Below are 53,087 nucleotides of genomic sequence, written 5' to 3'. Positions count from 1 at the left end.
AGCATGTCAGTAGCACAGCTGCTTTCTCTGTGGCTTCCTGTGTTGTTGGCTTCACTCTCATGGTAACCGTTTCCTTCTGTCAGTGATGTGTCATTTAGTGTTACAAACAGAACACAAGCCGGACTTTTAAGACCTTGAACTAAATATCAACAATAGTACTTATCACCGTCAATGTCAACATTTACAACCTCCTATATCACCTGTGTGTGTCTGAGAGAGAAAAAGAGATCACAGAAGATACTGGGATATAATATCTTTTAACTTCTGTCATGAAGACGTACATATTATGATTTTAGAAATATTAGCAATCTTACTTTTCTGGTATTTAAGAACAAAATCTGTTAGAAGTTTTCCAATACATTGCCTGTAGTCCGTTTGAATATTTTTCCCACTAAACCAACATTGAACCAGTTTGTTTGTCCTGTATGCTGCTCAAATGTACAGTTTACATACACCTCAGCCAAGAGCATTTTAAACTCCGTTTTTCACAATAACTGACATTTAATGGTAGTACAAATTATATAAACTATATAGGACACTGTTTTTGACCAGAGACTATATATATATTTGTATTAATTGTTTTCTTTCACCTTTATTTAACCAGGTAGGCCAGATCACCTTTATTTAACCAGGTAGACCAGATCACCTTTATTTAACCAGGTAGACCAGATCACCTTTATTTAACCAGGTAGACCAGATCACCTTTATTTAACCAGGTAGACCAGATCACCTTTATTTAACCAGGTAGGCCAGATCACCTTATTTAACCAGGTAGGCCAGATCACCTTTATTTAACCAGGTAGACCAGATCACCTTAATTTAACCAGGTAGGCCAGATCACCTTTATTTAACCAGGTAGACCAGATCACTTTTATTTAACCAGGTAGGCCAGATCACCTTTATTTAACCAGGTAGAACAGATCACCTTTATTTAACCAGGTAGGCCAGATCACCTTTATTTAACCAGGTAGACCAGATCACCTTTATTTAACCAGGTAGACCAGATCACCTTTATTTAACCAGGTAGGCCAGATCACCTATATTTAACCAGGTAGACCAGATCACTTTTATTTAACCAGGTAGGCCAGATCACCTTTATTTAACCAGGTAGAACAGATCACCTTTATTTAACCAGGTAGGCCAGATCACCTTTATTTAACCAGGTAGACCAGATCACCTTTATTTAACCTGGTAGACCAGATGACCTTTATTTAAGCAGGTAGACCAGATGACCTTTATTTAACCAGGTAGACCAGATCACCTTTATTTAACCAGGTAGGCCAGACCAGATCACCTTTATTTAACCATTTAAACCAGATCACCTTTATTTAACCAGGTAGACCAGATCACCTTTATTTAACCAGGTAGACCAGATCACCTTTATTTAACCAGGTAGGCCAGATCACCTTTATTTAACCAGGTAGACCAGATCACCTTTATTTAACCAGGTAGACCAGTTCACCTTTATTTAACCAGGTAGACCAGATCACCTTTATTTAACCAGGTAGGCCAGATCACCTTTATTTAACCAGGTAGACCATATCACCTTTATTTAACCAGGTAGGCCAGATCACCTTTATTTAACCAGGTAGACAAGATCACCTTTATTTAACCAGGTAGACCAGATCACCTTTATTTAACCAGGTAGACCAGATCACCTTTATTTAACCAGGTAGGCCAGATCACCTTTATTTAACCAGGTAGACCAGATCACCTTTATTTAACCAGGTAGACCAGATGACCTTTATTTAAGCAGGTAGACCAGATGACCTTTATTTAACCAGGTAGTCCAGATCACCTTTATTTATCCAGGTAGGCCAGATCACCTTTATTTAACCAGGTAGACCAGATCACCTTTATTTAACCAGGTAGGCCAGATCACCTTTATTTAACCAGGTAGACCAGATCACCTTTATTTAACCAGGTAGGTCAGATCACCTTTATTTAACCAGGTAGACCAGATCACCTTTATTTAACCAGGTAGACCAGATCACCTTTATTTAACCAGGTAGACCAGTTGAGAACAAGTTCTCATTTGCAACTGCGACCTGATCAAGATAAAGCAAAGCAGTGTGACAGAGTTACACATGGAGTAAACAATAAACAAGACAATAACACAAACAAGTCAATGACACAGTAGAAAAAAGAAAGTCTATATACAGTGTATGCAAAAGGCATGAGATAGGAGCAAATCATTACAATTTAGTAGATTAACACTGGAGTGATAAATGAGCAGATGATGATGTGCAAGTAGAGATACTGGCGTGCAAAAGAGCAGAAAAGTAAATAAAATAAAAACAGTATGGGGGTGAGGTAGGTAGATTGGGTGGCCTATTTACAGATGGACTATGTACAGCTGCAGCGATCGGTTAGCTGCTCAGATAGTTGATGTTTAAAGTTGGTGAGGGAAATAAAAGTCTCCAACTTCAGCGATTTTTGCAATTCCTTCCAGTCTCTGGCAGCAGAGAACTGGAAGGAAAGCCGGCCAAATGAGGTGTTGGCTTTGGGGATGATCAGTGAGATAAACCTGCTGGAGCGTGTGCTACGGGTGGGTGTTGTTATCATGACCAGTGAACTGAGATAAGGCTGGGCTTTACCTAGCATAGACTTATAGATGACCTGGAGCCAGTGGGTCTGGCGACGAATATGTAGCGAGGGCCAGCCGACTAGAGCATACAGGTCGCAGTGGTGGGTGGTATAAGGTGATTTGGTGACAAAACGGATGGCACTGTGATAGACTGCATCCAATTTGCTGAGTAGAGTGTTGGAAGCTATTTTGTAGATGACATCGCCGAAGTCGAGGATCGGTAGGAAAGTCAGTTTTACTAGGGTAAGTTTGGCGGCGTGAGTGAAGGAGTCTTTTTTGCGAATTAGATAGCCAATTCTCAATTTGATTTTGGATTGGAGATGTTTAATATGAGTCTGGAAGGAGAGTTTACAGTCTAGCCAGACACCTAGGTATTTATAGTGGTTCACATATTCTAGGTCGGAACCATCCAGGATGGTGATGCTAGTCGGGCGGGTGTGGGCAGCGAACGGTTGAAAAAGCATGCATTTGGTTTTACTAGCGTTTTAGAGCAGTTGGATGCCACAGAAGGAGTGTTGTATGGCATTGAAGCTTGTTTGGAGGTTAGTTAGCACAGTGTCCAAGGAAGGGCCAGAAGTATACAGAATGGTGTCGTCTGTGTAGAGGTGGAACAGGGAATCACCCGCAGCAAGAGCGACATCATTGATATATACAGAGAAAAGAGTCGGCCCGAGAATTGAACCCTTTGGTACCCCCATAGAGACTGCCAGAGGTCCGGACAACATGCCCTCCGATTTGACACACTGACCTCTGTCTGCAAAGTAGTTGGTGAACCAGGCGAGGCAGTAATTAGAAAACCAAGGCTATTGAGTCTGCCTATAAGAATACGGTGATTGACAGAGTTGCTGCACAGTACTGTCTTTACTCGATGGCGGTTATGATATCGTTTAGTACCTTGAGCGTGGTTGAGGTGCACCTGTAACCGTCTCGGAAGCCAGATTGCACAGCGGAGAAGGTACGGTGGGATTCGAAATGGTCAGTGATCTGTTTATTAACTTGGCTTTCGAAGACTTTAGATAGGCAAGGCAGGATGGATATAGGTCTGTAGCAGTTTGGGTCTAGGGTGTCACCCCTTTGAAGAGGGGGATGACCACGGCAGCTTTCTAATCTTTAGGGATCTCAGACGAAATGAAGGTGATTGAACAGGCTGGTAATAGGGTTGCAACAATGGCAGTGGATTGTTTTAGAAAAAGAGGGTCCAGATTGTCTAGCCCAGCTGATTTGTACGGGTCCAGGTTTTGCAGCGCTTTCAGAACATCTGCTGTCTCGCTTGGGCGAGTAGCTGCGGGGGCGGAGCTGTTGGCCGGGGTTGGAGGAGCCAGGAGGAAGGCATGGCCAGCTGTTGAGAAATGCTTATTGACATTTTTGATTATCATGGATTTATCAGTGGTGACCGTGTTACCTAGCCTCAGTGCAGTCGGCAGCTGGGAGGAGGTGCTCTTGTTCTCCATGGACTTTACAGTGTCCCAAAACCTTTTGGAGTTAGAACTACAGGGTGCAAATTTCTGCTTGAAAAAGCTGGCCTTTGCTCTCCTGACTGACTGCGTGTATTGGTTCCTGACTTCCCTGAAGAGTTGCATATCGTGGGGACTATTCGATGCTAAGGCAGTCCGCCACAGGATGTTTTTGTGCTGGTCAAGGGCAGTCAGGTCTGGAGGGAACCAAGTGCTATCTCGGTTCTTAGTTCTGCATTTTTTGAACAGGGCATGTTTATCTAAGATGGTAAGGAAATTACTTTTAAAGAACGACCAGGCATCCTCGACTGACGGGATGAGGTCAATATCCTTCCAGGATACCCGGGCCAGGTCGATTAGAAAGGCCTGCTCGCAGAAGTGTTTTAGGAGCGTTTGACAGTGATGAGGGGTGGTCGTTTGACCGCGTACCCATAGCGGGTACAGGCAATGAGGCAGGGATTGCTGAGATCCTGATTGAAAACAGCGGAGGTGTATTTGGAGGGCAAATTGGTCAGGATAATGTCTATGAGGGAGCCCATGTTTATGGATTTAGGGTTGTACCTGGTGGGTTCCTTGATGATTTGTGTGAGATTGGAGGGCATCTAACTTAGATTGGAGGACTGACGGCGTGTTAAGCATATCCCAGTTTAGGTCACCTAACAGAATGAACTCTGAAGCTGGATGGGGCGCGATCAATTCACAAATGGTGTCCAGGGCACAGCTGGGAGCGGATGGGGGTCGATAGCAGGCGGCAACAGTGAGAGACTTATTTCTGGAGAGGTTAATTTTTAAAATTAGAAGTTCAAACTGTTTGGGTATAGACCTGGAAAGTATGAGAACTTTCCAGACTCTCTCTGCAGTAGATTGAAACTCCTCCCCCTTTGGCAGTTCTATCTTGACGGAAAATGTTGTAGCTGGGTATGGAAATCTCAGAATTGTTGGTGGCCTTCCTAAGCCAGGATTCAGACACGGCAAGGACATCAGGGTTGGCAGAGTGTGCTAAAGTAGTGAGTAAAAAAATAACTTAGGGAGGAGGCTTCTGATGTTGACATGAAACCAAGGTTTTTTCGATCACAGACGTCAACAAATGAGGGTGCCTGGGGACACGCGGGGCCTGGGTTTTACCTCCATCACCAAAAATTGGATTTGTTTTCAAATTCTTTGTGGGTCTGTGTAATCTGAGGGAAATATGTGTCTCTAATATGGTCATTTTTGACAACTTGTACTTTTACTTCACCACATTCCTAAAGAAAATAATGTTATTTTGACTCCATACATTTTCCCCGACACCCAAAATGAAAATGGTCCAATTCACACAACTATCAAGAGAACATCCCTGGTCATTCCTACTGCCTCTGATCTGGAGGACTCACTTGACACAAATGCTTTGTTTGTAAATGATGTCTCAGTGTTGGAGTGTGTCCCTGGCTATCTGTAAATGATGTCTCAGTGTTGGAGTGTGACCCTGGCTATCTGTAAATGATGTCTCAGTGTTGGAGTGTGCCCCTGGCTATCTGTAAATTAAAACAAACTAGAAAACAGTGCCGTCTGGTTTGCTTAATATAAGGAATTTGAATTGATTTATACTTATGCTTTGCTATCAAAAGTAAAAAGTACATTTATATCCAAATACATTTAGACATTTACTCAAGTCATATTTTACTGGGGGACTTTCACATTTACTTGAGTAAAAGTAAAGATACCTTAATAGAAAATGACTCAAGTATGATGATTGCGTACCTTTTCCACCACTGCAGAAACACAGAGATAAGGTGACCCTTCTCTACCACACACACAGAAACACAGAGATAAGGCAATCCCTCTCTACCACACCCAGAGAAAAGCATCCAATAGAAAGTCACAGCTCAAACAAGACACCCACAGGGAGCGAGGTCCCGGTGAGGGACACCATTGTCCAGCTCCCATGGAGCACTGGGGTTAAGTGCTTGCTCAAAGGCACAGTGACAGATTTGCCATTTTGTCAGCTCTGGGATTGGAACCATCACCCTTTTGGGTTATTGGCCCAACGCTCTAACCTCAAGGCTATTTGTCTTTCCCAGAGTGTTGTTTTCAATAACAGACAGGCCCAGGTTGGTGCAAGTTACTCCATATGTCCAGAAGCTCCTGAGGAGTGTCGAGGATGGTCGTGATAACAGCCATGTAGTGACAGCGGTCCTGGGCTCCTGCATACCCCTGAAAAAGGTTTCCACTGGGGGGTCAGTAGGCCGGATGCCCAGGTGTCTCATACACAGTCCCAGATACACATCCTCTATGTAGACGGCTTTAACATGCCTGGACGCCTCCACCAGCTTCCTGGGGAGGTCTAAGGTGAAGACATAGCCCAGGCCCAGAGCATAAGGTGGGTATACTGGTTCAGGAAACACCTCCTTTGGAAGGTACCATTTGGAGTTACGGTCTCTTAGAACAGCTCCCCATCGGGCCACTAGTCCAGTCATGTAGTTTTGCGTTGGAGCGTGAAGAAGCATGTTGACCAAGGTGTTCACGTTGAGGAACATGTCTGAGTCGATCTTCATGGCGTAGGAGGCGTTGGGGCAGCGAGAGCTCAGCCACTCCATCATCACCATGGTCTTGATGGTCAGGTTTTTGTAGCTGTCTATGAAGTCGCTCTGCAGCAGATCCTGGTGCTCTTTGCTCTCCTGCAGCACCTTCTCCTGGAGCTGCTCTGTCTCCTCTCCACTGGGCAGTCCCAGCAGGAAGAACAGACGGACCTCTCTGCCCAGTACCTGCCTCTCACTGCCCCAAGTCCTGCGGACGGCCTCACGGGCCTCCCTGTTATAGGGCGCCACTGGCACCATCAGAACCAGGAAGGGGTTCTGCTCCCGGCATTTCTCTGGCTCATCCAGGATGAAGGAGTACTCATGTGGGTATGGTACATGGTACGGTCCTCGGGACATGTTTGCTGCTGGCTTGGTTGTTGAAGGTGAGATCCGTTCTTTGAGGTCAACTTCCAGGATGACCACAATCATCATCACGACCAGGAACAGAAACAGGCCAAGGCAGCTGTTGCGACACCAGCGTCTCTTTTTGAGCTGTGTTCTGTCTGCCCCCTTCTGGCTATCATCAGTACTGCTGAAACAAAGGTTGAGAGAAATACATCTACTGTCAGTGTCTGACCACTGTTTCTCCATTTGATTCATTACTCCTTACGTTGGTTTAAATTCACAATGGAAGCTAATATATTTTATAGTTAGTAAGATATAAGATGGTTTTTCTTTTTACATATGAACTATGTTCACTTCATCATACTATATACAATCAATCAACATCATGCACTAGATTTTATTTGAATGTTCGATGTTTAGAAGAGAAGTCCCCCTCCCCCCACCCCTCTCCCTCTGTGGCTCACCATTGTTTAGTGATGAGGGGCTGGGCATCATGGGCGTCAGGTGGGGGCGCTGGGTCCAGAAGTTGTGGCAGACCCCCATCATGCATTTGGGTAAGATTGTTTTAATTTAACCAGGTAGGCCAGTTGAGAACAAGTTCTCATTTGCAACTGCGACCTGACCAAGATAAAGCAAAGCAGTGTGAGAGTTACACATGGAGTAAACAATTAACAAGACAATAACACAAACAAGTCAATGACACAGTAGAAAAAAGAAAGTCTATATACAGTGTGTGCAAAAGGCATGAGATAGGAGCGAATAATTACAAATTAGCAGATTAACACTGGAGTGATAAATGAGCAGATGACGTGCAAGTAGAGATACTGGCGTGCAAAAGAGCAGAAAAGTAAATAAAATAAAAACAGTATGGGGATGAGGTAGGTAGATTGGGTGGCCTATTTACAGATGGACTATGTACAGCTGCAGCGATCGGTAAGCTGCTCAGATACGGGGAGGCAGGGTAGCCTAGTGGTTAGAGCGTTGTAGCCTAGTGGTTAGAGCGATGGACTAGTAACCGGAAGGTTTCAAGTTCAAATCCCTGAGCTGACAAGGTACAAATCTGTCGTTCTGCCCCTGAACAAGGCAGTTAACCCACTGTTCCTAGGCCGTCATTAAAAATAAGAATTTGTTCTTAACCTCTTGATGCTCTGGGGGCACTATTTCATTTTTGGATGAAAACGCTCCCGTTTTAAACAAGATATTTTGTCACAAAAAGATGCTCGACTATGCATATAATTGATAGCTTTCGAAAGAAAACACTCTGACGTGTCCAGAACTACCAAGATATTTTTCTGTGCGTGCCCTAGAACGTGAGGTTCAGGCAAAACCAAGATGAGACGGCATCCAGGAAATGAGCAGGATTTTTGAGGCTCTGTTTTCCATTGTCTCCTTATATGGCTGTGAATGCGAGAGGAGTAAGTCTGCCCTATCTGTCGTTCCCAAGGTGTCTGCAGCATTGTGAGGTATTTGTAGGCAGATCATTGGAAGATTGACCATAAGAGACCACATTTACCACGTGTCCGCCCGGTGTCCTGCGCCGAAATTGGTGCGCAAAAGTCAGCTGCAAGTATTTTTCCATGGGATTCAGAGAGGAAAGCAAGCTTCCACGAACGATATATCAATGGAGAGATATGTGAAAAAACACCTTGAGGATTGATTCCAAACAACATTTGCCATGTTTCGGTCGATATTATGGAGTTAATTCGGAAAAGTTTGACGTTGTAGGTGACTGAATTTTCGGTTCGTTTCGGTAGCCAGATGCGATGTACAAACGGAACGATTTCTCCTACACACAGACGCTTTCAGGAAAAACTGCGCATTTGGTATGTAACTGAGAGTCTCCTCATTGAAAACATCCGAAGCTCTTCAAAGGTAAATGATTTTATTTATTTGGTTATCTGGTTTTTGTGAAAATGTTGCGTGCTAAATGCTACTCAAAATGCTAAGCTAGCTTTGCATACTCTTACACAAATTAGTCAATTTCTATGGTTCAAAAGCATTTTTTGAAAATCTGAGATGACAGTGTTGTTAAGAAAAGGCTAAGCTTGAGAGCAGACGCATTATTTTCATTTTATTTGCGATTTTCAGAAATCGTTAACGTTGCGTTATGCTAATGAGCCTGAGGCTTTAGTCACGATCCGGGATGGGGAGTTTCAAGAGTTAACTGACTTGCCTAGTTAAATAAAGGTAAAATAAATTTAAAAAAGATAGTTGATGTTTAAAGTTGGTGAGGGAAATAAAAGTCTCCAACTTCAGTGATTTTTGCAATTCGCTCCAGTCTCTGGCAGCAGAGAACTGGAAGGAAAGCCGTCCAAATGAGGTGTTGGCTTTGGGGATGGTCAGTGAGATACACCTGCTGGAACGTGTGCTACGGGTGGGTGTTGTTATCGTGACCAGTGAACTGAGAAAAGGCTCGGCTTTGCTTAGCATAGACTTACAGATGACCTGGAGCCAGTGGGTCTGGCGACGAATATGTAGCGAGGGCCAGCCGACTAGAGCATACAGGTCGCAGTGGTGGGTGGTATAAGGTGATTTGGTGACAAAACGGATGGCACTGTGATAGACTGCATCCAATTTGCTGAGTAGAGTGTTGGAAGCTATTTTGTAGATGACATCGCCGAAGTCGAGGATCGGTGGGATAGTCAGTTTTACTGGGGTAAGTTTGGCGGCGTGAGTGAAGGAGGTTTTCTTGCGAAATAGATTGCCGATTCTAGATTTGATTCTGGATTGGAGATGTTTAATATGAGTCTGGAAGGAGAGTTTACAGCCTAGCCAGACACCTAGGTATTTATAGATGTCCACGTATTCTAGGTCGGAACCATCCAGGATGGTGATGCTAGTCGGGCGGGCGGGTGTGGGCAGCGAACGGTTGAAAAGCATGCATTGGTTTTACTAGCGTTTTAGAGCAGTTGGAGGCCACGGAAGGAGTGTTGTATGGCATTGAAGCTCGTTTGGAGGTAAGTTAGCACAGTGCCCAAGGAAGGGCCAGAAGTATACAGAATGGTGTTGTCTGCGTATGGTGAGAATGGTGAGTCTGCCGATAAGAATAAGGTGATTGACAGAGTCGAAAGCCTTGGCCAGGTCGATGAAGACGGCTGCACAGTACTGTCTTTTATCGATGGCGGTTATAAAATCGTATAGTACCTTGAGCGTGGCTGAGGTGCACCCGTGATCGGCTCGGAAACCAGATTGCACAGCGGAGAAGGTATGGTGGGATTCGAGATGATCAGTGACCTGTTTGTTGATTTGGCTTTCAAAGACCTTAGATAGGCAGGGCAGGATGGATATCGGTCTGTAGCAGTTTGGGTCCAGGGTGTCTCCCCTTTGAAGAGGGGGATGACTGCGGCAGCTTTCAATCCTTGGGGATCTCAGGACGATATGAAAGAGAGGTTGAACAGGCTGGTAATAGGGGTTGCGACAATGGCGGCGGATAGTTTCAGAAATAGAGGGTCCAGATTGTCAAGCCCAGCTGATTTGTATGGGTCCAGGTTTTGCAGCTCTTTCAGAACATCTGCTATCTGGATTTGGGTAAAGGAGAACCTGGAGAGGCTTGGGCGAGGAGCTGCGGGGGGGGCGGAGCTGTTGGCCGAGGTTGGAGTAGCCAGGCGGAAGGCATGGCCAGACTCTCTCTGCAGTAGACTGCAACTCCTCCCCCTTTGGCAGTTCTATCTTGACGGAAAATGTTGTAGCTGGGTATGGAAATCTCAGAATTGTTGGTGGCCTTATCCCTTTATTTCTGTGGGTGTGGTAGAGAAGGATCGCCTTATCCCTGTTTTTCTGCAGTGGTGGCACCACACCACATAATACCACACCACATTGTGGGGTGGCAGCTAGCCTAGTGGTTAGAGCATTGGACTAGTAACCGAAAGTTTGCAAGATTGAATCCCTGAGCTGACAAGGTAAAAAATCTGCCGTTCTGCTCCTGAACAAGGCAGTTAACCAAAGGTTTTTAGGCCAGCATTGAAAATAAGAAGTTGTTCTTTAACTAACTTGCCTATTTTAAATAAAGGTAAAATAAATAAAAGATAGCACCACACCTTCGAGGCCCCTGTGGACGTAACCTGGACACGATAACTACTGAAATTTCTAACTGAAATTTGACAGGTTATAAATACCTCTCTAACGTCTATCGGTGGCGTAACAAGAGGACAACTACTCGGTGGCGTAACAAGAGGACAACTACTCGGTGGCGTAACAAGAGGAAAACTACTTGGTGGCGTAACAAGAGGAAAACTACTCGGTGGCGTAACAAGAGGACAACTACTCGGTGGCGTAACAACAGGACAACTACTCGGTGGCGTAACAAGAGGACAACTACTCGGTGGCGTAACAAGAGGACAACTACTCGGTGGCGTAACAAGAGGACAACTACTCGGTGGCGTAACAAGAGGACAACTACTCGGTGGCGTAACAAGAGGACAACTACTCGGTGGCGTAACAAGAGGACAACTACTCGGTGGCGTAACAAGAGGACAACTACTCGGTGGCGTAACAAGAGGACAACTACTCGGTGGCGTAACAAGAGGACAACTACTCGGTGGCGTAACAAGAGGACAACTACTCGGTGGCGTAACAAGAGGACAACTACTCGGTGGCGTAACAAGAGGACAACTACTCGGTGGCGTAACAAGAGGACAACTACTCGGTGGCGTAACAAGAGGACAACAACTTGTGCAATTCTACACTGTGTCACTGGACCTTGTGCATTGTGTTGCTATAACTCTCTACAACAGAAAGTTGAAAGCTCGACTAACTTCGTTAAAAATAATAATAATAATAACAATCATTAAAATAATTACAGTGGGGACCGTATTGACCCCATTCTGGGTCCGTTCCGCGATACCCCTATTGAGTGTGGCTGCTGTAGCGTCTACCTGGATCAGGCTCAATTCACTTCCTGTTACTACATTAACAATGACACATGGATCCATGTGTGAATGTATCTCACCTCTACCCTCCCCTTCTTGCCCATACAAGTCTGTTTTACATATAATTCTGTAAACAAACAAAGAAGAGCTGCAGAATAGGAGCTCAGATGCAATAAAAAAATGTCCACCGTTTTCGACAGACAAGCTGTCTTCATCCGGGTATAATGACAAACACTGCGGGGTGACTCGTTTATAAAGTGTTAAAAAACACACTCAGGTGTCTGTAATCATGGCCGGGTGTGGCCTGATCTCATTGGTTAATATTCAGATATAAATATAACATGAAAAACATGAATGAATATAGCGCCCAAACAGTGAAACACATCCCAATCAAAGGTGTTATCACTTGCTCCACTAAAGCAAATATTTATCTTTTAACTTGTCCTTGTGGTAAAAAAATAATGTGGATAGAATGCCAATTACGCAAAGGTAATGGCGGACTGAACGAAGTTATGTAGAGCACCTGAAGATAAAACGTAATATTCAATATTGGCAAGTTAGACTAAAATATTAGCACTACAAAATCTGGTGGGTGATAACCTTCAATCTGGATAATAACACAAAACAAAGATATTATCGAAAAAGATTACGAAAACAAGCAACACCCAAACATGACGAAGAGTAAGACAGGGGAACCGATTTCAATACGGAAACGTGACTTCTACAGACACAGACGACTTAATATTTTCACCACCGGGAATGGTAAAGGTCAAAATCGATCTGTTAAAATCAATAAACCTGGGTATACTTGAATTAGTTCGTAAGGATATAAAAGAGTTGAAGGCCTCGAGATGAGTGATGAAAAAGCTGCGACATTGGAGAAGGAAACACACAAGCTGAAAGGGACAGTCAATAAGATTGAAACCGAAATGAATTAAATTAAAAAGGAGAACACCGTTCTGAGGGAAGCCTTACTGGACATACAAACTAGATCCACGAGAGAGAATCGGGTACTTACAGGTATCGAGGAGAAAGAAGGGAAGTTCCTCAATCTGTAGTTAGAGAGTTCCTCCTTACAGCGCTTCAGATCCCACGCGAAGTTATCGACAAAATCCAATTTGAACGTGTACACCGCTTCGGACAGAGAGACCAAAGGTAAAACCGCTCAATCGTTGCCAAAGTTGCTTAATTGAAATATAAAACAATGGTTAAAAGCCTTGATAAAAGACTTGCTGGGACCAAAATTGGCTGAATGATCAGTTTCCGAAGGAAATTGCAGAACGGCGCAAAGTTATGTATCCAATTTTCAAAGAAAATCGATTAAAAGCGAAACGAGTAGCTCTCGTCGTCGATAAACTATATATTGATAACCAGTTGTTCAGAGACACAAAGACCACTCCATTGTTATTTTAAAAATTACAAAGTTCTCATAGATGAGGAAAATAAACACAATTCTAGCCCAGTTATGGATTGTAACAATACAATAAAAAATATAGATTTTCTATATATCTTCACATATAACTAACTGAACACACAAGCACTAATTCAACATAGTGAAGATAAAAACGAAGTAAACAGAAAGCACATAATGTGTGGTGTGTGTTTATTTTTATTTATGTTTGTAAGTTGAGTGATTGAGTAATGAAATGGTTGCATATCCCAGAGCCAATGTATTGCTGTGGGCCAGGGTGTGAGAGAGCTTTCAATGCTGTTCAGATGACGGATATACTTTTATAATGAATTATACGTCTTGTTTATTTATTGTCCTATCATGGTGGAACAGTTTTAAAATAGATGATACGTTTGATTTGTTATTGTCCTATCATGGGGAACTACATTTTTAAAATAATTTATATCTAATAATTTATTTATGATCCTATTTTAATGGTACGGTCCATGACCCTATACCCTAGACACCCACCTGAATGACCCAGATACTAAGGAGAAGTCCCTAACTGTTTTATGTGCCTGCTGTAACTGGTCTGTATGCAGCCAAAATGATGGTCAGAGACCAAGAGCAGGAATGCCCCTCAATAATCTGAGCCTTTTCCATCATAATTTGCAAATAAATTCATTAAAAATCCTACAATGTGATTTTCTGGATTTTTTTCCCCCATTTTGTCTGTCATAGTTGAAGTGTACCTATGATGAAAATTACAGGCCTCTCTCATCTTTTTAAGTGGGAGAACTTGCACAATTGGTGGCTGACTAAATACTTTTTTGCCCCACTGTAGGTATGTGTATGTATATATTTGTATATGTATATAGGTATGTGTATGTATATCTATATAGGTATGTATATTACATTTACATTTAAGTCATTTAGCAGACGCTCTTATCCAGAGCGACTTACAAATTGTAATGTGTATGTATATTGTATATGTCTATATGTATGTCTATATAGGTATGTATATAGGTATGTGTATGTATATATGTGTATATGTATGTCTATATAGGTATGTGTATGTATATATGTGTATATTTATCTATATAGGTATGTGTATGCATATATGTGTATATGTATATCTATATAGGTATGTGTATGTATATCTATATAGGTATGTATATGTCTATATGTATGTCTATATAGGTATATATGTGTATATTTATCTATATAGGTATGTGTATGCATATATGTGTATATGTATATCTATATAGGTATGTGTATGTATATATGTGTATATATATGTCTATATAGGTACAGTGCCTTGCAAAGGTATTCGGCCCCCTTGAACTTTGCGACCTTTTGACACATTTCAGGCTTCAAACATAAAGATATAAAACTGTATTTTTTTGTGAAGAATCAACAACAATTGTGGGACACAATCATGAAGTGGAACGACATTTATTGGACATTTCAAACTTTTTTAACAAATCAAAAACTGAAAAATTGGGCGTGCAAAATTATTCAGCCCCCTTAAGTTAATACTTTGTAGCGCCACCTTTTGCTGCGATTACAGCTGTAAGTCGCTTGGGGTATGTCTCTATCAGTTTTGCACATCGAGAGACTGAATTTTTTTCCCATTCCTCCTTGCAAAACAGCTCAAGCTCAGTGAGGTTGGATGGAGAGCATTTGTGAACAGCAGTTTTCAGTTCTTTCCACAGATTCTCGATTTGATTCAGGTCTGGACTTTGACTTGGCCATTCTAACACCTGGATATGTTCAGGGGTTCAAGTTCAAGGGGGCCGAATACTTCCGCAAGGCACTGTAGGTATGTGTAGGTATATATGTGTATATGTATGTCTATATAGGTATGTGTAGGTATATATAGGTATATATGTGTATATGTATGTCTATACAGGTATGTGTATGTATATATAGGTATGTGTAGGTATATATAGGTATGTGTAGGTATATATGTGTATATTTATCTATATATTTATGTGTATGTATATATGTGTTTATGTATGTCTATATAGGTATGTGTATGTATATATGTGTATGTATATATGTGTGTATATATATGTCTATATAGGTATGTGTATGTATATATGTGTTTATGTATGTCTATATAGGTATGTGTAGGTATATATAGGTATGTGTAGGTATATATGTGTATATTTATCTATATAGGTATGTGTAGGTATATATGTGTATATTTATCTATATAGGTATGTGTATGTATATGTATATATGTGTATATATAGGTGTAGGTATGTATGTGTATATATAGGTATAGGTATGTATATATGTGTATATGTATCCATGCGTGTATGAAGATATGGGTGATTGGAAATGATGCAGACAATTACATTGGAGGCAACATTCTTTCCTCTATATTAAGCAGACCTCAAAGCTCAAGTTAAAAGTATGTATCTCAGAGCATCGTAGCACCATGAGGTGCAAAAACTCGACTTACCCAGGTGCTGCCCACTTTTGGAAGCAAAACCACTCGATTTCGTCTCTAAGTTATATTGGCATCGAACATGTCACCCTCCCCAGGAGAGGTGTGACCTCGACGATTTATTATTAAAACGAGAGGCTGCCTGGATCTTTAATATATAGACCTTTGCTCCCTCCGGTCTCAACGTAGACTTTGATCTGAAGCCATTCATGTGATTAGTGTGTTTTTGCGTTTCATCGTAAATTCTTGAAGGCGAATTGTATCTATGATCGTACGCTATCCGTTTTTTTGTATGCTATTTTAATATATGAGAATGAACCAATGATATCAGGCCACACCTGGCCATGATTACAGACACCTGTGTGTTTTCTTTTGACACTTTATAAACGAGTCACCCCGCAGTGTTTGCCATTATACGCTGATGAAGACAGCTTGTCTGTCGAAAACGATGGACATTTTTTGCATCTGAGCTCCTGGAGTGTGCGGCTGTCCTTAATTTTTGTAGGTGTTCTACTCCGCTAGCCGGCACCTCGCTTAAATTAGTGAGCGTTTCTTCCACCTTTACATATCATGATGTACCTCCGCTCCCCTTCCTGCCCAGACAAGTCTGTTTTACATATCATTATGTACCTCCCCTTCCAGCCCAGACAAGTCTGTTTTACATATCATTATGTACCTCCTTCCTGCCCAGACAAGTCTGTTTTACATATCATTATGTACCTCCCCTTCCTGCCCAGACAAGTCTGTTTTACATATCATTATGTACCTCCCCTTCCTGCCCAGACAAGTCTGTTTTACATACCATTATGCACCTCCTTCCTGCCCAGACAAGTCTGTTTTACATATCATTATGTACCTCCCCTTCCTGCCCAGACAAGTCTGTTTTACATATCATTATGTACCTCCCCTTCCAGCCCAGACAAGTCTGTTTTACATATCATTATGTACCTCCCCTTCCTGCCCAGACAAGTCTGTTTTACATATCATTACGTACCTCCCCTTCCTGCCCAGACAAGTCTGTTTTACATATCATTATGTACCTCCCCTTCCTGCCCAGACAAGTCTGTTTTACATATCATTATGTACCTCCCTTCCTGCCCAGACAAGTCTGTTTTACATATCATTATGTACCTCCCCTTCCTGCCCAGACAAGTCTGTTTTACATATCATTATGTAACTCCCCTTCCTGCCCAGACAAGTCTGTTTTACATATCATTACGTACCTCCCCTTCCTGCCCAGACAAGTCTGTTTTACATATCATTACGTACCTCCTTCCTGCCCAGACAAGTCTGTTTTTTACATATCATTATGTACCTGTGTTTGTGGATTCCTTTCTTTCTTCCAGATTGTCCCGTATGAAGTGAGTTATACCGTCTGTGTGTAAAACCACGAGTGAAAGCAAAGCACCTGTCTGCACAACACCTGGGCCTGTCTAGTTAATGTTTGAGCTATGCTTCCACCTGGGCCTGTCTAGTTAATGTTTGAGCTATGCTTCCACCTGGGCCTGTCTAGTTAATGTTTGAGCTATGCTTCCACCTGGGCCTGTCTAGTTAATGTTTGAGCTATGCTTCCACCTGGGCCTGTCTAGTTAATGTTTGAGCTATGCTTCCACCTGGGCCTGTCTAGTTAATGTTTGAGCTATGCTTCCACCTGGGCCTGTCTAGTTAATGTTTGAGCTATGCTTCCACCTGGGCCTGGCTTGTTAATGTTTGAGCTATGCTTCCACCTGGGCCTGTCTAGTTAATGTTTGAGCTATGCTTCCACCTGGGCCTGTCTAGTTAATGTTTGAGCTATGCTTCCACCTGGGCCTGTCTAGTTAATGTTTGAGCTATGCTTCCACCTGGGCCTGTCTAGTTAATGTTTGAGCTATGCTTCCACCTGGGCCTGTCTAGTTAATGTTTGAGCTATGCTTCCACCTGGGCCTGTCTAGTTAATGTTTGAGCTATGCTTCCACCTGGGCCTGTCTAGTTAATGTTTGAGCTATGCTTCCACTTGGGCCTGTCTAGTTAATGTTTGAGCTATGCTTCCACCTGGGCCTGTCTAGTTAATGTTCGAGCTATGCTTCCACCTGGGCCTGTCTAGTTAATGTTTGAGCTATGCTTCCACCTGGGCCTGTCTAGTTAATGTTTGAGCTATGCTTCCACCTGGGCCTGTCTAGTTAATGTTTGAGCTATGCTTCCACCTGGGCCTGTCTAGTTAATGTTTGAGCTATGCTTCCACCTGGGCCTGTCTAGTTAATGTTTGAGCTATGCTTCCACCTGGGCCTGTCTAGTTAATGTTTGAGCTATGCTTCCACCTGGGCCTGTCTAGTTAATGTTTGAGCTATGCTTCCACCTGGGCCTGTCTAGTTAATGTTTGAGCTATGCTTCCACCTGGGCCTGTCTAGTTAATGTTTGAGCTATGCTTCCACCTGGGCCTGTCTAGTTAATGTTTGAGCTATGCTTCCACCTGGGCCTGTCTAGTTAATGTTTGAGCTATGCTTCCACCTGGGCCTGTCTAGTTAATGTTTGAGCTATGCTTCCACCTGGGCCTGTCTAGTTAATGTTTGAGCTATGCTTCCACCTGGGCCTGTCTACTTAATGTTTGAGCTATGCTTCCATCTGGGCCTGTCTAGTTAATGTTTGAGCTATGCTTCCACCTGGGCCTGTCTAGTTAATGTTTGAGCTATGCTTCCACCTGGGCCTGTCTAGTTAATGTTTGAGCTATGCTTCCACCTGGGCCTGTCTAGTTAATGTTTGAGCTATGCTTCCACCTGGGCCTGTCTAGTTAATGTTTGAGCTATGCTTCCACCTGGGCCTGTCTAGTTAATGTTTGAGCTATGCTTCCACCTGGGCCTGTCTAGTTAATGTTTGAGCTATGCTTCACCTTTGAGCCATATCATCAGGTTGGCTCAGGTTGAGTGGCAAAGGCTCATGTAGCTCTCTGTTGTCGTCCATCAGCACGGGCCACAGTCTGGCAGAGGCAGTGAATGGAGTGTTTTATTATTTTCATGTGTGAACAGGTAGAACTCCCACATCTTCAACTGTGTGTATGTATCTATTTCTCTCTCTCTCTCTTTCTCACACACACTGAAGGGGAGATAAACTAATAATCTCATGAGTCAGTCCATCAGGACTCTTCTGAAGGGGAGATAAGCTAAGGGACATGATGATGAGACAGTGTTCAGTGGGGGATCATGGGCCTCATTTATAACCATTGAGTCGATTTTACACTAAATATCTTTCTGAGTGATCCATTGCTGGAAAGACTGTGCATGTAGCTAAAAAGTAGTAAGTGGTTGAAAAGGTGCTAATCCGTGATGACATTCAAACACATAACCTTTCGGTTGCTAGCGGTTCACGTTGCACATCCACCCCGACCAGCCACCCTCCTCTCGTTTCTGACTTGACTAACCTTCTGTCTTATGTAACCATACCAAACATAACATATCATTCTAATTTGAATGTCTGTTTTTTTTTACATTCACTATGTCACGTCCAGTCTATGAGACCAGGCTGTGTTTCCGGGCAACCGCCTGGCTGAATGTGTCTTGGTGTTTTTACATTTACTATGTCACGTCCAGTCTATGAGACCAGGCTGTGTTTCCGGGCAACCGCCCGGCTGAATATGTCTTGGTGTTTTTACCTTTACTATGTCATGTCCAGTCTATGAGACCAGGCTGTGTTTCCGAGCAACCGCCCGGCTGAATGTGTCTTGGTGTTTTTACCTTTACTATGTCACGTCCAGTCTATGAGACCAGGCTGTGTTTCCGGGCAACCGCCCGGCTGAATGTGTCTTGGTGGATTTAGACAGGGAACTTGGAACAGGACAGTTGGGCCAGGCCAAACCAAGCCCTGTTGATCAAGGAGAGAGTAGACATCTAGCCAACATCTTAATAAAGAGCACATGGATGTGGACAACAAACCACGTATATATTCAAATACAGGATGAAAACCAAGTCAATATATTCAACGAAAATTGCTTTCCATTGTTGACAGTGGTAAACAAATAGGCAACATAGAATCATATTTGATGTAGGCCTTACATCTACAATTATTCATGTCCAGTTGTATAAAAAAATAACTTTATTTCAGAGTACATACACCATTCTGGGGCGGCAGGTAGCCTAGTGGTTATAGCATTGGACTAGTAACCGAAAGTTTGCAAGATCAAATCCCTGAGCTGACAAGGTTAAAATCTGTCGTTTTGCCCCCTGAACAAGGCAGTTAACCCACTGTTCCCCTGAACAAGTCAGTTAACCCACTGTTCCCCTGAACAAGGCATTTAACCCACTGTTCCCCTGAACAAGGCAGTTAACCCACTGTTCCCCTGAACAAGGCAGTTAACCCACTGTTCCCCTGAACAAGTCAGTTAACCCACTGTTCCCCTGAACAAGGCAGTTAACCCACTGTTCCCCTGAACAAGGCAGTTCACCCACTGTTCAACTGAACAAGGCAGTTCACCCACTGTTCCCCTGAACAAGGCAGTTTACCCACTGTTCCTAGGCTGCCGTTGAAAATAAGAATTTGTTCTGAATTGACTTGCCTGGTAAATAAATGAAATCCTGAAGTTCTCTCAAACCAGGGTGATCCTGATCTGTCGGTAAACTACTGTGAACCAAATGATCAGTGTCGTTTATCGTTCTCATCCATGTGCACTATTGTCTCAGTGGCACCCTATTCCCTATATAATACACTACTTTTTATCCCATATATAGAACACTATTTTGTTGATCAGAGACTATATAGAGGACAAGGTGTAATTTATCCCCTATATAGAACACTATTTTGTTGACCAGAGACTATATATAGAGGACAAGGTGTAATTTATCCCATATATAGAACACTATTTTGTTGACCAGAGACTATATATAGAGGACAAGGTGTAATTTACCCCTATATAGAACACTATTTTGTTGACCAGAGACTATATATAGAGGACAAGATGTAATTTATCCCCTATATAGAACACTATTTTGTTGACCAGAGACTATATATAGAGGACAAAGTGTAATTTATCCACTATATAGAACACTATTTTGTTGATCAGAGACTATATATAGAGGACAAGATGTAATTTATCCCCTATATAGAACACTATTTTGTTGACCAGAGACTATATAGAACACTATTTTGTTGACCAGAGACTATATATAGAGGACAAGGTGTAATTTATCCCCTATATAGAACACTATTTTGTTGACCAGAGACTATATATAGAGGACAAGATGTAATTTACCCCCTATATAGAACACTATTTTGTTGACTAGAGACTATATATAGAGGACAAGATGTAATTTATCCCTATATAGAACACTATTTTGTTGACCAGAGACTATATATAGAGGACAAGATGTAATTTATCCACTATATAGAACACTATTTTGTTGACCAGAGACTATATATAGAGGACAAGATGTAATTTATCCCCTATATAGAACACTATTTTGTTGACCAGAGACTATATATAGAGGACAAGATGTAATTTATCCCCTATATAGAACACTATTTTGTTGACCAGAGACTATATATAGAGGACAAGATGTATGTAATTTATCCACTATATAGAACACTATTTTGTTGACCAGAGACTATATATAGAGGACAAGATGTAATTTATCCACTATATAGAACACTATTTTGTTGACCAGAGACTATATATAGAGGACAAGATGTAATTTATCCCCTATATCGAACACTATTTTGTTGACCAGAGACTATATATAGAGGACAAGATGCCATTCGGAATTCCTCCTCAGCATCGTGCGTCTCAGTCTCCCAAACGCTGACTTCCTTTTACAGTAAATGATAGGGGAAGTAACGATTGAACTGTCACACTGTCTCTGTCTACACCCCTTCCTGTCTGCGGCGTTTAGTCACTTCAAACCTCTGAGACTGCATTCATCTTTATGTACATATTCTTCATCCCTTTACACTTGTGTGTGTGTATAAGGTAGTAGTTGGGGAATTGTTAGTTAGATTACTTGTTGGTTATTACTGCATTGTCGGAACTAGGAGCACAAGCATTTCACTACACTCGCATTAACATCTGCTAACCATGTGTATGTGACAAATAAAATTTGATTTGGTTGTGTAGTTTGTGCTGTTGTGTTATTTGAGCTGTGACTGTTGTGTTGTTTGAGCTGTGACTGGTGTGTTGTTTGAGCTGTGACTGTTGTGTTGTTTGAGCTGTGACTGTTGTGTTGTTTGAGCTGTGACTGGTGTGTTGTTTGAGCTGTGACTGTTGTGTTGTTTGAGCTGTGACTGGTGTGTTGTTTGAGCTGTGACTGGTGTGTTGTTTGAGCTGTGACTGTTGTGTTGTTTGAGCTGTGACTGTTGTGTTGTTTGAGCTGTGACTGTTGTTGTTTGAGCTGTGACTGGTGTGTTGTTTGAGCTGTGACTGTTGTGTTGTTTGACCTGTGACTGTTGTGTTGTTTGAGCTGTGACTGGTGTGTTGTTTGAGCTGTGACTGTTGTGTTGTTTGAGCTGTGACTGGTGTGTTGTTTGAGCTGTGACTGGTGTGTTGTTTGAGCTGTGACTGTTGTGTTGTTTGAGCTGTGACTGTTGTCTTGGTTTCTGGACACTGAACGTCAGTAAGGTAAAACACAGGAGTTGAAATAGTATGGGGGGGGGGGTATATTTGTCCTGTTACTCACAGGTGTGTAATGGTAATGTGTTTCTTCATATCCCAACCGCCCCCAGGACACCCAAAGGGGCGGGGTCACGGATAGGGACACCGTTGTCCAGCACCCATGGAGCACTGGGGTTAAGTGCCTTGCTCAAGGGCACAGCAACAGATTTGCCATATTGTCAGCTCATATTATGTCTATATACAGTGTTGTAATGATGTGGAAATAGTTCAAGTACAAAAGGGAAAATAAATAAGCATAAATATGGGTCGTATTTACAATGGTGTTTGTTCTTCACTGGTTTGCCCTTTTCTTGTGTTTAAAAGTCACTCGTCTTGCTGCTGTGATGTCACATTGTGGTATTTCACCCAGTAGATATTTTTATTTGACCAGGCAAGTCAGTTAAGTACAAATTCTTATTTTCAATGACGGCCTAGGAACAGTGGGTTAACTGACTTGTTCAAGGGACAGAACGACAGATTATCAAAAATTGGATTTGTTTTCAAATTCTTTGTGGGTCTGTGTAATCTGAGGGAAATATGTGTCTCTAATATGGTCATTTTTGACAACTTTTACTTTTACTTCACTACATTCCTAAAGAAAAGAATGTTATTTTGACTCCATACATTTTCCCCGACATCCAAAAATAGTCAATACATTTTGAACACTTAGCAGGACAGGAAAATGGTCCAATTCACACAACTATCAAGAGAACATCCCGACTGTCTCTGATCTGGAAGACTCACGAAACAGAGAACATCCCTGGTCATCCCTACTGCATCTGATCTGGAGGACTCACTAAAAGAGAACATCCCTGGTCATCCCTACTGTCTCTGATCTGGCGGACTCACTAAACAGAGAACATCCCTGGTCATCCCTACTGTCTCTAATCTGGCGGACTCACTAAACAGAGAACATCCCTGGTCATCCCTACTGACTGATCTGGCGGACTCACTAAACAGAGAACATCCCTGGTCATCCCTACTGTCTCTGATCTGGAGGACTCACTAAACAGAGAACATCCCTGGTCAGCTCTACTGTCTCTAATCTGGCGGACTCACTAAACAGAGAACATCCCTGGTCAGCTCTACTGACTCTGATCTGGAGGACTCACTAAACAGAGAACATCCCTGGTCATCCCTACTGACTCTGATCTGGAGGACTCACTAAACACAAATGCTTTGTTTGTAAATTATGTCTCAGTGTTGGAGTGTGCCCCTGGCTATCTGTAAAAAAAATAAAAATAAAAAATTAACTAGAGAATAGTGCCATCTACTACAGTATGATGATTAAGTACCTTTTCCACCACCCACAGAAACACAGAGATAATGTGACCCTTCTCTACCACACACACAGAAACACAGGGATAAGGTGACCCTTCTCTACCACACCCACAGAAACACAGAGATAAGGTGACCCTTCTCTACCACACCCACAGAAACACAGAGATAAGGTGACCCTTCTCTACCACACCCACAGAAACACAGGGATAAGGTGATCCTTCTCTACCACACCCACAGAAACACAGGGATAAGGTGACCCTTCTCTACCACACCCACAGAAACACAGAGATAAGGTGACCCTTCTCTACCACACCCACAGAAACACAGAGATAAGGTGACCCTTCTCTACCACATCCACAGAAACACAGGGATAAGGTGACCCTTCTCTACCACACCCACAGAAACACAGAGATAAGGTGACCCTTCTCTACTACACCCCCAGAAACACAGGGATAAGGTGACCCTTCTCTACCACACCCCCACAAACACAGAGATAATGTGACCCTTCTCTACCACACCCACAGAAACACAGAGATAAGGTGACCCTTCTCTACCACACCCACAGAAACACAGGGATAAGGTGACCCTTCTCTACCACACCCCCACAAACACAGAGATAAGGTGATCCTTCTCTACCACACCCAGAGAAACACAGAGATAAGGTGACCCTTCTCTACCACACCCACAGAAACACAGGGATAAGGTGACCCTTCTCTACCACACCCACAGAAACACAGGGATAAGGTGACCCTTCTCTACCACACCCCCACAAACACAGAGATAAGGTGATCCTTCTCTACCACACCCAGAGAAACACAGAGATAAGGTGACCCTTCTCTACCACACCCACAGAAACACAGGGATAAGGTGACCCTTCTCTACCACACCCACAGAAACACAGAGATAAGGTGATCCTTCTCTACCACACCCAGAGAAACACAGAGATAAGGTGACCCTTCTCTACCACACCCACAGAAACACAGGGATAAGGTGATCCTTCTCTACCACACCCACAGAAACACAGGGATAAGGTGACCCTTCTCTACCACACCCACAGAAAGACAGAGATAAGGTGACCCTTCTCTACCACACCCACAGAAACACAGGGATAAGGTGATCCTTCTCTACCACACCCACAGAAACACAGGGATAAGGTGACCCTTCTCTACCACACCCACAGAAAGACAGAGATAAGGTGACCCTTCTCTACCACACCCACAGAAACACAGAGATAAGGTGATCCTTCTCTACCACACCCACAGAAACACAGAGATAAGGTGACCCTTCTCTACCACACCCCCACAAACACAGAGATAAGGTGACCCTTCTCTACCACACCCACATAAACACAGGGATAAGGTGACCCTTCTCTACCACACCCCCAGAAACACAGAGATAAGGCAATCCATCTCTACCACACCCAGAGAAAAGCATCCAATAGAAAGTCACAGCTCAAACAAGACACCCACAGGGAGCGAGGTCCCGGTGAGGGACACCATTGTCCAGCTCCCATGGAGCACTGGGGTTAAGTGCTTGCTCAAGGGCACAGTGACAGATTTGCCATTTTGTCAGCTCTGGGATTGGAACCACCACCCTTTGGGTTATTGGCCCAACGCTCTAACCTCAAGGCTATTTGTCTTTCCCAGAGTGTTGTTTTCAATAACAGACAGGCCCAGGTTGGTGCAAGTTTCTCCATATGTCCAGAAGCTCCTGAGGAGTGTCGAGGATGGTCGTGATAACAGCCATGTAGTGACAGCGGTCCTGGGCTCCTGCATACCCCTGAAAAAGGTTTCCACTGGGGGGGTCAGTAGGCCGGATGCCCAGGTGTCTCATACACAGTCCCAGATACACATCCTCTATGTAGACGGCTTTAACATGCCTGGACGCCTCCACCAGCTTCCTGGGGAGGTCTAAGGTGAAGACATAGCCCAGGCCCAGAGCATAAGGTGGGTATACTGGTTCAGGAAACACCTCCTTTGGAAGGTACCATTTGGAGTTATGGTCTCTTAGAACGGCGGCCAATTGTGCCACTAGTCCAGTCATGTAGTTCTGCGTTGGAGCGTGAAGCAGCATGTTGACCAAGGTGTTCACGTTGAGGAACATGTCTGAGTCGATCTTCATGGCGTAGGAGGCGTTGGGGCAGCGAGAGCTCAGCCACTCCATCATCACCATGGTCTTGATGGTCAGGTTTTTGTAGCTGTCTATGAAGTCGCTCTGCAGCAGATCCTGGTGCTCTTTGCTCTCCTGCAGCACCTTCTCCTGGAGCTGCTCTGTCTCCTCTCCACTGGGCAGTCCCAGCAGGAAGAACAGACAGACCTCTCTGCCCAGTACCTGCCTCTCACTGCCCCAAGTCCTGCGGACGGCCTCACGGGCCTCCCTGTTATAGGCGCCACTGGCACCATCAGAACCAGGAAGGGGCTCTGCTCCCGGCATTTCTCTGGCTCATCCAGGATGAAGGAGTACTCATGTGGGTATTGTACATGGTACGGTCCTCGGGACATGTTTGCTGCTGGCTTGGTTGTTGAAGGTGAGATCTGTTCTTTGAGGTCAACTTCCAGGATGACCACAGTCATCATCACGACCAGGAACAGAAACAGGCCAAGGCAGCTGTTGCGACACCAGCGTCTCTTTTTGAGCTGTGTTCTGTCTGCCCCCTTCTGGCTATCATCAGTACTGCTGAAACACAAGGTTGAGAAAAATACATCTACTGTCAGTGTCTGACCACTGTTTCTCTATTTGATTCATTACTCCTTACGTTGGTTTAAATTCACAATGGAAGTTAATATATTTTATAGTTAGTAAGATATAAGATGGTTTTTCTTTTTACATTTGAACTATGTTCACTTCATCATACTATATACAATCAATCAACATCATGCACTAGATTTTATTTGAATGTTCGATGTTTAGAAGAGAAGTCCCCCCCCCACCCCTCTCCCTCTGTGGCTCACCATTGTTTAGCGATGAGGGGCTGGGCATCATGGGCGTCAGGTGGGGGGCGCTGGGTCCAGAAGTTGTGGCAGACCCCCATCATACATTTGGGTAAGATTGTATCAAAGAGGGTGTATAAAAGTCTGACAGAGATAAGTTACTCTAACAACCTGAGGCTCAGAATGTCAGCTCTCTGAATGTCAACGACTATGTTAAAAAAAAGGGCTTTATTACGTTTCAGGTAAATGAAGACGCTGTTTACCGTTGTCCATTTACGTTGGTCACCGTTCCAGGCTCTGCTTAAGGGGTAGTTCTCCCATAAACACCAATTGCGATAGTAGCTGGGTCTGTTCTGCTAATTTCGTTGACTTCAAATGAGCCAGGAAAAAGAGCCAGTGAGATTTATCACTTTCTCTTCCGTCTCTGAAGGTTGATTGGCATTGGGCGGAGCATCGGTGGGAGGGCTGCTGTCTGACTTTATGGGTCTCAGCATGTCAGTAGCACAGCTGCTTTCTCTGTGGCTTCCTGTGTTGTTGGCTTCACTCTCATGGTAACCGTTTCCTTCTGTCAGTGATGTGTCATTTAGTGTTACAAACAGAACACAAGCCGGACTTTTAAGACCTTGAACTAAATATCAACAATAGTACTTATCACCGTCAATGTCAACATTTACAACCTCCTATATCACCTGTGTGTGTCTGAGAGAGAGAAAGAGATCACAGAAGATACTGGGATATAATATCTTTTAACTTCTGTCATGAAGACGTACATATTATGATTTTAGAAATATTAGCAATCTTACTTTTCTGGTATTTAAGAACAAAATCTGTTAGAAGTTTTCCAATACATTGCCTGTAGTCCGTTTGAATATTTTTCCCACTAAACCAGTTTGTTTGTCCTGTATGCTGCTCAAATGTACAGTTTGCATACACCTCAGCCAAGAGCATTTTAAACTCCGTTTTTCACAATAACTGACATTTAATGGTAGTACAAATTATATAAACTATATAGGACACTGTTTTTGACCAGAGACTATATATGTATATATATTTGTATTAATTGTTTTATTTCACCTTTATTTAACCAGGTAGGCCAGATCACCTTTATTTAACCAGGTAGGCCAGATCACCTTTATTTAACCAGGTAGACCAGATGACCTTTATTTAACCAGGTAGACCAGATCACCTTTATTTAACCAGGTAGGCCAGATCACCTTTATTTAACCAGGTAGACCAGATCACCTTTATTTAACCAGGTAGGCCAGATCACCTTTATTTAACCAGGTAGACCAGATCACCTTTATTTAACCAGGTAGGCCAGATCACCTTTATTTAACCAGGTAGACCAGATCACCTTTATTTAACCAGGTAGACAAGATCACCTTTATTTAACCAGGTAGGCCAGTTGAGAACAAGTTCTCATTTGCAACTGCGACCTGATCAAGATAAAGCAAAGCAGTGTGACAGAGTTACACATGGAGTAAACAATAAACAAGACAATAACACAAACAAGTCAATGACACAGTAGAAAAAAGAAAGTCTATATACAGTGTATGCAAAAGGCATGAGATAGGAGCAAATCATTACAATTTAGTAGATTAACACTGGAGTGATAAATGAGCAGATGATGATGTGCAAGTAGAGATACTGGCGTGCAAAAGAGCAGAAAAGTAAATAAAATAAAAATAGTATGGGGATGAGGTAGGTAGATTGGGTGGCCTATTTACAGATGGACTATGTACAGCTGCAGCGATCGGTTAGCTGCTCAGATAGTTGATGTTTAAAGTTGGTGAGGGAAATAAAAGTCTCCAACTTCAGCGATTTTTGCAATTCCTTCCAGTCTCTGGCAGCAGAGAACTGGAAGGAAAGCCGGCCAAATGAGGTGTTGGCTTTGGGGATGATCAGTGAGATAAACCTGCTGGAGCGTGTGCTACGGGTGGGTGTTGTTATCATGACCAGTGAACTGAGATAAGGCTGGGCTTTACCTAGCATAGACTTATAGATGACCTGGAGCCAGTGGGTCTGGTGACGAATATGTAGCGAGGGCCAGCCGACTAGAGCATACAGGTCGCAGTGGTGGGTGGTATAAGGTGATTTGGTGACAAAACGGATGGCACTGTGATAGACTGCATCCAATTTGCTGAGTAGAGTGTTGGAAGCTATTTTGTAGATGACATCGCCGAAGTCGAGGATCGGTAGGAAAGTCAGTTTTACTAGGGTAAGTTTGGCGGCGCGAGTGAAGGAGGCTTTTTTGCGAATTAGATAGCCAATTCTCAATTTGATTTTGGATTGGAGATGTTTAATATGAGTCTGGAAGGAAAGTTTACAGTCTAGCCAGACACCTAGGTATTTATAGTGGTTCACATATTCTAGGTCGGAACCATCCAGGATGGTGATGCTAGTCGGGCGGGTGTGGGCAGCGAACGGTTGAAAAAGCATGCATTTGGTTTTACTAGCGTTTTAGAGCAGTTGGATGCCACTGGAGTGTTGTATGGCATTGAAGCTTGTTTGGAGGTTAGTTAGCACAGTGTCCAAGGAAGGGCCAGAAGTATACAGAATGGTGTCGTCTGCGTAGAGGTGGAACAGGGAATCACCCGCAGCAAGAGCGACATCATTGATATATACAGAGAAAAGAGTCGGCCCGAGAATTGAACCCTTTGGTACCCCCATAGAGACTGCCAGAGGTCCGGACAACATGCCCTCCGATTTGACACACTGACCTCTGTCTGCAAAGTAGTTGGTGAACCAGGCGAGGCAGTAATTAGAAAAACCAAGGCTATTGAGTCTGCCTATAAGAATACGGTGATTGACAGAGTTGCTGCACAGTACTGTCTTTACTCGATGGCGGTTATGATATCGTTTAGTACCTTGAGCGTGGTTGAGGTGCACCTGTAACCGTCTCGGAAGCCAGATTGCACAGCGGAGAAGGTACGGTGGGATTCGAAATGGTCAGTGATCTGTTTATTAACTTGGCTTTCGAAGACTTTAGATAGGCAAGGCAGGATGGATATAGGTCTGTAGCAGTTTGGGTCTAGGGTGTCACCCCCTTTGAAGAGGGGGATGACCACGGCAGCTTTCTAATCTTTAGGGATCTCAGACGAAATGAAGGTGATTGAACAGGCTGGTAATAGGGGTTGCAACAATGGCAGTGGATTGTTTTAGAAAAAGAGGGTCCAGATTGTCTAGCCCAGCTGATTTGTACGGGTCCAGGTTTTGCAGCGCTTTCAGAACATCTGCTGTCTCGCTTGGGCGAGTAGCTGCGGGGGGCGGAGCTGTTGGCCGGGGTTGGAGGAGCCAGGAGGAAGGCATGGCCAGCTGTTGAGAAATGCTTATTGACATTTTTGATTATCATGGATTTATCAGTGGTGACCGTGTTACCTAGCCTCAGTGCAGTCGGCAGCTGGGAGGAGGTGCTCTTGTTCTCCATGGACTTTACAGTGTCCCAAAACCTTTTGGAGTTAGAACTACAGGGTGCGAATTTCTGCTTGAAAAAGCTGGCCTTTGCTCTCCTGACTGACTGCGTGGGTTCCTGACTTCCCTGAACAGTTGCATATCGTGGGGACTATTCGATGCTATGGCAGTCCGCCACAGGATGTTTTTGTGCTGGTCAAGGGCAGTCAGGTCTGGAGGGAACCAAGTGCTATCTCGGTTCTTAGTTCTGCATTTTTTGAACAGGGCATGTTTATCTAAGATGGTAAGGAAATTACTTTTAAAAGAACGACCAGGCATCCTCGACTGACGGGATGAGGTCAATATCCTTCCAGGATACCCGGGCCAGGTCGATTAGAAAGGCCTGCTCGCAGAAGTGTTTTAGGGAGCGTTTGACAGTGATGAGGGGTGGTCGTTTGACCGCGTACCCATAGTGGGTACAGGCAATGAGGCAGGGATTGCTGAGATCCTGATTGAAAACAGCGGAGGTGTATTTGGAGGGGAAATTGGTCAGGATAATGTCTATGAGGGAGCCCATGTTTATGGATTTAGGGTTGTACCTGGTGGGTTCCTTGATGATTTGTGTGAGATTGGAGGGCATCTAACTTAGATTGGAGGACTGACGGCGTGTTAAGCATATCCCAGTTTAGGTCACCTAACAGAATGAACTCTGAAGCTGGATGGGGCGCGATCAATTCACAAATGGTGTCCAGGGCACAGCTGGGAGCGGATGGGGGTCGATAGCAGGCGGCAACAGTGAGAGACTTATTTCTGGAGAGGTTAATTTTTAAAATTAGAAGTTCAAACTGTTTGGGTATAGACCTGGAAAGTATGAGAACTTTGCAGAATCTCTCTGCAGTAGATTGAAACTCCTCCCCCTTTGGCAGTTCTATCTTGACGGAAAATGTTGTAGCTGGGTATGGAAATCTCAGAATTGTTGGTGGCCTTCCTAAGCCAGGATTCAGACACGGCAAGGACATCAGGGTTGGCAGAGTGTGCTAAAGTAGTGAGTAAAAAAATAACTTAGGGAGGAGGCTTCTGATGTTGACATGAAACCAAGGTTTTTTCGATCACAGACGTCAACAAATGAGGGTGCCTGGGGACACGCGGGGCCTGGGTTTACCTCCATCACCAAAAATTGGATTTGTTTTCAAATTCTTTGTGGGTCTGTGTAATCTGAGGGAAATATGTGTCTCTAATATGGTCATTTTTGACAACTTTTACTTCACCACATTCCTAAAGAAAATAATGTTATTTTGACTCCATACATTTTCCCCGACACCCAAAATGAAAATGGTCCAATTCACACAACTATCAAGAGAACATCCCTGGTCATTCCTACTGCCTCTGATCTGGAGGACTCACTTGACACAAATGCTTTGTTTGTAAATGATGTCTCAGTGTTGGGGTGTGTCCCTGGCTATCTGTAAATGATGTCTCAGTGTTGGAGTGTGTCCCTGGCTATCTGTAAATGATGTCTCAGTGTTGGAGTGTGCCCCTGGCTATCTGTAAATGATGTCTCAGTGTTGGAGTGTGTCCCTGGCTATCTGTAAATGATGTCTCAGTGTTGGAGTGTGTCCCTGGCTATCTGTAAATGATGTCTCAGTGTTGGAGTGTGCCCCTGGCTATCTGTAAATGATGTCTCAGTGTTGGAGTGTGCCCCTGGCTATCTGTAAATGATGTCTCAGTGTTGGAGTGTGCCCCTGGCTATCTGTAAATGATGTCTCAGTGTTGGAGTGTGTCCCTGGCTATCTGTAAATTAAAACAAACTAGAAAACAGTGCCGTCTGGTTTGCTTAATATAAGGAATTTGAATTGATTTATACTTATGCTTTGCTATCAAAAGTAAAAAGTACATTTATATCCAAATACATTTAGACATTTACTCAAGTCATATTTTACTGGGGGACTTTCACATTTACTTGAGTCATTTTCTATTAAGGTATCTTTACTTTTACTCAAGTATGATGATTGAGTACCTTTTCCACCACTGCAGAAACACAAGAGATAATGTGACCCTTCTCTACCACACCCACAGAAACACAGAGATAATGTGACCCTTCTCTACCACACCCACAGAAACACAGAGATAATGTGACCCTTCTCTACCACACCCACAGAAACACAGAGATAAGGCAATCCCTCTCTACCACACCCAGAGAAAAGCATCCAAGAGAAAGTCACAGCTCAAACAAGACAACCACAGGGAGCGAGGTCCCGGTGAGGGACACCATTGTCCAGCTCCCATGGAGCACTGGGGTTAAGTGCTTGCTCAAAGACACAGTGACAGATTTGCCATTTTGTCAGCTCTGGGATTGGAACCATCACCCTTTTGGGTTATTGGCCCAACGCTCTAACCTCAAGGCTATTTGTCTTTCCCAGAGTGTTGTTTTCAATAACAGACAGGCCCAGGTTGGTGCAAGTTTCTCCATATGTCCAGAAGCTCCTGAGGAGTGTCGAGGATGGTCGTGATAACAGCCATGTAGTGACAGCGGTCCTGGGCTCCTGCATACCCCTGAAAAAGGTTTCCACTGGGGGGTCAGTAGGCCGGATGCCCAGGTGTCTCATACACAGTCCCAGATACACATCCTCTATGTAGACGGCTTTAACATGCCTGGACGCCTCCACCAGCTTCCTGGGGAGGTCTAAGGTGAAGACATAGCCCAGACCCAGAGCATAAGGTGGGTATACTGGTTCAGGAAACACATCCTTTGGAAGGTACCATTTGGAGTTACGGTCTCTTAGAACAGCGCCCCGTCGGGCCACTAGTCCAGTCTGGTAGTTCTGCGTTGGAGCGTGAAGCAGCATGTTGACCAAGGTGTTCACGTTGAGGAACATGTCTGAGTCGATCTTCATGGCGTAGGAGGCGTTGGGGCAGCGAGAGCTCAGCCACTCCATCATCACCATGGTCTTGATGGTCAGGTTTTTGTAGCTGTCTATGAAGTTGCTCTGCAGCAGATCCTGGTGCTCTTTGCTCTCCTGCAGCACCTTCTCCTGGAGATGCTCTGTCTCCTCTCCACTGGGCAGTCCCAGCAGGAAGAACAGACAAACCTCTCTGCCCAGTACCTGCCTCTCACTGCCCCAAGTCCTGCGGACGGCCTCACGGGCCTCCCTGTTATAGGGCGCCACTGGCACCATCAGAACCAGGAAGGGGTTCTGCTCCCGGCATTTCTCTGGCTCATCCAGGATGAAGGAGTACTCATGTGGGTATTGTACATGGTACGGTCCTCGGGACATGTTTGCTGCTGGCTTGGTTGTTGAAGGTGAGATCTGTTCTTTGAGGTCAACTTCCAGGATGACCACAGTCATCATCACGACCAGGAACAGAAACAGGCCAAGGCAGCTGTTGCGACACCAGCGTCTCTTTTTGAGCTGTGTTCTGTCTGCCCCCTTCTGGCTATCATCAGTACTGCTGAAACACAAGGTTGAGAAAATACATCTACTGTCAGTGTCTGACCACTGTTTCTCTATTTGATTCATTACTCCTTACGTTGGTTTAAATTCACAATGGAAGTTAATATATTTTATAGTTAGTAAGATATAAGATGGTTTTTCTTTTTACATATGAACTATGTTCACTTCATCATACTATATACAATCAATCAACATCATGCACTAGATTTTATTTGAATGTTCGATGTTTAGAAGAGAAGTCCCCCCCCTCTACCTCTGTGGCTCACCATTGTTTAGCGATGAGGGGCTGGGCATCATGGGCGTCAGGTGGGGGGTGCTGGGTCCAGAAGTCGTGGCAGACCCCCATCATGCATTTGGGTAAGATTGTTTTAATTTAACCAGGTAGGCCAGTTGAGAACAAGTTCTCATTTGCAACTGCGACCTGACCAAGATAAAGCAAAGCAGTGTGACAGAGTTACACATGGAGTAAACAATTAACAAGACAATAACACAAACAAGTCAATGACACAGTAGAAAAAAGAAAGTCTATATACAGTGTATGCAAAAGGCATGAGATAGGAGCAAATAATTACAATTTAGCAGATTAACACTGGAGTGATAAATGAGCAGATGATGATGTGCAAGTAGAGATACTGGCGTGCAAAAGAGCAGAAAAGTAAATAAAATAAAAACAGTATGGGGATGAGGTAGGTAGATTGGGTGGCCTATTTACAGATGGACTATGTACATCTGCAGCGATCGGTTAGCTGCTCAGATAGTTGATGTTTAAAGTTGGTGAGGGAAATAAAAGTCTCCAACTTCAGCGATTTTTGCAATTCGTTCCAGTCTCTGGCAGCAGAGAACTGGAAGGAAAGCCGGCCAAATGAGGTGTTGGCTTTGGGGATGGTCAGTGAGATATACCTGCTGGAACGTGTGCAACGGGTGGGTGTTGCCATCGTGACCAATGAACTGAGATAAGGCGGAGCTTTACCTAGCATGGACTTGTAGTTGACCTGGAGCCAGTGGGTGTGGCGACGAATATGTAGCGAGGGCCAGCCGACTAGAGCATACAGGTCGCAGTGGTGGGTGGTATAAGGTGATTTGGTGACAAAACGGATGGCACTGTGATAGCAAATTGGATGCAGTCTGAGTAGAGTGTTGGAAGCTATGTTGTAGATGACATCGCCGAAGTCGAGGATAGGTAGGATAGTCAGTTTTACTAGAGTAAGTTTGGCGGCATGAGTGAAGGAGGCTTTGTTGCGGAATAGAAAGCCGACTCTAGGTTTGATTTTCGATTGGAGATGTTTAATATGAGTCTGGAAGGAGAGTTTACAGTCTAGCCAGACACCTAGGTACTTATAGATGTTCACATATTCAAGGTCGGAACCATCCAGGGTGGTGATGCTAGTCAGGCGGGCGGGTGCAGTCAGCGAACGGTTGAAAAGCATGCATTTGGTTTTACTAGCGTTTAAGAGCAGGTGGAGGCCACGGAAGGAGTGTTGTATGGCATTGAAGCTTGTTTGGAGGTTTGACTGCACAGTGTCCAAGGATGGGCCGGAAGTATATAGAATGGTGTCGTCTGCATAGAGGTGGATCAGGGAATCACCCGCAGCAAGAGCAACATCATTGATATATACAAAGAAAAGAGTCGGCCCGAGAATTGAACCTTGTGGCACCCCCATAGAGACTGCCAGAGGACCGGACAGCATGCCCTCCAATTTGACACACTGAACTCTGTCTGCAAAGTAGTTGGTGAACCAGGCAAGACAGTCATCAGAAAACCGAGGCTCCTGAGTCTGCCGATAAGAATATGGTGATTGACAGAATCGAAAGCCTTGGCCAGGTCGATGAAGACGGCTGCACAGTAGTTTTTTATCGATGGTGGTTATGATATCGTTTAGTACCTTGAGCGTGGCTGAGGTGCACCTGTGACCTGCTCGGAAACCGGATTGCACAGCGGAGAAGGTATGGTGGGATTCGAGATGGTCAGTGACCTGTTTGTTTACTGAGCTTTCAAAGACCTTAGATAGGCAGGGCAGGATGGATATCGGTCTGTAGCAGTTTGGGTCCAGGGTGTCTCCCCCTTTGAAGAGGGGGATGACTGCGGCAGCTTTCCAATCCTTGGGAATCTCAGACGATATGAAAGAGAGGTTGAACAGGCTGGTAATAGGGGTTGCGACAATGGCGGCGGATAGTTTCAGAAATAGAGGGTCCAGATTGTCAAGCCCAGCTGATTTGTACGGGTCCAGTTTTTGCAGCTCTTTCAGAACATCTGCTATCTGGATTTGGGTAAAGGAGAACCTGGAGAGGCTTGGGCGAGTAGCTGCGGGGGGGGGGGGGGCGGAGCTGTTGGCAGAGGTTGGAGTAGCCAGGCGGAAGGCATGGCCAGACTCTCTCTGCAGTAGATTGCAACTCCTCCCCCTTTGGCAGTTCTATCTTGACGGAAAATGTTGTAGCTGGGTATGGAAATCTCAGAACTGTTGGTGGCTTATCCCTTTATTTCTGTGGGTGTGGTAGAGAAGGATCGCCTTATCCCTGTGTTTCTGCAGTGGTGGTACCACACCACATAATACCACACCACATAGTGGGGTGGCAGCTAGCCTAGTGGTTAGAGCATTGGACTAGTCACCGAAAGTTTGCAAGATTGAATCCCTGAGCTGACAAGGTAAAAAGAATCTGCCGTTCTAATCCTGAACAAGGCAGTTAACCAAAGGTTTTTAGGCCAGCATTGAAAATAAGAATTTGTTCTTTAACTAACTTGCCTAGTTTAAATAAAAGATAAAATAAATAAAAGATAGCACCACACCTTCGAGGCCCCTGTGGACGTAATCTGGACGCGATAACTACCAGATTTGGCTAACTGGTTAGCCTAACTTACCTGCATAGATAACTTTGACCTGTGGTTGATCAACGTGAAGTTTGACAGGTTATAAATACCTCTCTAACGTCTATCGGTGGCGTAACAAGAGGACAACTACTCGGTGGCGTAACAAGAGGACAACTACTCGGTGGCGTAACAAGAGGACAACAACTCGGTGGCGTAACAAGAGGACAACTACTCGGTGGCGTAACAAGAGGACAACTACTCGGTGGCGTAACAAGAGGACAACTACTCGGTGGCGTAACAAGAGGACAACTACTCGGTGGCGTAACAAGAGGACAACAACTTGTGCAATTCTACACTGTGTCACTGGACCTTGTGCATTGTGTTGCTATAACTCTCTACAACAGAAAGTTGAAAGCTCGACTAACTTCGTTAAAAATAATAATAATAATAACAAATCATTAAAATAATTACAGTGGGGACCGTATTGACCCCGTTCTGGGTCCGTTCCGCGATACCCCTATTGAGTGTGGCTGCTGTAGCGTCTACCTGGATCAGGCTCAATTCACTTCCTGTTACTACATTAACAATGACACATGGATTCATGTGTTTATGTATCTCACCTCTACCCTCCCCTTCTTGCCCAGACAAGTCTGTTTTACATATAATTCTGTAAACAAACAAAGAAGAGCTGCAGACTAGGAGCTCAGATGCAAAAAAAATAAAAATGTCCACCGTTTTCGACAGACAAGCTGTCTTCATCCGGGTATAATGACAAACACTGCGGGGTGACTCGTTTATAAAGTGTTAAAAAACACACTCAGGTGTCTGTAATCATGGCCGGGTGTGGCCTGATCTCATTGGTTAATATTCAGATATAAATATAACATGAAAAACATGACTGAATATAGCGCCCAAACAGTGAAACACATCCCAATCAAAGGTGTTATCACTTGCTCCACTAAGGCAAATATTTATCTTTTAACTTGTCCTTGTGGTAAAAAAAAAATGTGGATAGAATGCCAATTACGCAAAGGTAATGGCGGACTGAACGAAGTTATGTAGAGCACCTGAAGATAAAACGTAATATTCAATATTGGCAAGTTAGACTAAAATATTAGCACTACAAAATCTGGTGGGTGATAACCTTCAATCTGGATAATAACACAAAACAAAGATATTATCGAAAAAGATTACGAAAACAAGCAACACCCAAACATGACGAAGAGTAAGACAGGGGAACCGATTTCAATACGGAAACGTGACTTCTACAGACACAGACGACTTAATATTTTCACCACCGGGAATGGTAAAGGTCAAAATCGATCTGTTAAAATCAATAAACCTGGGTATACTTGAATTAGTTCGTAAGGATATAAAAGAGTTGAAGGCCTCGAGATGAGTGATGAAAAAGCTGGGACATTGGAGAAGGAAACACACAAGCTTGAAAGGGACAGTCAATAAGATTGAAACCGAAATGAATTAAATTAAAAAGGAGAACACCGTTCTGAGGGAAGCCTTACTGGACATACAAACTAGATCCACGAGAGAGAATCGGGTACTTACAGGTATCGAGGAGAAAGAAGGGGAAGTTCCTCAATCTGTAGTTAGAGAGTTCCTCCTTACAGCGCTTCGGATCCCACGCGAAGTTATCGACAAAATCCAATTTGAACGTGTACACCGCTTCGGACAGAGAGGCCAAAGGTATGACCGCCCAATCGTTGCCAAATTTGCTTAATTGAAAGATAAAACAATGGTTAAAAGCCTTGATAAAAGACTTGCTGGGACCAAAATTGGCTGAATGATCAGTTTCCGAAGGAAATTGCAGAACGGCGCAAAGTTATATATCCAATTTTCAAAGAAAATCGATTAAAAGCGAAACGAGTAGCTCTCGTCGTCGATAAACTATATATTGATAACCAGTTGTTCAGAGACACAAAGACCACTCCATTGTTATTTTAAAAATTACAAAGTTCTCATAGATGAGGAAAATAAACACAATTCTAGCCCAGTTATGGATTGTAACAATACAATAAAAAATATAGATTTTTCTATATATCTTCACATATAACTAACTGAACACACAAGCACTAATTCAACATAGTGAAGATAAAAATGAAGTAAACAGAAAGCACATAATGTGTGGTGTGTGTTTATTTTTATTTGTTATGTTTTGAAGTTGAGTGATTGAGTAATGAAATGGTTGCATATCCCAGAGCCAATGTATTGCTGTGGGCCAGGGTATGAGAGGGCTTTCAATGCTGTTCAGATGACGGATATACTTTTATAATGAATTATACGTCTTGTTTATTTATTGTCCTATCATGGTGGAACAGTTTTAAAATAGATGATACGTTTGATTTGTTATTGTCCTATCATGGGGAACTACATTTTTAAAATAATTTATATCTAATAATTTATTTATGATCCTATTTTAATGGTACGGTCCATGACCCTATACCCTAGACACCCACCTGAATGACCCAGATACTAAGGAGAAGTCCCTAACTGTTTTATGTGCCTGCTGTAACTGGTCTGTATGCAGCCAAAATGATGGTCAGCGACCAAGAGCAGCACTGCCCCCTCAATAATCTGAGCCTTTTCCATCATAATTTGCAAATAAATTCATTAAAAATCCTACAATGTGATTTTCTGGATTTTTTCCCCCATTTTGTCTGTCATAGTTGAAGTGTACCTATGATGAAAATTACAGGCCTCTCTCATCTTTTTAAGTGGGAGAACTTGCACAATTGGTGGCTGACTAAATACTTTTTTGCCCCACTGTAGGTATGTGTATGTATATATTTGTATATGTATATGTATATGTGTATGTATATCTATATAGGTATGTATATTACATTTACATTTAAGTCATTTAGCAGACGCTCTTATCCAGAGCGACTTACAAATTGTAATGTGTATGTATATTGTATATGTCTATATGTATGTCTATATAGGTATGTATATAGGTATGTGTATGTATATATGTGTATATGTATGTCTATATAGGTATATGTATGTATATATGTGTATATTTATCTATATAGGTATGTGTATGCATATATGTGTATATGTATATCTATATAGGTATGTGTATGTATATCTATATAGGTATGTATATGTCTATATGTATGTCTATATAGGTATATATGTGTATATTTATCTATATAGGTATGTGTATGCATATATGTGTATATGTATATCTATATAGGTATGTGTATGTATATATGTGTATATATATGTCTATATAGGTACAGTGCCTTGCAAAGGTATTCGGCCCCCTTGAACTTTGCGACCTTTTGCCACATTTCAGGCTTCAAACATAAAGATATAAAACTGTATTTTTTTGTGAAGAATCAACAACAATTGTGGGACACAATCATGAAGTGGAACGACATTTATTGGACATTTCAAACTTTTTTAACAAATCAAAAACTGAAAAATTGGGCGTGCAAAATTATTCAGCCCCCTTAAGTTAATACTTTGTAGCGCCACCTTTTACTGCGATTACAGCTGTAAGTCGCTTGGGGTATGTCTCTATCAGTTTTGCACATCGAGAGAATGAATTTTTTTTCCCATTCCTCCTTGCAAAACAGCTCAAGCTCAGTGAGGTTGGATGGAGAGCATTTGTGAACAGCAGTTTTCAGTTCTTTCCACAGATTCTCGATTTGATTCAGGTCTGGACTTTGACTTGGCCATTCTAACACCTGGATATGTTCAGGGGTTCAAGTTCAAGGGGGCCGAATACTTCCGCAAGGCACTGTAGGTATGTGTAGGTATATATGTGTATATGTATGTCTATATAGGTATGTGTAGGTATATATAGGTATATATGTGTATATGTATGTCTATACAGGTATGTGTATGTATATATAGGTATGTGTAGGTATATATAGGTATGTGTAGGTATATATGTGTATATTTATCTATATATTTATGTGTATGTATATATGTGTTTATGTATGTCTATATAGGTATGTGTATGTATATATGTGTATGTATATATGTGTATATATATGTCTATATAGGTATGTGTATGTATATATGTGTTTATGTATGTCTATATAGGTATGTGTAGGTATATATAGGTATGTGTAGGTATATATGTCTATATTTATCTATATAGGTATGTGTATGTATATAGGTGTATGTATATATGTATATATATAGGTGTAGGTATGTATGTGTATATATAGGTATAGGTATATATGTGTATATATAGGTGTAGGTATGTATGTGTATATATAGGTATGTATGTGTATATATAGGTATGTGTGTATATATAGGTGTAGGTATGTATATATGTGTATATGTATGCATGCGTGTATGAAGATATGGGTGATTGGAAATGATGCAGACAATTACATTGGAGGCAACATTCTTTCCTCTATATTAAGCAGACCTCAAAGCTCAAGTTAAAAGTATGTATCTCAGAGCATCGTAGCACCATGAGGTGCAAAAACTCGACTTACCCAGGTGCTGCCCACTTTTTGGAAGCAAAACCACTCGATTTCGTCTCTACTTTATATTGGCATCGAACATGTCACCCTCCCCAGGAGAGGGTGTGACCTCGACGATTTATTATTAAAACGAGAGGCTGCCTGGATCTTTAAAATATAGACCCTTGCTCCCTCCGGTCTCAACGTAGACTTTGATCTGAAGCCATTCATGTGATTAGTGTGTTTTTGCGTTTCATCGTAAATGCTTGAAGGCGAATTGTATCTATGATCGTACGCTATCCGTTTTTTGTATGCTATTTTAATATATGAGAATGAACCAATGAGATCAGGCCACACCTGGCCATGATTACAGACACCTGTGTGTTTTGACACTATATAAACGAGTCACCCCGCAGTGTTTGCCATTATACGCTGATGAAGACAGCTTGTCTGTCGAAAACGATGGACATTTTTTGCATCTGAGCTCCTGGAGTGTGCGGCTGTCCTTAATTTTTGTAGGTGTTCTACTCCGCTAGCCGGCACCTCGCTTAAATTGGTGAGCATTTCTTCCACCTTTACATATCATGATGGACCTCCGCTCCCCTTCCTGCCCAGACAAGTCTGTTTTACATATCATTACGTACCTCCCCTCCCCTTCCTGCCCAGACAAGTCTGTTTTACATATCATTACGTACCTCCCCTTCCTGCCCAGACAAGTCTGTTTTACATATCATTACGTACCTCCCCTCCCCTTCCTGCCCAGACAAATCTGTTTTACATATCATTATGTACCTCCCCTCCCCTTCCTGCCCAGACACGTCTGTTTTACATATCATTACGTAGCTCCCCTTCCTGCCCAGACAAGTCTGTTTTACATATCATTATGTACCTCCCCTTCCTGCCCAGACAAGTCTGTTTTACATATCATTATGTAAAAGTGCCTGGTCCTAATCCAGGCACTTGTCATCTCCCAGGATTACTGCAACTCGCTGTTGGCTGGGCTCCCTGCCTGTGCCATTAAACCCCTACAACTCATCCAGAACGCCGCAGCCCGTCTGGTGTTCAACCTTCCCAAGTTCTCTCACGTCACCCCGCTCCTCCGCTCTCTCCACTGGCTTCCAGTTGAAGCTCGCATCCGCTACAAGACCATGGTGCTTGCCTACGGAGCTGTGAGGGGAACGGCACCGCAGTACCTCCAGGCTCTGATCAGGCCCTACACCCAAGCAAGGGCACTGCGTTCATCCACCTCTGGCCTGCTCGCCTCCCTACCATTGAGGAAGTACAGTTCCCGCTCAGCCCAGTCAAAACTGTTCAAAACTGTTGGAACAAACTCCCTCACGATGCCAGGACAGCGGAGTCAATCACCACCTTCCGGAGACACCTGAAACCCCACCTCTTCAAGGAATACCTACGATAGGATAAGTAATCCTTCTCACCCCCCCTTAATGATTTAGATGCACTATTGTAAAGTGGCTGTTCCACTGGATGTCAGAAGGTGAATTCACCAATTTGTAAGTCGCTCTGGATAAGAGCGTCTGCTAAATGACTTAAATGTAAATGTAAATGTAATGTACCTCCCCTCCCCTTCCTGCCCAGACAAATCTGTTTTACATATTATTATGTACCTCCCCTTCCTGCCCAGACAAGTCTGTTTTACATATTATTATGTACCTGTGTTTGTGGATTCCTTTCTTTCTTCCAGATTGTCCCGTATGAAGTGAGTTATACCGTCTGTGTGTAAAACCACGAGTGAAAGCAAAGCACCTGTCTGCACAACACCTGGGCCTGTCTAGTTAATGTTTGAGCTATGCTTCCACCTGGGCCTGTCTAGTTAATGTTTGAGCTATGCTTCCACCTGGGCCTGTCTAGTTAATGTTTGAGCTATGCTTCCACCTGGGCCTGTCTAGTTAATGTTTGAGCTATGCCTCCACCTGGGCCTGTCTAGTTAATGTTTGAGCTATGCTTCCACCTGGGCCTGTCTAGTTAATGTTTGAGCTATGCTTCCACCTGGGCCTGTCTAGTTAATGTTTGAGCTATGCTTCCACCTGGGCCTGTCTAGTTAATGTTTGAGCTATGCTTCCACCTGGGCCTGTCTAGTTAATGTTTGAGCTATGCCTCCACCTGGGCCTGTCTAGTTAATGTTTGAGCTATGCTTCCACCTGGGCCTGTCTAGTTAATGTTTGAGCTATGCTTCCACCTGGGCCTGTCTAGTTAATGTTTGAGCTATGCTTCCACCTGGGCCTGTCTAGTTAATGTTTGAGCTATGCTTCCACCTGGGCCTGTCTAGTTAATGTTTGAGCTATGCTTCCACCTGGGCCTGTCTAGTTAATGTTTGAGCTATGCTTCCACCTGGGCCTGTCTAGTTAATGTTTGAGCTATGCTTCCACCTGGGCCTGGCTAGTTAATGTTTGAGCTATGCTTCCACCTGGGCCTGTCTAGTTAATGTTTGAGCTATGCTTCCACCTGGGCCTGTCTAGTTAATGTTTGAGCTATGCTTCCACCTGGGCCTGTCTAGTTAATGTTTGAGCTATGCTTCCACCTGGGCCTGTCTAGTTAATGTTTGAGCTATGCTTCCACCTGGGCCTGGCTAGTTAATGTTTGAGCTATGCTTCCACCTGGGCCTGTCTAGTTAATGTTTGAGCTATGCTTCCACCTGGGCCTGTCTAGTTAATGTTTGAGCTATGCTTCCACCTGGGCCTGTCTAGTTAATGTTTGAGCTATGCTTCCACCTGGGCCTGTCTAGTTAATGTTTGAGCTATGCTTCCACCTGGGCCTGTCTAGTTAATGTTTGAGCTATGCTTCCACCTGGGCCTGTCTAGTTAATGTTTGAGCTATGCTTCCACCTGGGCCTGTCTAGTTAATGTTTGAGCTATGCTTCCACCTGGGCCTGGCTAGTTAATGTTTGAGCTATGCTTCCACCTGGGCCTGGCTAGTTAATGTTTGAGCTATGCTTCCACCTGGGCCTGTCTAGTTAATGTTTGAGCTATGCTTCCACCTGGGCCTGTCTAGTTAATGTTTGAGCTATGCTTCCACCTGGGCCTGTCTAGTTAATGTTTGAGCTATGCTTCCACCTGGGCCTGGCTAGTTAATGTTTGAGCTATGCTTCCACCTGGGCCTGTCTAGTTAATGTTTGAGCTATGCTTCCACCTGGGCCTGTCTAGTTAATGTTTGAGCTATGCTTCCACCTGGGCCTGTCTAGTTAATGTTTGAGCTATGCTTCCACCTGGGCCTGTCTAGTTAATGTTTGAGCTATGCTTCCACCTGGGCCTGTCTAGTTAATGTTTGAGCTATGCCTCCACCTGGGCCTGTCTAGTTAATGTTTGAGCTATGCTTCCACCTGGGCCTGTCTAGTTAATGTTTGAGCTATGCTTCCACCTGGGCCTGTCTAGTTAATGTTTGAGCTATGCTTCCACCTGGACCTGTCTAGTTAATGTTTGAGCTATGCTTCCACCTGGGCCTGTCTAGTTAATGTTTGAGCTATGCTTCCACCTGGGCCTGTCTAGTTAATGTTTGAGCTATGCTTCCACCTGGGCCTGGCTAGTTAATGTTTGAGCTATGCTTCCACCTGGGCCTGTCTAGTTAATGTTTGAGCTATGCTTCCACCTGGGCCTGGCTAGTTAATGTTTGAGCTATGCTTCCACCTGGGCCTGTCTAGTTAATGTTTGAGCTATGCTTCCACCTGGGCCTGGCTTGTTAATGTTTGAGCTATGCTTCCACCTGGGCCTGTCTAGTTAATGTTTGAGCTATGCTTCCACCTGGGCCTGTCTAGTTAATGTTTGAGCTATGCTTCCACCTGGGCCTGTCTAGTTAATGTTTGAGCTATGCTTCCACCTGGGCCTGTCTAGTTAATGTTTGAGCTATGCTTCCACCTGGGCCTGTCTAGTTAATGTTTGAGCTATGCTTCCACCTGGGCCTGTCTAGTTAATGTTTGAGCTATGCTTCCACCTGGGCCTGTCTAGTTAATGTTTGAGCTATGCTTCCACCTGGGCCTGTCTAGTTAATGTTTGAGCTATGCTTCCACCTGGGCCTGTCTAGTTAATGTTTGAGCTATGCTTCCACCTTTGAGCCATATCATCAGGTTGGCTCAGGTTGAGTGGCAAAGGCTCATGTAGCTCTCTGTTGTCGTCCATCAGCACGGGCCACAGTCTGGCAGAGGCAGTGAATGGAGTGTTTTTTATTATTTTCATGTGTGCACAGGTAGAACGGCAACATCTTCAACTGTGTGTGTGTGTGTGCGTGTGTGCGTGCGCGTGTGTATCTATTTCTCTCTTTTCGCACGCACACACGCGCACGCGCGCACACACACACACACACACACACACACACACACACACACACTGAAGGCGAGATAAACTATCTCATGAGTCAGTCCATCAGGACTCTTCTGAAGGGGAGATAAGCTAAGGGACATGATGATGAGACAGTGTTCAGTGGGGGATCATGGGCCTCATTTATAACCATTGAGTCGATTTTACACTAAATATCTATCTGAGTGATCCATTTCTGGAAAGACTGTGCATGTAGCTAAAAAGTAGTAAGTGGTTGAAAAGGTGCTAATCCGTGATGACATTCAAACACATAACCTTTGGATTGCTAGAGGTTCACGTTGCACATCCACCCCGATCAGCCACCCTCCTCTCGTTTCTGACTTGACTAACCTTCTGTCTTATGTAACCATACCAAACATAACATATCATTCTAATTTGAACGTCTGTTTTTTTTACATTTACTATGTCACGTCCAGTCTATGAGACCAGGCTGTGTTTCCGGGCAACCGCCTGGCTGAATGTGTCTTGGTGTTTTTACCTTTACTATGTCACATCCAGTCTATGAGACCAGGCTGTGTTTCCGGGCAACCGCCTGGCTGAATGTGTCTTGGTGTTTTTACCTTTACTATGTCACATCCAGTCTTTGAGACCAGGCTGTGTTTCCGGGCAACCGCCTGGCTGAATGTGTCTTGGTGTTTTTACCTTTACTATGTCACATCCAGTCTATGAGACCAGGCTGTGTTTCCGGGCAACCGCCCGGCTGAATGTGTCTTGGTGGATTTAGACAGAGAACTTGGAACAGGACAGTTGGGCCAGGCCAAACCAAGCCCTGTTGATCAAGGAGAGAGTAGACATCTAGCCAACATCTAAAGAGCACATGGATGTGGACAACAAACCACGTATATATTCAAATACAGGATGAAAACCAAGTCAATATATTCAACGAAAATTGCTTTCCATTGTTGACAGTGGTAAACAAATAGGCAACGTAGAATCATATTTGATGTAGGCCTTACGTCTACAATTATTCATGTCCAGTTGTATAAAAAAATAACTTTATTTCAGAGTACATACACCATTCTGGGGCGGCAGGTAGCCTAGTGGTTATAGCATTGGACTAGTAACCGAAAGTTTGCAAGATCAAATCCCTGAGCTGACAAGGTTAAAATCTGTCGTTTTGCCCCTGAACAAGGCAGTTAACCCACTGTTCCCCTGAACAAGGCAGTTAACCCACTGTTCCCCTGAACAAGGCAGTTCACCCACTGTTCCCCTGAACAAGGCAGTTAACCCACTGTTCCCCTGAACAAGGCAGTTAACCCACTGTTCCCCTGAACAAGGCAGTTAACCCACTGTTCAACTGAACAAGGCAGTTAACCCACTGTTCAACTGAACAAGGCAGTTAACCCACTGTTCCCCTGAACAAGGCAGTTAACCCACTGTTCCCCTGAACAAGGCAGTTAACCCACTGTTCCCCTGAACAAGGCAGTTAACCCACTGTTCCCCTGAACAAGGCAGTTAACCCACTGTTCCCCTGAACAAGGCAGTTTACCCACTGTTCCCCTGAACAAGGCAGTTTACCCACTGTTCCCCTGAACAAGGCAGTTAACCCACTGTTCCCCTGAACAAGGCAGTTAACCCACTGTTCCCCTGAACAAGGCAGTTTACCCACTGTTCCCCTGAACAAGGCAGTTTACCCACTGTTCCCCTGAACAAGGCAGTTAACCCACTGTTCCCCTGAACAAGGCAGTTCACCCACTGTTCCCCTGAACAAGGCAGTTAACCCACTGTTCCCCTGAACAAGGCAGTTAACCCACTGTTCCCCTGAACAAGGCAGTTTACCCACTGTTCCTAGGCTGCCGTTGAAAATAAGAATTTGTTCTGAACTGACTTGCCTGGTAAATAAATGAAATCCTGAAGTTCTCTCAAACCAGAGTGATCCTGATCTGTCGGTAAACTACTGTGAACCAAATGATCAGTGTCGTTTATCGTTCTCATCCTTGTGCACTATTGTCTCAGTGGCACCCTATTCCCTATATAATACACTACTTTTTATCCCATATATAGAACACTATTTTGTTGATCAGAGACTATATAGAGGATAAGGTGTAATTTATCCCCTATATAGAACACTATTTTGTTGATCAGAGACTATATAGAGGACAAGGTGTAATTTATCCCCTATATAGAACACTATTTTGTTGACCAGAGACTATATATAGAGGACAAGATGTAATTTATCCCCTATATAGAACACTATTTTGTTGATCAGAGACTATATATAGAGGACAAGGTGTAATTTATCCCCTATATAGAACACTATTTTGTTGATCAGAGACTATATATAGAGGACAAGGTGTAATTTATCCCCTATATAGAACACTATTTTGTTGACCTGAGACTATATATAGAGGACAAGATGTAATTTATCCCCTATATAGAACACTATTTTGTTGACCAGAGACTATATATAGAGGACAAGGTGTAATTTATCCCATATATAGAACACTATTTTGTTGACCAGAGACTATATATAGAGGACAAGGTGTAATTTACCCCCTATATAGAACACTATTTTGTTGACCAGAGACTATATATAGAGGACAAGATGTAATTTATCCCCTATATAGAACACTATTTTGTTGACCAGAGACTATATATAGAGGACAAAGTGTAATTTATCCACTATATAGAACACTATTTTGTTGATCAGAGACTATATATAGAGGACAAGATGTAATTTATCCCCTATATAGAACACTATTTTGTTGACCAGAGACTATATATAGAGGACAAGGTGTAATTTATCCCCTATATAGAACACTATTTTGTTGACCAGAGACTATATATAGAGGACAAGGTGTAATTTACCCCCTATATAGAACACTATTTTGTTGACCAGAGACTATATATAGAGGACAAGATGTAATTTATCCACTATATAGAACACTATTTTGTTGACCAGAGACTATATATAGAGGACAAGATGTAATTTATCCCCTATATAGAACACTATTTTGTTGATCAGAGACTATATATAGAGGACAAGGTGTAATTTATCCCCTATATAGAACACTATTTTGTTGATCAGAGACTATATATAGAGGACAAGGTGTAATTTATCCCCTATATAGAACACTATTTTGTTGACCTGAGACTATATATAGAGGACAAGATGTAATTTATCCCCTATATAGAACACTATTTTGTTGACCTGAGACTATATATAGAGGACAAGGTGTAATTTATCCCCTATATAGAACACTATTTTGTTGACCTGAGACTATATATAGAGGACAAGGTGTAATTTATCCCCTATATAGAACACTATTTTGTTGACCAGAGACTATATATAGAGGACAAGATGTAATTTATCCACTATATAGAACACTATTTTGTTGACCAGAGACTATATATAGAGGACAAGATGTAATTTATCCCCTATATAGAACACAATTTTGTTGACCAGAGACTATATATAGAGGACAAGATGCCATTGGAATTCCTCCTCGAGCATCGTGCGTCTCAGTCTCCCAAACGCTGACTTCCTTTTACAGTAAATGATAGGGGAAGTAACGATTGAACTGTCACACTGTCTCTGTCTACACCCCTTCCTGTCTGCGGCGTTTAGTCACTTCAAACCTCTGAGACTGCATTCATCTTTATGTACATATTCTTCATCCCTTTACACTTGTGTGTGTGTATAAGGTAGTAGTTGGGGAATTGTTAGTTAGATTACTTGTTGGTTATTACTGCATTGTCGGAACTAGGAGCACAAGCATTTCGCTACACTCGCATTAACATCTGCTAACCATGTGTATGTGACAAATAAAATTTGATTTGGTTGTGTAGTTTGTGCTGTTGTGTTATTTGAGCTGTGACTGGTGTGTTCTTTGAGCTGTGACTGTTGTGTTGTTTGAGCTGTGACTGGTGTGTTGTTTGAGCTGTAACTGGTGTGTTGTTTGAGCTGTGACTGGTGTGTTGTTTGAGCTGTGACTGGTGTGTTGTTTGAGCTGTGACTGGTGTGTTGTTTGAGCTGTGACTGGTGTGTTGTTTGAGCTGTGACTGGTGTGTTGTTTGAGCTGTGACTGGTGTGTTGTTTGAGCTGTGACTGGTGTGTTGTTTGAGCTGTGACTGTTGTCTTGGTTTCTGGACACTGAACGTCAGTAAGATAAAACACAGGAGTTGAAATAGTATAGGGGGGGGGGTATATTTGTCCTGTTACTCACAGCTGTGTAATGGTAATGTGTTTCTTCATATCCCAACTGCCCCCAGGACACCCAAAGGGCGCGGGGTCACGGATAGGGACACCGTTGTCCAGCACCCATGGAGCACTGGGGTTAAGTGCCTTGCTCAAGGGCACAGCGACAGATTTTCCATATTGTCAGCTCATATTATGTCTATATACAGTGTTGTAATGATGTGGAAATAGTTAAAGTACAAAAGGGAAAATAAATAAGCATAAATATGGGTCGTATTTACAATGGTGTTTGTTCTTCACTGGTTTGCCCTTTTCTTGTGTTTAAAAGTCACTCGTCTTGCTGCTGTGATGTCACACTGTGGTATTTCACCCAGTAGATATTTTTATTTGACCAGGCAAGTCAGTTAAGAACAAATTCTTATTTTCAATGACGGCCTAGGAACAGTGGGTTAACTGACTTGTTCAAGGGGCAGAACGACAGATTATCAAAAATTGGATTTGTTTTCAAATTCTTTGTGGGTCTGTGTAATCTGAGGGAAATATGTGTCTCTAATATGGTCATTTTTGACAACTTTTACTTTTACTTCACTACATTCCTAAAGAAAATAATGTTATTTTGACTCCATACATTTTCCCCGACATCCAAAAATAGTCAATACATTTTGAACGCTTAGCAGGACAGGAAAATGGTCCAATTCACACAACTATCAAGAGAACATCCCTACTGTCTCACTAAACAGACTCACTAAACAGAGAACATCCCTGGTCATCCCTACTGCATCTGATCTGGCGGACTCACTAAAAAGAGAACATCCCTGGTCATCCCTACTGTCTCTGATCTGGCGGACTCACTAAACAGAGAACATCCCTGGTCATCCCTACTGTCTCTAATCTGGCGGACTCACTAAACAGAGAACATCCCTGGTCAGCTCTACTGCCTCTGATCTGGCGGACTCACTAAACAGAGAACATCCCTGGTCATCCCTACTGCCTCTGATCTGGAGGACTCACTAAACAGAGAACATCCCTGGTCATCCCTACTGACTCTGATCTGAGGACTCACTAAACAGAGAACATCCCCGGTCATCCCTACTGCCTCTGATCTAGCGGACTCACTAAAAGAGAACATCCCTGGTCATCCCTACTGACTCTGATCTGGAGGACTCACTAAACACAAATGCTTTGTTTGTAAATTATGTCTCAGTGTTGGAGTGTGCCCCTGGCTATCTGTAAAAAAAATAAAAATTAAAAATTAACTAGAGAATAGTGAGAAAAACTAGAGAATAGTGCCATCTACTACAGTATGATGATTAAGTACCTTTTCCACCACTGCAGAAACACAGAGATAATGTGACCCTTCTCTACCACACCCCCACAAACACAGAGATAAGGTGATCCTTCTCTACCACACCCCCAGAAACACAGGGATAAGGTGACCCTTCTCTACCACACCCCCAGAAACACAGAGATAAGGTGACCCTTCTCTACCACACCCACAGAAACACAGAGATAAGGTGACCCTTCTCTACCACACCCCCAGAAACACAGGGATAAGGTGACCCTTCTCTACCACACCCACAGAAACACAGGGATAAGGTGACCCTTCTCTACCACACCCACAGAAACACAGAGATAAGGTGACCCTTCTCTACCACACCCCCAGAAACACAGGGATAAGGTGACCCTTCTCTACCACACCCACAGAAACACAGGGATAAGGTGACCCTTCTCTACCACACCCACAGAAACACAGGGATAAGGTGACCCTTCTCTACCACACCCACAGAAACACAGGGATAAGGTGACCCTTCTCTACCACACCCACAGAAACACAGAGATAAGGTGACCCTTCTCTACCACACCCACAGAAACACAGAGATAAGGTGACCCTTCTCTACCACACCCACAGAAACACAGAGATAAGGTGACCCTTCTCTACCACACCCACAGAAACACAGGGATAAGGTGACCCTTCTCTACCACACCCACAGAAACACAGAGATAAGGTGACCCTTCTCTACCACACCCACAGAAACACAGGGATAAGGTGACCCTTCTCTACCACACCCACAGAAACACAGGGATAAGGTGATCCTTCTCTACCACACCCACAGAAACACAGAGATAAGGTGACCCTTCTCTACCACACCCCAGAAACACAGAGATAAGGTGACCCTTCTCTACCACACCCACAGAAACACAGAGATAAGGTGACCCTTCTCTACCACACACAGAAACACAGGGATAATGTGACCCTTCTCTACCACACACACAGAAACACAGGGATAATGTGACCCTTCTCTACCACACACACAGAAACACAGAGATAAGGTGATCCTTCTCTACCACACCCACAGAAACACAGGGATAAGGTGACCCTTCTCTACCACACCCCCAGAAACACAGAGATAAGGTGACCCTTCTCTACCACACCCACATAAACACAGAGATAAGGTGACCCTTCTCTACCACACCCACAGAAACACAGGGATAAGGTGACCCTTCTCTACCACACCCACAGAAACACAGGGATAAGGTGACCCTTCTCTACCACACCCACAGAAACACAGGGATAAGGTGACCCTTCTCTACCACACCCACAGAAACACAGAGATAAGGTGACCCTTCTCTACCACACCCCACAAACACAGAGATAAGGTGATCCTTCTCTACCACACCCAGAGAAACACAGAGATAAGGTGACCCTTCTCTACCACACCCACAGAAACACAGAGATAAGGTGACCCTTCTCTACCACACCCACATAAACACAGGGATAAGGTGACCCTTCTCTACCACACCCCCACAAACACAGGGATAAGGTGACCCTTCTCTACCACACCCCCACAAACACAGAGATAAGGTGACCCTTCTCTACCACACCCACAGAAACAAGGTGATCATTCTCTACCACACCCACAGAAACACAGAGATAAGGCAATCCCTCTCTACCACACCCCCACAAACACAGGGATAAGGTGACCCTTCTCTACCACACCCACAGAAACACAGTGATAATGTGACCCTTCTCTACCACACCCACAGAAACACAGAGATAAGGTGACCCTTCTCTACCACACCCACAGAAACACAGAGATAAGGTGACCCTTCTCTACCACACCCACAGAAACACAGAGATAAGGTGACCCTTCTCTACCACACCCACAGAAACACAGAGATAAGGTGACCCTTCTCTACCACACCCCCACAAACACAGGGATAAGGTGACCCTTCTCTACCACACCCACAGAAACACAGAGATAATGTGACCCTTCTCTACCACACCCACAGAAACACAGAGATAATGTGACCCTTCTCTACCACACCCCCAGAAACAAGGTGACCCTTCTCTACCACACCCACAGAAACACAGAGATAAGGTGACCCTTCTCTACCACACCCCCAGAAACACAGAGATAATGTGACCCTTCTCTACCACACCCACAGAAACACAGAGATAATGTGACCCTTCTCTACCACACCCACAGAAACACAGAGATAAGGTGACCCTTCTCTACCACACCCACAGAAACACAGAGATAAGGTGATCCCTCTCTACCACACCCACAGAAACACAGAGATAAGGTGACCCTTCTCTACCACACCCACATAAACACAGGGATAAGGTGACCCTTCTCTACCACACCCACAGAAACACAGAGATAAGGTGACCCTTCTCTACCACACCCCCACAAACACAGAGATAAGGTGATCCTTCTCTACCACACCCCCAGAAACACAGGGATAAGGTGACCCTTCTCTACCACACCCCCACAAACACAGAGATAAGGTGATCCTTCTCTACTACACCCCCACAAACACAGAGATAAGGTGACCCTTCTCTACCACACCCAGAGAAAAGCATCCAAGAGAAAGTCACAGCTCAAACAAGACACCCACAGGGAGCGAGGTCCCGGTGAGGGACACCATTGTCCAGCTCCCATGGAGCACTGGGGTTAAGTGCTTGCTCAAGGGCACAGTGACAGATTTGCCATTTTGTCAGCTCCGGGATTGGAACCATCACCCTTTTGGGTTATTGGCCCAACGCTCTAACCTCAA

General features: G+C 43.5%; 1 protein-coding gene and 3 pseudogenes across 3 annotated transcripts in view; all 4 read right to left on the bottom strand.

Annotated features, from left to right (window-relative positions):
* Nucleotides 1-5,604: 5,604 nt before the first annotated feature.
* Nucleotides 5,605-12,853, bottom strand: LOC135538080 (beta-1,3-galactosyltransferase 1-like; annotated as a pseudogene).
* An 8,342-nt stretch (nt 12,854-21,195) lies between these two features.
* Nucleotides 21,196-27,022, bottom strand: LOC135538065 (beta-1,3-galactosyltransferase 1-like; annotated as a pseudogene).
* Nucleotides 27,023-27,995: 973 nt separating this feature from the next.
* Nucleotides 27,996-37,858, bottom strand: LOC135538077 (beta-1,3-galactosyltransferase 1-like; annotated as a pseudogene).
* A 14,190-nt stretch (nt 37,859-52,048) lies between these two features.
* Nucleotides 52,049-53,087, bottom strand: part of LOC135538078 (beta-1,3-galactosyltransferase 1-like) — an 8,252-nt gene continuing 7,213 nt past the window's right edge. For all 3 annotated transcript variants that reach the window (XM_064964066.1, XM_064964067.1, XM_064964064.1), the window contains one exon: nt 52,049-53,087. This exon is cut by the window's right edge and continues 1,254 nt beyond it. The gene's annotated coding sequence lies outside the window, so the exon portion shown is untranslated.

Source organism: Oncorhynchus masou, unplaced genomic scaffold (assembly GCF_036934945.1).
Source record: "Oncorhynchus masou masou isolate Uvic2021 unplaced genomic scaffold, UVic_Omas_1.1 unplaced_scaffold_900, whole genome shotgun sequence".
NCBI classification, from domain to species: Eukaryota; Metazoa; Chordata; class Actinopteri; order Salmoniformes; family Salmonidae; genus Oncorhynchus; species Oncorhynchus masou.
This window is presented reverse-complemented; position numbering and strand designations above follow the sequence as displayed.